Raw genomic sequence first — 72,089 nt, 5'->3', positions numbered from 1 at the left:
AAATCTCAATCACTGCACACCGACCAGAGTCTACTCAAAACTCAAATCCTGAGGGCAAGAGTGTTTGTCGCTACCTGCCCGCCCCAGTCCTTCTCCCTCCCACTGCACTGCTGCGGTGTTGCAATGTTAGAGGTGAGCACGCACGTTCACACAGGCATCTGACTGTACACTTCCCACCACACCTTATGAACAAACTTGGCAGTGACTATGAACATTAACCTCACAATCTGTTATGTAATGCGGAAGAAGACCTTCGTGCACCGGCTGCCCCTGGTCTGGTTCGTCTGGACCTTTTTATAACACATTCCACTATGAGGGCTAAAAAAGAACCAAGAATTAAAAACAAATGTGCCCGACATTGATGGTTAGTTTGATGACAGCCCAGTAGCTAAAGAGAAAGAGCTTCATTTTCCCAAAGGACTTTGCAGATTTGTTTACAAGCAACACCGTGGATGAATGGATTAAGTGACGCACAATTTGATCAGGAACTCCTTAGCCTGTTAAAAGTTTAAACTATAAACCTTTTGTTTTTTAAAATATTGGGCATCAACGCATAAAGATGGTTGGCTGTGTTATCTCAAAAAGTCACTGGTCATCCCACGACACTTTACACTCTAGTACAGTAGGTGGCGCTATGCGCCTAAGAACAATGGTTGTGACCTGCTATTTTTTATTTTATTTATTTTTATTTTATTTTATTTTTTTTAGTGTTTCTGTAAAGAAATCAACTCTTTCCGGATATTTTATATTCTTCTGTTGTTTAATGTATTGAAATTTAGCGAAATATAAAAGTGTTACTTTTAATATGAGGGGATAAAAGGTCATGTGCAGAGTTTCTGTAAAGAAATGTGTCATTTTTGGTATTCTATTATTTAAGATAAAACAGTTTCAGTTCATGAGGTACACGGGATCATTTCAGTTGGTACTGGTATTTTGCATAGTTAGGTCCTAATTTATCTGGAATTTTTTTTTTTTTTTAAATGTTGAGTTTATCATTACATCGATTGATTAAGGCTTTCTTTTCTGGCAACAGATTGAAAATACTTTAATTAAACACACACATTTGAGAATGGCATTATTTACACCTGATTCCCTGGTGGTTTGGCCCGAAACAAAAAAATCTGTTCTTTGACACTTTGTTGGTTTTCATACCAACGTCTTAAGTTGACAAAGTTGATAGAATGACAAAAGCTATTCTATCCCCCCGTCTATCATCTCAGCCCTGGAGTGTGTCTCCACGTCTGTCCAATCTGCCGATGACTCGCTGGACTCCCACTGCTTTGACTCTCCTAACATGTTCTCTGGCATGGCTTCCAGTCTCACTCGCTCTTTACGCTCAATCAATCTCAGCCCTGAGCCCACTCTCACCTCTATCTGCTTCTATCTGGGAAGTGAAGTGTGCAGCTGTCTGGTAGGCTGGTGACAAAGACAAATGGCACCGATCCCACTCCGACTGGCAGTGACTGGTGTGATCTAATTAATTAGACATTAGATTATCCTGGGGTTGATACTACACAGGCCAGGTTTGACCTGATGTATAGTGCGCTGCAGGAATCTTAGGATGCAAATTATCCAGGAGGGTGTGGGTGTTCAACACATAAATTTGAGGTATTATCACAATATTAAACAGCACTCTTCACAGTCTCCGAGCATCCATCTGTTGAGCTGTTACTCGGTCAGTTGACAAGCTGAAGATTACTGTGAACTGAATAGTCTGCTGATAAAACTGTCAAGAGCAGGCGGACGCTAAAGCACAAGGGCCGTTTTTTTTCTGCCTTGTGTGCAGCTTTTTCCCATCATGCTCCAATACTGACACACTATAAGTTTTATGGACTGAAAAAAAACCCCAAAGACTTCAACATTATTTAAGATCATTGCTCATACGGCACAGCCAGTAGTTGCATAGTGAGGTAACGGTACAATTCCTAGCTACTGTACCAATTGTACCTATTGTATTGCATTGTACTATCAATGCATTGTATTGTATTGTACTAGCTATTGGACTGGTCCGATCATGCGGCTTCTGTTGACAGGAAGGGTCAAAGCAGACTCTGGCTGCTGAGGCGACCGAGGTCATTTGGAGTTCAAGGGCCACTCCCTAAGACTTTTTACGACTCGGTGGGTTTACAGCCATCTTTTATGGAGTGGTCTGCTGGCCTGGTGGTATCTCTGCAGCAGGCAGGAAGAGGCTGGACAGACTAATAAGGAAAGCCAGCTCTGTCCTGGGATGCCCTCTTGACCCAGTGGTGGTGATGGGAGAGGGGAGAATGTTAGCCAAGCTACCATCTATGATAGACAACCTGTCCTCCCTGGCCCCCGCAGGATACCACTGATCACTGAACTGACTGAAACAACCAAAATGGGACAAATAAAGGATTTCTTAAACTTTATTCTGGAAGTTCTCCACTGTTTGCAAAACTATTGTAGCTGGATGTAAGTTTACGTAAGTCGGAAATATTACTAACTCAATATGAACATGATTCATCACGCATGGTATTGTTCGCTAATTTGTATAGCTGGCTAGCTAATAACAGCTCCATCAAATGGAAACACTGCTGGGATGGTAGCAGTAGAAAGACACCGACTGCTCCTAAGGTTCTGTTGGTAAAAGACAGATGTTAGCAAACGTCTGGAGCAGGTAAACAACTTGGACCAAATGTTCTTGTTTTTGTCCCCTTGACAGCACTCAGTAACCTCAACCCACAATGTGCTTAAAAAAATAAACAATTCGTTTTTAACCTTGTTAAACAACAGCCCTCACCAACAGTCAGCCTTTAAGCACTCAGCTGTCATTCATGTCATCCTATGGTCTGTGAGTGCAGCACCAAGTGAAGTCCAGCCCAACGGTTGTTTGTTGATTTAACAAATCAAATTAACATGGGGAGAAGTCACAGTGATTGGTTGTGTCACTGCAGCAAAATACAGAAATGATGTAAAGGGCCAGAAGGTTTCCAGACAAGGAGGTACAAAGCGGCACCTTTTTACATAATCCTTCTGGTCAAATGTCTGGTCAAACGTTTACTGAGATGCAGGACTTGGAGGAAGTTACAGTACTTTAAGATATTCTTATCCGGATCATCCGAGTTGTATTTTTACTTTATTAATAATTCACATTGGTACTGACTTGTTTTGGGGTTACTAGAACTTGCCATCTGTTAATGTCATTGCATGGCGCTACTTCACTTTTGCAATGATTATAATAGGTGTTACTGTATGTTCTGCAGGTTCTATTCTATTCTATGTTCTTTCCAACAAATCATACTTATTTACAGCGTGTTTAAATCCCATTTTTTAATATAAAATAAAATCAATATTTCCATTCGCAGATTCACTCAAATCTCATCTGTCAGCATTGTTTCCTTTATCATAAAACATCTTTTATTAAAATGCACATACTGACAGCACTGCCATTTGGGTTAAATGCCCAGGGATACATCAGTATGTAGACTAAAGTAGTCCTGAAACACAACTAGCTTTGGCAGCTGATCAACAGCAGCCTCTGGTATTTCCTGTTTCTTCAGAACTAACCACAACAACTCCAGTCTATATTTTATCAGCCCTCCACTGATGTTGGATTAAGTGCTGGGTTTTCCAGACTTCTCGCATTCAGCCTCAGGTCTAATGAGCACGACTGAGCTTCTGTGGGAAAAACAAACACTTTTCCCACCCATTATTGTTTGCCTTTCCGATCCTCGGCATCCTTTCCTTTTGCATCCATTACACTTTCACTCCTAACAATTCACGCTGGCCCTGAAGTGATCGTCACACATCACCACACTCATCTCTCGAGAGGTTGACAGAAGACGAGCGCCGACACCATTCACAGATTGTGCGCTAACCATCAGTGCGATCAGACAGAAGAACTGTTAAACATGCGTTAATTAGCTGACAGAGATAATCCGAGGGAACAAACATCACCCGTAGTAAGACATCACAGAGAAATCAGTTGAGTGCGTTAAATTGTATTTCGTGCCACGAGCTACTTCAATGCTGCGGCAGCTTGAGATCACAAGAGCAGGGGGAGTGTGATGCATATTCACTAAGCAACCAGTCTGTTCAAGAGGCCATTGAGATTGATGAATAATCACTTTGCATCAAAATAACCATATACTCATGGAGGCAAATTAGAACAACTGATACCTCTCTGCTGCCCTCTAGATGAAAAACCCCACCGTGTTTAAAATTCATGTTTTAGTGTGAACTGTGTGGTAATAGACAATTGACAAAAAAACAAGTGAAACCCTGCATTAAAGACTCTACTCCTCTGACAGTGAAATAAAGTGATGATGAGATGTTGCTGGCTTTTAAACCCACAGCTCTGACAGTTGTGTCAAAACCTCTGTAGACGCTGTCATCACTGTGCTGTGCTCTGGTTGTCAGTTTGTGTACTTCTGCCACGGCTCTCTACAGCGAGGAAACCAACGCTGTTCACCAGGGTCCAGACTCAAGACTGTGTTTAAAAACACAAAATCACAGTAAAATTAATTTATCCAACTATCCATCTTTTAACATATCTCTCTGTTGGAAACGAAGTGTAATTTATGGTCTCACTGAGCTGTTTCTAACTATTAGACATTAACATTAAGTACTCTCAGCAAACGTTTACATCAAATAAAGGCATTTGTTTGCACTTCATTGTAGCTGTATCACAGGAAATACAGCCAACTCCGGCTAAAACTGGCAGTGTTTTTCCTAATTCATTCATCAACTCACTTGTTCTTCTTCTACAGTTGATTTTCCACCACAAAAACAGTGGCAGAAAAAGCTGGGAAAAGATGGGACAGTTCTCCAGTCCGCTACAGGGACACCTATAGAGACGCAGAACTATTTACACTCACATTAACGTCTATGGTTAACTCTGAGTGAAGAAAACAGCCTCTCTGGACTGTGGGAGGAAACTACAGAACCTGGACAACACAGACAACATGAATTCCCACATACACATACACATGCAATACTGTGGGAGGAAACTACAGAACCTGGAGAAACTCCACACAGACAACATGAATACACACATATACTGTACATACACATGCAACACTCCACACTAAAGACCCTCAGTCAACACTAGGGATTGAACAGGTGATGTTCTCGCTGTAAGGCAGGAGCCTTAACCACTCTTTCACAGCTAAATCGGTTAAAATCGGTGGCATGATAGAAAATGTTGTTTGTTTTCATACAAAAGTAGAAAAAGTAACTGGTTTAGAATAGTGATCTGGTCGGGTTTCAGTTCTCTGCTAATGTGGTCATTGGTTAGGAGACTTTGGACACCGACTGAAGTGTGGCAACCCTTTAAGACGGTTTGATCACAGCAATGCCAGAATGAAAGCGGTTTAGTTTGTAGCTAGAGGCTTTGAAGTAAGGTTTCTTATGATCCTCTGAGCTTCAGTGGATGAAAGAGTAATCTGATTACTTTCAGCTAGTTAGAAACCAACTACACGAGTGTGAAATTACTTAGATGATCGACAACAAACTCAGCAAACTTGAGGACCAGAAATCAGACTAGTGACAGTGGCAGGAAGTTACACAAGATAAAAGTAAACCAGTCTGTAGAAACTCTACAACATGTGGACCCTTAAGGAGTGAATATATGAAAGGGGGGGTTGGGGGGGGGGGTCAAAGTGAAGAAAACATGGGTGGACACATGAGACAGATGATTACCTCCGTCTCCAGCTGCACCAGTTCCATGGTGGGCCACGGCTCCGCAATCTGTGCAAGAGGCATTTTCTCACTTCGCTCCTGAGCAAAAAGTACCAGCGAATATCTCCTTTCTCCTGCTGCCTCTTTGACAAGTGCACTTCACCGAGCAGCTCCTGACTCAGGTCCCAAGTCCAGGCACACAGTAGATTTATGGACACTGGTACCGAGATAAGATGACGCGCATTCAGCCGCTGCACGAAGGAGCAGAGCAGAGCAGAGCAGAGCAGCGCAAACAATTGTAATCCAATCCAATCCAACGTGAGGAGACTTCGGCCGGCGTTCGGTCACTTCGTGTTTGTGTGTGCGCGCAAAGTGATAATCCAATCCAACAGCGTCTCCTTCTTCCAGGTACGCGCGTTGGCTACTCGAGAGTGCGCGTTCCAAACAGTCTAATGCCACCTAAAGGAATTACGCACAGCCTGTGGGTGTCTTTGCAGGCGACGCCTGATGGAATTCCAATTTTGTCCTGTGTGCGAGTGTGTGATTTTTCCCCCCCCCTGAACAGAGAGGAACTGACCGCCTGCTCGGGGCACGATGCGCGCAGAGAGCTGAGTGTGGCTCGGTGTGTAGTAGAACCAGCAGCAGCAGCCAGAGCCGAGCTGTCATTGGCCAAAGGATCCAAGAGGTTTTTTTTTTTTTTTAAATCCGGCCCCCTTTTTCTTTACCCTTCACTTGGTCCGCCCAGGAAAGGGGAAATCGTGGCATCATCTGGTAGAAAGGGGAACTGCAACTACGTAATGCATGAATGGACCTGGCTTTTTCTCAGAAACTTGTAGCTGCTGCAGCTGCTGCCTTCAGACCAATGGTTGACAAGCACGGCGTGCATCCAGAGAGCACAACATGTTGTTGCATGATGTCACCTTTAATCATCAGTTTTTTTTTAATCATCAGAGAATGTGGTGCAGACTGTCGTCTGTTTACGTCTGTGCACAAAAGCAGTGAAGAGTAATGAGGAGTGGGTGGAAATGGGTACCAGGAGGGGGGGGAGGATCGGGTTTACAGTGTGACCGTACTGTGAGACAGACGGGAGACTGAGCTGGAGTTGACCAGGACGGACAGTTTCTCCAAGTCCAAGAAACTAGGTGGAGATGATTTGGACGTGTGAGTGTGAGATGCCTGGCAGTAAAAGACATAAAGTCCCCCCCAAAAATAAAGATGATTGCAAGTCATGATGGTCATGAAGATGAGCGGCGTCAAGTGATCCCTGATAAAAGGCAGATTTTGGGGTCACATGTTGGAGGCGTGGCTAGTGTTCTGGCCTTACAGTAAGAATGTGACCCCTGTTAAAACTGATGGTCTCTTTGTAAGAAATGTCCCCTGTCCTCCTGTGTGTGTGTCAGGTGATAGGTGTGATTGTGATTGGTCCGAGAACTATCCACAGTGTACCCTCCCATCACCTAATGACTGCAGGGATTGGCTGCAGCGGTAGAAGACAAATGGAGAATGAAGAAGAATTTTTGACACTAAACTGTGTCAGAGATTAGATTAGAGGGACAGGAAACTGTCAAACAGTTTGAAAATAAACAAGAGAAAAGGAAACAAGGTGTTAGGACCGAGACTCCTGGAGAGGCAGCAGCCGAGAGACCAAGATTTAATACGTGTACATTTGTCTTTGGTCTCACGTCACTTCTTTTTCCAGAGGTAAAACGTGACACACTGATGCGAAAGAGTTGTATAACAGATTATATAATAAAAAATATATATAGGAAACAAAGTGGAAGACACTGAAATGAACTGAAACTGTGGGGTCACGACCAACAAGTGTTGGATTTGCATCAACGCAGCTCTGTTTTCAGCCACTAGTCTTTTTTTAATGGTCCTTGTAATCTTCAGCAACAGGATAAACACACACACACACACACACACCCCTCCACCATCAGCTCTTCACAGCTTCATTCACTGCCGAGTGGATTTTGCTCTCGGCCAGCCTTGGTTACTAATGGCAACCGGAGAACATCAAACCACCTCGCCGAGAATGGATCTGATACATTTTTGATTCAAATGAGGATAAAAGGGGCCACGGCCTGTTATAGGACTAAAAATTAAGTGGGAAAAAAAAGAAAAGACACGTTTATTTTTTGGCTGCTGTGTCACAGTAGGTTTTATGTAAATGTGACATTCTGGCAAAGTCTGTTTAAATGACCAGCCTGTGTAAAAGGAGAACAACTTGTGTTATTTGCTTATCTTGTTCTTGGCACAGGTGCTGCATTTGGACTTTGGAGCTAAGCTGTTACTTTGCAACACCTTGTCTGTTCACTACGAGTAGACAGTGCCAAGTCCATTCACAGCTGAAGGTTTACTGCATATTGGATGGGATTAAAAAAAAAAAAAACGATTGCAACACCTTGTCTGTTCACTACGAGCAGACAGTGCCAAGTCCATTCACTGCTGAAGGTTTACTGCATATTGGACGGGATTTAAAAAAAACAAAAAACGGGTGTAAATAAATATGATGTTTTTCGGTGAGAACCTTGGCCCTAATATGGTTTTACTCTAACCCTATGCTAATGCCCATATTGCCATGGTATTTGATCACTAAAGATATTTGGTGAAGTGAAGATCTCGAATCCAAAGTTTTATGTTAGTGTTTGTGAAAGTTCCTCTCTCCATCCCCTGCAGGGGGTGCTACAAATATATGGCTTTAAATGTTAAACTTTGTGGACAGGTTCAAAACAACAAAAGTGTTTTTTCTCCCTTTTCCAGTTTTTGTAGTATCTACTGTAACTGCAGTTGACATCGAGTGGCTTTACTGCCACCTACTGGGCGTGTCTTTCACAGATAAAGTTTTACAATCAGAAATTACTTTTGCAAAAAGTTATAAAGGAGATAAAGCAGGTAGAGGGCAAACGAACTGCACATGAATACGCCACAGTACAATCCTGGTGTGTGTGTGTGTGTGGGGGGGGGAGGGGTCGCGGGGGGGTTCCTTCATTTTTGCAACTTAAAATAAAAAATAAAACAATGCCTTAATGACAAAATGATTTTATGACTAGTTACAGTTAGCAAAATATTAAGAAAAAGGCAGCAGGAAATGACTGAAAATTAATCAACTGATAATTAAACATTAGCTCTGATTTAAATTTGACTTTTTTACAAATCCAAGTCTTTATTTTAGGAAAATTCCAGCATACTTTACCTTTAAGTAGTATATTATCACATTTAGAAATATGTTTTATGAATTATTAGATGATGACGTAATATATGTTTTATGAATTATTAGATGATGACATAATAACACAGATGTTTATATATATATACTGTATATATATACATTCATACATATCAATATATATTTTGATATGTTTATAAATAAATGATATATAGTTTTTTGGTGTGACATGTTGTTGTTGTGACCGCAGGGATTCTCCTTTTCTATTCATGGAGTCGCAGTGACAGCACAGATGACAGGGATGACTCAGAGGTGTCTCCCATCAACTGACTGAGCGTCCAGGGATACCCCCCCCACCCCCACCTCCACTGGCTACAAACTGAAGCATCATGGGAAATATGAGTCAGTCTGACTTTACGTACACATGTATGGGGGACTCACCCTGACCTGTTCTCTCGTGGATGCCAAATGAAGTCCGTCAGGCAGATATTTGATCCGCGCTGTGACAAAATAGATTAGAGGAGATTTAGTGTCCAGACAGTAGACGGGCTGAGATGAATCTGCTGTTCAACCTCAGCTTATGTCTGGGCTGGATCACAAAGATTTATGCCCCTCAGTTCCATCTCATCTAAACATCACATAGAACCATTAGGTGTTCTCATGGAATTTCAATTTAAAACCTGAAAATATTTCTTAGAATTTTACAGTTTTGTCAGATGGGATCTTTATAATTCTTTTTTATTATTATTATTTGAAATAAGACTAAAACGACTTTGTTTATGTGTGCAGCTACTGTATTTTCCCATTTGTATGCTTACTATCTGTATGGCAGTCTCTTACCTGTTGCTTTTCCCTTAAAATGTAACATTAACATTATTATTATTCAGTACACTTATTATTACGTACAATCACTTTAAACCTATAGAATGCATTTTTATAGGTGAAGACAGGGGGCAGTAGTGAGGTATCAGTCATGGACCAGTCATGGACCATGACGTCTCTCCTTTTCTAGAAATGACCATCTACTTACTGTAAATGAAGTAAACTTTTACTTCCTCTGCTATATATTGGTAAATAAAACTATAATATAAATTATACATCTTGGATGAATTTAACTTTTACCTATCTTACGTACCAATTCTTCTGCATCTTGGATGAATTTAACTTTTACCTACGTAACAATTCTTCTGCTTTGCTTTGCTTTGTTTCTTCTTTTGCTACATTTTAATTACCTTTTAATTCATTGTTTACATATTTACAAAGTTTGTGCCAATTGATTTTTTTTCTATAATTATGTTGAATGTGTTTTTAGCTTAAAATTGAGCACTTGTTTTTAAATATATTTTTATAAATCCAGATTTCTTTTAACTGATCTTATAACCAGGTTCATTTTATTTTATTTTAATTTTAATTTAACTTAATTTTTGCCAACTGAACTTACTGCATCAACATCTGGGTTTCCGTCAGTTTGCTTCATCAGCTGAATAAAACATAAGATGGGGCCTGAAAAAAACAAACAAAAAAAACAACGAAGTTTGCGTCACATCAAATGTGCATGTAATCCAAGGGATTCATTAGTTGATGTAACACAGTCATTAGAAAGTGAGCCTCTTTAGAAGAGCGCGGTTTCTGGCAGTTAATCAAATATAAATAAATACAGGATAAACAGGCGGCGCTACGACTGGCAACGTGCTACTCTGGATAATGGATTGTAACGTGTGTCAGGCTGTTAGAGTAAATGTGTTGCATAAGAGCTCCTGCCCTGCACTGAGCACATGAAGGAGCACATGCCTTTAACACAGCACGAACATCAACACCGACTGATTAATTAGCTTCTCCAGTAGATGAGCAGGAACCAACATCCGGTCTGTGCTCAGTGACGGTGAATAATGAAATTGCAGCGTTCAAAATTCGGAGATGAAGAACAAGAAGCCTTATTGTATTCCAAACCTTCAGTGCAGTCATCAAGAAAGGAGGGGGAAAAGATAGGAAAACTGAATTTCGAGAGGAATGGAAAGCACGTGTAATCTTGTTAGTCTCAGTCATATACGTCTATAGTGCTGCAGACAGGACTGGAGTAATGGTTGCACTGTCAAAGAAAACAGCATGTTGAGGCCTGACTTTGTGTCTCTGGTATTTGGGTTGGGCTGAAAGGCAAGAAATCAGAGTATAAGATCAAGTTCAGGAGAAAAAAAACAAAACAAGTTGCAGTAACTCAAAACTGATTTAGCTAATATTTAGATTTATTTGGATCAAAAAAAACAAAACAAGTTGCAGTAACTCCATGGAAAACCATGTAGACATGGCAAAACTTCATGTGGCATTTTATGAGTGCAGTGTTGTATAAAACTGATTTAGCTAATATTTAGATTTATTTGGATCATTCTGAGGCAACTTCCAGGCAAGTCCTGGCTAACAATTACATTACATATATATAATTCTTCTTATTTAAAGCTATTTACTATCTTTAAGCAATTTTCCCAGAACTTGCAGCCATTGTTGAAAAAGGTTTGCTGTTACTACACTATAACTTGTTTATCTTTTTTTTATCTAATTTTAAAGTAACTTTGGCGATAATTTAGTTGATGCTAATGTTCTGTTCTGTTTAGAAAAATTGTTTGCTTTAGGATTGAGCTTCTTCTTGGCAAATGATGCCAACTTTTAAGCTAAGATGGTTTTAAATGTTGTTTTAGCTCATCTTTGTTGTTCATGTTTCTGCAATTGATTATTATTTATTCTAGCCACAGATATTGTTCATTGCTGTGTAATGTAAAAAACTCTTTATTTATCAGGTTAAAAAACTCTGCTGCATGGACTTCATTAAATGCTTTTTAAAGTGCCACGGGCCATACAAAATGACTTGGCGGACCCATGTGGCCCCCAGGCCTTGAGTTTGACACATGTGCTATAGGTTTTTTACTATTAAAATATTGATCATGTTCATGTTCTAACTTATGTTATATGATTTAAAAATGAATTTAAATTTTCTTTTAATCTGTCTCAGATCAAACAGCCTGGATAATAATAATATTCCAACTTCTGTCTATACCTGGACAGATTTTTTAGTTTAATATTTGAAGACCCTGGCATCAAACACAGGAACCACGTGCGTGTGGAGACGGTGCCGGTGCCATTTCACCTGCTGACACAGAAATCTGACTTTTTCCACTCTCCTGGTTGAAAGAGGGAATAACAGCAGGTGGTGTCAGAAGGGGGCAGTGCTTTTCATCGCTCCAACCTTTTCATCAGACACTGACCTTTACTTCTGGGGAAACATTCAAAGACAATCTGTGTAAGGTGAGGAGAGAACAATTATCCCCCTGTGGAACTCATGACAACGAAATGAACCTTTTATTCACAGAAAAATAACTATTGAAACTACAGTAGTAGTTTAAAACTGAAAGAAACTCCAAGATACATTTTACAATCAGTGAGAAAGACACTATATAACGATATCACATGAACATTAGTGTGATTCCTAATTCTTCCATTGGAGTCAAGTCTTTATGATTTTATCAATATTGATCAAATATTCATGACCAAATACTTCCAGCAGCACACACGTGAGATAATAATTGGTAAATCAGAAGGATGAGATGTTTTCATATGAACTTTAATGATATTTAATCAAATATTAATGTTGTTAATGTGTTTTCTTTTGCTGGAAATTTAAAAAGCTGTTCAGCGGAAAAAAGTGCAAATGATTTCTAATATTCTTCTAATGAGGGCGCAGCCAACAAGGACCAGATATGATTCTCAATAAATGGTTGCGAATTGTTGTGTGTGTGTGTTAGTGGGGGGAGGGGTGGGTGGAAATGAGCAGTTAGTGTTTTCAAAATCTCTTTTTATAAAACCATACTTCACATCTACATCAGGGGATCAGTGACCCCTAGAGGTGGAGTGAGGATTTTAGCTTGATTATGTACTACACTTATTTGAAATAAAAATGGCTGACATTTGATGGATTTCTTTTTAAATAAAAAATAAATTAGTCTAGTGTGTAATATATTTTATTTCGCAAAACACGTGGAAATGTTAATATATTATATATATAATATGTTAAAACAGACACAAACCAATCATGATGGTTTGCTGAGATAGTTACCTAAAGATAGGTATCAAATGGCTGGAAGATAACAAGCACTGAACAAGCACTAAAAATTCTGGGTCAAATGCAGATCATTTCCATTGTGTGTAAATGTATCTGTACTATTATCTGTATTTCGTACAATGAAAAAGAAAGCTGATTTTTATTTCTCTTCTATTGGGGGAGCTAACAGTTAATCAGTGCAACATTTGGCATAAAAAAAAAACTCAAAATTGTCTGAAGTTTACAAATGTTAGCCAGAACTAGTCAAATGTCAGCTTAAAATGCCAATAAAGAAGAATGTAAAAAAGTTAAAAAAAAACAAATAGCTCAGAACTTTTAAAAAAGATCGTTTCATATGGACCCAGTTGCAATACCCAAAGGCCCCGCTAGAAGGCCGCCACCCACACTTTGGCATCTTGTATGCCTATAAACTTTTCCCTCAGGTGTTGTGCAGGAGCCGAGGAGAAGGAGGTGGGTGTGGAGGAAGGACTGAGCAGGAGTGGTCTGACAGATTCGTCTACCTTTACCTGACAAAGGAGTGTCCCTCGTCAGCGTCCTGCTTCTGATCAGATTATTATTAGATTATCTGACTTCTGCTGCTGCAGCTTCAGCCTGGAGCAGCCGACATACGCCAGGACGGCGGGAAGGTGAAGCGAACGGTGGCAGCAGGTCTCCGAGTATGGAGCCTATAACGACCTGGAGCGAGGAGAGAGTCAGTGAGTGGCTACAAGGTGAGGGACATTTACAGAACGCGAGGCTTTGATATACCTGTAGTACTGTGTGTTCTGTACTCTGGCCCGGACGGTAAAGTGAGGTAAAGAGACGCAAACACAAATCCTAGTGGAAGTGAAAGGTAGAGGTGGAATGAGGAAGTGAGAGAGAGAAAGAGAGAGAGAGAGAGAGGGAGAGAGAGAGAGAGAGAGAGATTGAAACAACAACAGTATAAACTACTGAACTGCAATAAAGTGCTGTTAAACCTTTGGACCGTAATGTTACTTTGCTCTTATTTACGTACGCTTCGCAGTACGCAATAACTACTAATGTGCTCTACTGCTGCTGCTACTACTTTTACTACAACTCCAAAATGTACTCGAGTGATGAAAGATAACGACACCGCTGCTTCACAATATTTCATCAGTGAATACTACTACTACTAGAATTACCTATATATGGCTGTCACGTTAACTGCTATGCCGTAACCTGTACTGTAACAATGACATCTATACTAATGCTGCTATTATAATAAATAATACTCTACTCGTGGCACACAATGTTGGAGTACCATGTGTGGTATGTAATGATTTTATAATTGAGCTCAATCGTTTTTTAATATTAAAATGTATTCAACTTCTATGACTACCTGTAATGGAGCTGATAAAGTGTAGTAAAAGCAGACCTACTACTGGCGGTGCTGTAGAACTGCAACTACATTCAAGTAGAAATACTACAACTACAACTACTGAAAATACTGTTACGACTGCAAGTGCTACGAAGTATCTATATTTATTACTGCTATAAATAATAACAGTCATAACTACAGCCATACCTACACAACAACAACAAAATCACAATCGGAAAAGCAGGTTTGGGAAAAACACTATAGAATAACACATTAGCCATGTATTTTGATTTAGTCATTACTATTATTATTATTATTATTTTTACAGTAATTTTTTTAACTTCTACTACTAATAATAATTCTGCTACAAACATTGTAATAAGACCATTACTAATTACTAACGATACTAGTGAAAAAGGTAATACCGTAAACTAGTACTACTCTTCGTATGCTACTAGTGAAAACTGCTAATAACTGCTATAATAATATAACATCTATGGATGTCTGTAGCCATTTTAGCTTATTGTACAGTATTTTTTTCTGCTTGTGAAGGTCTGGATGTTCCCCTGCATCAGTATTCAGTCTCTGAGTGGAACTTGTCAGGTCTGGATTTGCTCCAGTTGACCTCCAGGGACCTGGAAAAGTTGGGAGTTCACAAGATCGGGCACCAGGAGCTCATTCTGGAAGCAGTGGAGAAACTCTGCTCTTTGGTGAGTCTGTGTGTGAGAACATCCATGATGTTTACTCTCAGTCATGAAGTTGACTTCACAGTGTCAGACTTCACAGTCTCATCCATGATGTTTACTCTCAGTCATGACGTTGTGACTCTGTCACTTCACAGTCGGACACTTGTACACAAACAGTGATTCTAGACAGAACCAGAACATACAGCAGCTGCAGCCAGTCCTGTACAAATCCTACTTAGACTGCAGCAAAATTAACAACTCTTGGGTCCACTGTCTTTATTCGGCTTGTATGTTCATATTAAAATGTTTCTGTAATCTTATCTTAGTGATAAGGTTCCTGTTTATCAAGGAGATGATGGTGTGAATGTGCTTCTGCTGCAACCAAATCAGCACAGTTACCATGCAAAGTCTACAGCCGAGTGCAATAAATACACCACTGCTGTGATCTGTGATTTTTTTTCCCCATCCTGTTTGCCGTCCCCTAATTAAATCTTCCTCCTTGTCCAGTTTCCGAGAGGGAGTTTAAGGAGAGACATTGAAGTGTGGGGGTGTTAATTTGTTTCCACGCTGGCCCCTGCTGGCAGTAATTAATCTCAGGTTTAAAAAAAAACAGGCTGAGGAAAGCTGTGATGTCACTAAGAAGTGACTTCTTAGTGAAACAACTACGATTCAGAGGTGAAGCTCAGCTTTAGCAACGAATAAATGGGCAAGTTACAGTTTAATTAAATGTCATTTACTGTACATCTACTAAAGCGACCACCTTAATGACCAGTTATTTAAATATCATCTGTCTCATATGATTTTCACATGTTCCTATAAAGATGAAGTGAATTTACTCTGTGTTACTACACTTATTGCGGTGAAAAATGTCACTTTTTAATTGAGAGCTATCTATCCATTATTTAAGGCTTATTCGTCTTGAGGGGTTGGGGCATCAGCTAATCCCAGCTGTCAATGGTCAAGGGCAGGGTACAGCCTGGACTGTTCACCGGTCCACCGCAGGGCCACATGTGTATATATAGACCAGGCTGGGGCAAACCTTTGACCCGTGGGCCACAATTGTCCTGAAATTGAACGGGGGGGCCGAGTCAGGAGCAGATAGATGGAGCGTTCGTGTGAACTGGGATAAATGACATGTAAAAGTCATGCATAAAGGCTAAAATGCTTTTATCATTTTCTACGCCATCCATTGAGGAAACATGAGTATTGCAGGCAAAAGGCCTGTACAAAAGCCTCAACAAAAGTATAATGATAATTTAATAATAAGTTTGGAGGGCCAAATTAAAAAGCTGATCGGGCCACATCCGGCCCCCGGGCCTTAGTTTGCCCGTGCCTGATATAGACAAACAACCGTTCAAACTGACATTCACATATGAGAGAACGTGGCCCTGTGTTGTACTGGCACACTGTCCAGTGTGCACCCTACCTTTGGCTATGTACGACTGAGATTGGCTCCAGCGCCCCCTGCCTGCAGCCCTGCAAATAATTAGTATCTACTGTTTTACAAACAGTGCTTTAATGATGTTTGCAGTACTCCATGAGCAGCATTATACAATAAAAGACTGTGTAAATGTGGATAAGTCCTGTAGTAAAATCCTGGCTTAAGGCTGTTTATTACACAAACACACACAAACCATTCAAAATTAAGTCATGACTACTGTGTGCTTGTATGTATCTGCTTCTCATCCGCTCTGTCCGGGTTGAAGTGTAAACACACACAGTGGGTTTATTCATAAAGAACCTTCAGTCAGATTCTCACATGAAAACAGAACAAACACGTTCAAGTACACGGTTGCATAATAAAGAACCACGGTATTGAAAACGCGATGAAACGCTCATGGCCCCTCATTGACAGAGGATGGTTCTGGCTGGTCGTGGTGCAACTACAAAGCCCGATCAGTGCAGGGTACTTCACTGCCAATGAGTGGGTCGTGACATTAAACCAACCACGGAAATCAGCTTGAGTAGAGGCAAAATACTGGGTGTTCTATTCTGAGTTTTGTGGCCTGCAATTTGCACAGCTGTATTCCCACAGCTATAGGCTCAGCAGAAGAACAAGATTTGTAAAGTAACACATGTTACACACACATCAGATAACAATCAAAATGGTCCTCTTAATCACTAGTTTTCACTAGATAGCTAGTTTTGCTAACACTTTTGGCCTACGTATTAAAATGCAAATAAATATATATATATTACTTTAAATTTAAAATTTGTGTTGGTAAAGACAAAATGTAGCTCTCTTTACCCCCCTTGAGGTGGTGCTGTGGACACATTTTAAAGCTCTTTTCCAAATATTCCAAAACTGCATATCCATCCATCCATCCATCCATCCATTTTCATCCGCTTATCCGTTACCGGGTCGTGGGGGCAGCAGTCGCCACCCAAATCACACTGCACCGTACCAACCCCCCTGAACCTTCCTGCAGGTGGTGAGTCCACTGGAAGGTATTAACCGCCCTAACCGGGATTCGAACTTTCCCAGAAGGTGAACCCTGGGGGTCCACACCAGTGCCAGAGACGTTGCCTCTGGGCCAAAGCGCCACCCAAAACTGCATATTTTGAGATAAAATTATTTTACTCAGAGATTTGTGACTTACCACCAATGTACCACCAGAGGGAGCCCAAGTACCACCACCCATACCCATACCATAGCTTGAGAACCTCTTGTCTACGTTGTTGAGTAAAAAAGCGACTAAGGTACCTTCAGACTGAACCTTTTAAACCGAGCAAGGAAAACATAATCCATCTACGGAGCTCACCTCCTATAAGATGTCATAGAAATTGTTAGTAGCTCTTGAGTGAGGCAGACGAAGAAAAAACACACAAAGTACGACCCACTAAGCCTTTGATCTTGGTGAAGTGTTTGGGAACAGGAGAACGAGGGTGGAAAAGCCTGACCCATCACAGACTGACTTCTTATCTCAGTGTGTCCACAGAGGAATGCTCTTCTAACTGCTTTCATATGTGCGTGTTTGTGTAGACATATGGTATCGGAGGAGAAAACCTGCGTGGACTGACGGAGAAGCTGCGTGCCGTCGCTCACACTCTGCAGATGGGCATCCAGGGTCGTTGGCGCAGCAACAGGTACGATGGACACAGCGCCTCCAAACTGCCTGTTGGAATACTGCAGGTGGTGGTGGAAGTCATCACGTCTGCCAAAGGACTCTTCTTTCTGCTCAACAGGTCTGTAAAGAGGCAGTTACGCAACAATTGTTTAAAAATATATACATAAATATTCTCTGCTCTAAAAATGAAATGTAGCTCTGGCTGTTGTTTGGGCCACTGTGGGTTCTTATGTAAAAGTGAAGGCTGCGGGCTGAAGTCGTCCGCTCTTGTGTTTAGATATACACACTGACCTGTTGTTACAGTGTTGACCCTTGGGAAGAGACATCAACGCTGTTGAATGATGTCTTTACTGTCCTTCCCTTTATTTTTTATTTTGTTTATTTTTTCCTCTCTTGATCTTTCTGACACTAATTGCAAATATAATCTGTTTTATTCTAGGTATCATCTTACACAGCTAAGTGCACACGTCACCACCAAGGACATTTTCAACTACTGCAAAGAGTTAGGAGAAATCGTCCACAAGGTCGGTACATTTTAGGCTGCAAATACTAAATCACTAAGTTTCTGTTACGCACATCAGGTTCAGTGAAATGTGTTCAGCTACACAATCACAGAATGTTGGATTGGCAAAGACTTAAAGGAAGAAGTAAATCTCATCAACGCAGCTTTAACAGTAACCAAAAAAGCTAGAAGTTAGCCAAAAGGTTGTTACATCTCAATAGAAGTCGTTAACTTTAGCAAAAAGTTAGCAACGGGTTAGAATAGGCGTGGGCAAACTTTTTGACTGGGGGCCACAATTGGTGGTTTGTGTGAACTAAGTGGCCCCCGGGCCACAGTTTGCCCACGGCTGGGTTAGGAGGTAACCAAAACAAAACAAAAATAGCAATAAAGCATTAAAGTAAAGTAAAGTAGAAATATTCAATTTTAGCAAATAAGCTAATCCCTATTAGCCCTGTACGTTACACAGTGTGGGCAAACTTTTTGACTCGCGGGCCGATCAATTTTAGCAAATAAGCGAATCCCTATTAGCCGTGTACGTTACACAGAGTTTCTTATGGTGCCAGTTTCATTTGATTCATTTTTGATTTTGAAGCCACATTACTGTGAAAGGTGAAGCTGGTGTTCAGGGAATGGTGATGTGTTTTATCTTAAACAGGAAGTGGGTGTGATTCAGCCACGTTTCTGGTGAAGCTGTAACAAAAAGCACATATGTGAAGAGGAACTAGAACCTGTAGGATGAAGTCCTGGTGATTAATAAAAAGGAAGACTTAGAACAGAAGCACAAACACACTCCCTGTTCTCCAGTGTCATCTCAGCATTAACATTCTTCATCTTTGCATTCCTGGCATTTTTGACCACGGCCTAATGTTGCAGTGGCTTTGGAGTTAGGAGTCGGTCAGAAGATGAAGAAGAATTTTGTGTGTGTTTAATCTCAGAGAATCATGAGACACTACGTTAGCTGAAAGAAGACGGAAGTGGGTTTTTCTTGTGTGTTTTTTTCTTTATAAGTGGACGAAAAGTGAAGCAGACAGGACGCTTTAGCAGGTAGCACCAAAGACAGGTCTGGATATGTTGTTGCACCCTGGGGAAAGGGGGGAGGACTCAGGGGAGGGAGTGAGGGGAGGTAGAGAAAGAGGGAGGAGACTCAAGTGTGGCTCTGAATGACTTTTGACTCCTGGGAGAGTGAGTAGTCAGAGAACAACAACAGGCAGAGAGAGAGAGAGAGAGAGAGAGAGAGAGAGGGAGTGCAATACAGACTGAGTGTGTGTTTGGTGATATGAAGAGATAAACATGACGACAACGAGGATATAGCAGCGACAGCGGGGTTTGAATGGAGAAAGTCTGCGACAATGGGAGGCTGCAATGTCAACATTTAGAGGATGTTAAAATATAACCAGCTTTGGATCGTTGACCTACTCAACAGGTACAGATTCTGTGTCTCTGACTGGTGAATGTTAGCGGTGTAACATTACACTCCACTCACAGGACGAGAGTTAATACTGTATTTGCTGTGGGAAATTTAACATTTTCAGACTAATTCACTTCTTTTACCGTTTTGCCAGATGAGATTAACAATAGTGACACATTAATTAGCACCTCTCTCTCTCTCCATTGCCAAATTTGTTGCATTTGTAACATTGAGATACACACACAATGTGGCGTAAAAAAAAACAACAGGATGTGGATTCTGCACATTCTGTACATGCTGTAAATTCTCTAGTCTTGTTTTGCAAACATCATGACACATTCCCTCTTCACAGCTAATTAACAAACGCCACAGCACATGGTGACATAACATTTATAATGATAGGCTCACTCCCTGTAGATATGCTAACAACTAGCAACTTTCATATTCACGCAGCCAATGATAATGTGTCAGCAGAGAAATTAGCTGTGTACAATAACATTACTCAAAATAATTCAAGGTTGTTGGTATGAAACTTCAACATTTGATTTCTGGCAACACTGCCCCAACAGGATATTCTTAGAACTGATGCTTCATACTCTAACGTTTAAACTGTTCTCATAATGGTTTTGAACTACTGTAGGACGTACGTGGGTTTAGTGGCCTGAACCAGATTTTGCAGTTTCACATGTTTCCAGTTTCACAACTCCTGCCATTGACAGGGACAACTGCAGGCCTACGGTACTGTTGATGTCAGTTTCTGTCTGGGTGTTTAAAGGCAGTAACCTTACTCTGGTGGGTTCGAAGGAACACAGAGACAAAGGGTAGAAGGAAGTGTGGATGTCAGTCAAAGTTGTGGCTGCGATCACTGCCTTGTGGGTTAGACTTCATCTGAATCATCAACATGGAAGTAGAACACTGAGTGGTTGACACGTCGGTGGAAAGTCTCACTGTTTTGTTTGGTGTTGAACATTTACAGAGGGGTAGGTCATCGTTTGACAATGTTTGACAATGTTTGACCATTGTTTGGTCAAAACCTGTAGTTTCAATTTTGTGTATGCAAATGTTGACAGAAGAAATAGGTAGGATTGGGACCAATCTTGGGACCCAGATCCAAATTTTTAAATTAGACAAATAAATAGTAAGGGGATTATATTTTCAAATGTTGCTATGTTATGCTAAATGTTGCCAATTATTTTAGCTAAAATTTTGGCTAACTTTACTTTTTGAGTTGACCCAATTCTAAGGCTAACTTTGCTGTTGTAGTTGTGCTTTTGTTGCAATTCTTATTTTTATAAAGAATCACCAACAAAATGTTATTCACAAACATTTCATTGATTATTTTAACCTATTGTTTGCCTTTTGAAGTAGTGAAAACTAGGCTTTTTAACATATGTTTGTTCAGCTTAGTGTGCATGGTGTCCAGGACTTCTTTTAGTTATGAGGCTAAAAATGTGGCTCTTTTACCTTGTGTTCTATTAACAATAAATAAAAAATCCAAAACGATTTCATAGACGTTTGTCTTTAACCGGAATTTTTTTAAAGTACATTTTAAGTTTATCAATGGCATTTATAGTATATAGTATAAATACAAAAATAAATAAATACATTTTAAATGCAGAGCTAAGTATTGGAGATTTCAAAGTATCCAGTGTCAGTGTAGGAATATTTGACACTTGGGTATTTTGTTACTGCACTATTTGCCCCACATTTAAAGATGGCTGGTCCTGTGATGTGGTTGGAGGTTAAAATGACTTGGGTTCTTGAAGTGAAACAGTGAGAAGGGATCATTTCTTTTTCGGACTTCCCCTCATTTCAAACTGATCTTATTCAGTGTCATACCACGTAGTGATGCAGCAGACACACGGATACTGCAGACGACTACCTAAGCATTGCCCACAAAGTGTGTGTTTTTCCCGGCACTGCCCCTGGTGTTAGTGTTTTTAAGCAGTAGTATTGAGAGAAAATGGGAATTCCTTTGACACGTCAATTACCTTACTGTCATCGTGACATTATTAAGCTGCAGGCTGTGCAGAAGAACACTGTGTCTATACACAGCGTGTACAGAACTGCAGATTTACTGACTACGTCATTAACGTCAACATCTCTACATGTAATGAGAACAAAAATGAAGAGGTTCACACTCCAGTCAAATTAGCCCTGTAGCCTACCCACCAGGGGGCTGTGTGACAGCTCCACCATCAGGAGGTTCGGTAGCCGCTTCACCCTGTCTTTTTCCAGGCAGTAGAACATTCCCATAATCCACACATACATCCAACATCAGCCTCTTATTTCCTGACAGTGTCTGAGAGACTGTGTTGTTTTGGTGCAGACAGCTGGAGGGCAGTCAGTGTCAGCAGTCAGCTGCTGCTGGTGAGGTCTACACTGGAGTCAGTCATGTTTTCAGAGTAATAAGAGTGAGATTTCCGCCTTGTGTTACGGCCTCAGTTAGGAGGTGACTTTGTTTTTATAAAATTAACGCAACTCTTTTTCTCATAACATTCCAAACTTGCAACTTTAATCTCCAAACATTATGACTGTATTGTTGAAAAAGTATACATTTGGTTTTTTTTAAATAAATTTACACTTTTTTGTCTCTAACTTACAATTTTATTATGCAATTTTTCTGGTAATATTACATCTTTATTCTCATATAGCTTTGATTATATTCTCAGGAATTTCCAACTATTTTCTTTTATTATCATATTTTATTTTTTAAACTTTTTTTTAGACTTTATTCTCTTAAATATTTTCTCATATATTTACAGCTGTTACGGTGTTGTTTAAAAGGCAGAATCTTATGTTGCTCATTTTACGTTACATTTTCATTTTCATTAACTGAACTCTGTTTAGACTTTTTTCGTCAGTGTGGCTCAAATACTGAGTGATGGATTTCAGAGAAGCCCAACAGTTCATGGGTCAAAGAGCAGGACTTTTACCTTGTAGCCAGGAGCACACAGAGTTTCATAGCTTCTCACAAAAGTATGCGATGAGTTTCAACAGTACCTTGTAGCCAGGAGCACACAGAGTTCCATAGCTTCTCACAAAAGTATGCGTTGAGTTTCAACAGCTTTTTCTTATCCAAAAAAAAAAAAAAAATCTGATCAGATTCATAACCTTTACAGAACTCACGCTCGTGGTGAAAGTACGGCGGAGATTTTAATGTTTAACCTAGATACTGTTTAACCCTTCTGGGACAGGTCTAGTCCTAACCTCAGGTACTGGCATTGTTGTTATTCAACAGTTTTGTTTGACGGGAGAAATATTAGGACAGACAAGTCCAAAGTCTGCTCCAGGGGTTCTGCTTGGTATGTGTGTCTGTTCTTGCTTACTTTGCTTATTTTTAAACTAAGTAAGAAGAGACTGGTATGTGGTCCGAATAGAAACAACAGTTTTTTTAGCATCATCTTATAGAACCTTTAGCCCCTATGACTAGCTGTTATTAGGCTAACTTATCAATGATTTTTTTTAAGGAACTTTGGCTGGAAGTTTGGCCTGGTTTTTTTCTTTCATTTTGTCCATCATAGCTTCCAAAAAGTTCCAAAATTATTTTGCCAAACTATGTCTCGATACTTTGGTTGTTCTTTGCTGCATTTGTATAAATAGTAGTTTTATCCTGACAAATTCAGCTTCGACAACACAGCACATGACATTTTCTACCCTATCAATAGATTCAAAGATATTAAATGTCAGATGACTGGATTAGGTTTACAGGATAAAGAGAATCACAAAAGACGTGACCACGTCAGCCATGTGATATCTGAAAAAAGAATATGAATGGGACTTTTATTGTGGTTAGAACCTAGAAGGAAGGATGTGAGGAGGAAAAATAATATCAAGACGTTGTTGGACGGTAAGACAAGCAGCAGGTGACCTAACGCGTCTCCAAATCTTTTTATAGCAACTGTGACTCGTTTTGGAGTTAGGTTGAAGCAAACAAACCAACAACACAACAGGGCTTCACGGAGAAGGTCAACGATTCAATATTTGGTGTGGTTTTTATCTTGAATTGAGTTGATTAAAAGAAAAAGGAAGAAAGTCTGTTTACGTGCCTGCTTTATCACCAGGAACATGTTTCTGAGGTCACGTGAGTTGCTGCACTGTTTCAGTTCTTGTCTGTGTACGTTAGTATACATATATGTGTGTGTTCATGCATGGTAACATCCGCGGTGTCTCCCCTCTTTCCTAGGATGCAATGCCCACATACAGTAATTGTCTTTGTCTCCTAGACGACAGTAGCTAGCTCTACACCTGACCAATACACTCACAAACACAACGCAACAAAGCCCCACAACACAACCTTAGACTTTTTCTTTTGATGAGCCACAGCAGTGTTTCACAAAGACCTGGGCGGGGCCCACCTGTGAGGTCACCAGGTTACTTTGTTTTTCTGGTCAACATCAAAAGACTAATTTGTATCAGAAAGTTGTTTTGGTTTTGCACACATTTGGACTACATTTGTGGGGGTGGGAGGTTTAACAATTATTTTTAATGCTGTGGACTTATTTATTGAGGCTGAACTGTTGGTTCATTTTGTTTTATGTTTTTAGAAAATGTATATCTATGCCCAAAAAATGATCTACTCATTTGTCTGTTTTTTGGAGGTATCTCGCAGCGTGTTAGCTCTTTTGGCTGTTAATCAAAATGCTTGTAAAAATTAATTAAGGGGGAAAAATACTCTATATTTTTAATACATATCACAACTCTTTTGACCTCTAGACTAGTAGAAGAAGTATCCATCCTCCAAAATGTACTTTCTTATAGATAGCATTTTTTATTACTAACTAAGGAATATTTTTTAAACTTCTCAGAAGCAATTGATAACTTTGACTTAACATTAAAAAAATGAGTTATTTAGTTCGGCATAGTTTGGTGAAATGCTGCCCAAATTTAAAAAGACAAGCTAAAACAATGGTATAATAGCTCCGTAGCTCAAATTTGGATTGCAGGTCAGTAATGGAAATTAACAAAATGGCCCCAGACGTTGGACATTCTTGCAAGGTTGCATTGAATGTTAGCTTAGCCTTCAGAATAAAAATGTGCCTATGATAAAAAAAAAAATATAGCAGCACGCCAAAACCAAGCTAAGCAGACGTGACGTATCGCTAACAGAGACTTGTGTATGTTTTCCCCTCCCTGCCACAGCAGCAGCGTTGTGTCACGGCCTTTAATTAGCCCGCAGATCCAACCGTTGAGTTCACTGCTGATCCCTTGCAGTATTTCACAGGCATCAGGTTCCATTATGTAACTCCGGCCTCGTCCAGAACCCCACACGGTTTCATGGACAATCATACAACGGAAGGTTTTTAACAATTTCACGCTGTTGAAACGTGTGTCTGCAATCACATAATCGAAGCTTTCCTCCCTGAGAGCAGAGATAAACCACTTCCTTTGAACTGACTGTACAAGTGTGACTGTGATTTTCTGTCCTGGACTATTTGTGTGTTTGATACCAGGAAACCTGTGTCGTCATTCTCTAGATAAGTGTGTGTCCGCGCATGTGTGCCGCAGAGGATTAGTTTAAGAACAGGGATAAGACGCAGAGACTTAAACTCTGTTCCATGTGTGGCTCCTCTACTGCTGCACTAATTTAATATAACACTGTTCTGTGTATTGATGTTTCTGAACATGGGCAGTGTTTTGTATCAGCTTTAAAACTAAAGGTCGGGAACTGTTGCTTTTGCTTTTGCTTTTGGAGTCATGTTGAGGAAATAAAAAAAAAAGGGTTAGAATGAGTAAGAATACCCTTGTACCACAAATACCTGCAGTTTTGACTACAACTGTGTTGTTTTGTTGCCTACTGTGCTTTGTGAATCTGAAACTTTTTCTTTTTACAGGATAACACTGTTTATGAAAAGGAGAAGGACATCATCACTATAGTAAGTGTGTGTCAATCATAATGTCTGACAATTCAGATGACATATTCTCCATAATGTTCTCCACTGCTCGTCTCATGTGCGATTTCCAACTTCTTGGTGACAACTGTTTGTTTATTTCCATCACCAGTGTTGTCACATAGTGGCAGAGTGCGATCAGATCCTGAACTCCAGCACCGAGGTGCTTCTTAACCACACGGCTCAGCTGGAGAGTGTGGACCTCGTACCTGCAGCGCCTGGTGATCAGCTGGTAAACACTTGCTCTATTGCTTCTATTTGTTTGTAACTCACTGGAGGTATAGCTATTTAAAATAAAAACTTTCATGTAATCCTATCTTGGAAAATGGCTTTTATGGTGCTACTATAAGCTAGCCTGAATAAAACTGGTGAGGAAATAGCTTGTGTTGTTTTTGTTTTGCACACATTTGGACTAAATTTGTGGGTGCGCATTTTTGTTAAAAATCAGTTATCTCTTTACTTTTGTTATTATTATTATTACATGTTTCAAGGTGCCATGTTTCATCCGTTTATTCCATCACTGATTTACTTCGTTCATGTGGTTTCAGCTCCTCACTAAACTATACTTTTTACTCTTTTAAAAACGTTTTTTTTTATTTACCTCCTGTCACCTCGAGCCTCATAAAGACCTTGTCTTCCGTACGTACAGGATGTGCAGCAGAACAAAGAACCTCCGCTTCAAATCCTTTGACTTTTCATTTCTGAAGATATTTTTTGTTCAGTGAATTTTTTTCTCTGTCAGGAATTTAAACCCAGAGACGTCCATCTGCTGAGACGCCAACAAAAGCTCGGCTTGTTTGTTTTCACTTGTATAACACGTGGCATTGATGAAAATGTATTTTTAGTGTTTCTTTTCATCAATTCATTTATAAGTACACGTGCGGGTTGCAGCAGTTGATTAAAGGGAGGTTTCTGAAAGTTGAAGATGAGGCAAGACTGAAATCAAGCAATTTCTGCGGTAGCAGCATTAAACTATTTTTTGTCAACTTGTAGCTGTGTTTGTAATATTTTAAGCTAAACTTTATTACTATTCTTTTAGATAACCTTAATCTATGTCTAGTTTAATTTAAACATATCTGTATTTTTACACCCATTCTTAGCCATTGTATAAATGTGAGTTTTTTAAAAATATATTTTACATACCTTACTGTTTGTTTCAAGTTTATTAACTGAGGGTTTCCATCAATTCTACACATTTTAAGGACATTCTGCCACAGTCACAGACATATAATCAATCCTGGATGCTTCTGTGTTTGACCAGCGTAAGCATCGATTTAAGTGATTTAAGTTTCCCTTGTCATATGACCTGTATTGATTATGTGATCAAGCTTCCCCCAGGCCTCATCACACTCACACACACATACATTTTCCTATTCTGAATAATCCATCGAGGCAGGCCGATGGCTAATTACATCCCGAATCATCAATACAGCCAATCTCAAAGTAGAGTCTGCTGAAATGTTTGGACTCCTGTCTGTTAATGTTGTTTACTAATCTGCACCATGTGTTTGTGTGTGAAATGATGACGCATGTGTTTTTGTTTCAGGGCATAGAGATCGCCTCAACTGGCTCCAGTAACCACTACGTGACCGGAACTGCTGCTGAGGTCAGGACCTTTTCTTTACTCTCCTTCTTGTCTTGTTCCCACTGGTGACCCACAGGCCCTAACTGTCATCAATCTAAGAGGGAAGCTTATTGTGTAAAATAGATTACCTTGAACTACCATACAGTACATATACACATAAATCACCTATAAAGTTAGTTCTTTAAATATCGTGTTGATTTCATCCATTGATTTCAGCATTTTTGCAACTTTAGCCAGACAACATTTTAACTAATACATTGCACAAGTAATTGAAAAGTGTGTTCAGGTAAGCCACAGTGATTGTTAACCAAAAGGTCCCTGGATTGGCTAAGAAGATGACATCATATTAGCCTGGGAATTCCCCAAACTTTTAAGCTAACAATTAGCATGACCTGACACCTATAAAGTTAGGTTCATGTCAGTGGATTAATACTTGTTATTAGATAAAGTTAGGTTCATGTCAGTGGATTAATTAAGGAGCTGCATAACTGACACTTGTTTATCATTTCATGAAGTCTGTTTTCAGGTTTTGTAACAGTCAGCACAGAGTGCAGTACACTGATTTAGTATCACTTGTCAGTTGAAAATAGTTTAAAATAAAGAGAAAAATCTGTTTTGTATTATTGTGACTCCTTTTTTTCTGAGAAAGTATGTTACCTTTTGATGAAAAAAGTTTTGTTCAGCATCTAGGGTTCGTTTTGAGATATGGGCATGAACAGCATGTTACAGGATACGCTGGTATGCAGCATTTATTTGGAGAGTCAGTTTTCCAGAGCTATGCCAAGCTAAACCTGTTAAAACACTTGGCCTCATTTCTTCCTTGGGATTTACTGACAGATCCAGGTCTCGTGAGTTGCATCGGTGACAAGTACTATTTTATCTATCTGTCTATTTTGCACAAGCAAACATTTAATCGTGGCCACTGTCAACAGAGCAGAAAAATATGAAATAATAATTTTAAAATTATTGTGTGGTTTTATTCCGTAGACTATCTGTTCTTTTTTTTTTATTGTCCAGTTGAGTTCTGTTATACAGTTATTACTGTTTACGAAGGGCCTTGAAAGTCTTTCACTCTTTGCTCAGTTTAAGAGACTTAAGTAAAAGCTGTGAAACAGTATCCATAGAAACACACAGTCACTGCTGGCTCTGTTTACGTCCTGTGACTTCTGTAAACACTGCATTCTAAATGCCGTTATTGTGTTCTTTTTCTTTTGGCTTCACTGTGATTAAAAAACACACGGGGGACATGTGACCCAAATGACTCAGTGATTCAGGTGAAAGGATCAGCCTGAAATCCAAAAGTAGGTTCAAGAAACCTACTCTGTCCAGTTGCCCTCGATGTAACTAGTTTTGGATAAGATGAACCTACACAGACACAATCAGTCTGAAACTAGTTCATGGGTCAGAAGACCTTCATTGTTTACATTAATCAGGTGTTAAGCACTTGTAGTCAACCAGCAGCCTGAAGTGATGACGTGTCTAGGGTTAGAGGTCAAAGTGTTCAGGAAGTATTGGCTGTTTCGTCTCCTGAAAGCCTTAGAGCTGTGAGCTAGCTTTGTGCCAGAGCTGCTTTAGATTGTAACTGAATTCACTTTTTAACTGTAACAGTTTAAACTGATATGCATTGATATGATATGGTCCAGTACAGTTGGCAGAACTTATGTTCTGACGTGTACTTTTCATTTTTTCTCAAAGGGACACTTCATATCAACATGCTCTTGCTTGATAATTTGCAAATATGAATACATTTTTATCTCCAATGTTTTTCGCAGAGAATTGTTGGTAATAAGCAGTTTCTTTTGACCTTTGTCCTGAACGCTACAACATAGAGATTCACTGTTGCCTGCAGCTTTAATATTTTTGCATTAAAATACGCCAGACCTTATCTGAGAATGGTTTGACATTTTGCAGGAAAATTAGATTAGGGTCTTACAACATAAACAAGGTTTAGGCCAAATTGCTGGTAAAAAAGAAAGCGTGTGAGACACACACTCTGGTGAAGGAGAAAGTTGGAGTCAGATGTTCTTTTTCCTTGACGTCAACTCTGAAATACTCCCATATCTCCTGCTACTGCAATCGCATCACCACAGTAACGGAGGAGAAACTAAACATCTGCTCAAAAACAAACAAATGCTGCCAGAACGTTGGCTGATTCAGTCTATACACCTGGACAATGTCAGTTCAACTTTTTTTTCTTTTAAGATTTTTCGAAGTTTTCGTGCAGGTAAATCATTTTGGAACAAAAGTTTTTATATTTTACTTATGTTACAAATTGGTTTTCTTTTACTTTTAATGACATTTTTACACAAAAAAAGTTTTCGAAATTTTGAACAAGTTCAAACCGGTATGCTTTAATATTTATAAATTTATAAATTTCTCTAAAGAGTGAATTGTTTTTCCTAATTAACATTTTTTCTTCATAAAATTCTTGAAATAATTCATGTAGTTCAAGGCAAAATATAGATGTGGTATTTTTGGTATGACATTTTTCCATGGACTCCATTTATGTGATTAGAATTATCAGGTGTTCGTTCTTTCTCACGCAGCTCTCTGATGATGTCTTTGTGAAAATCCTGGCCGGTGATGAGGTGATTAAGGTCAACGACCAGATTGTGGTGAGCAGACTCTTCTAGTGACTGTCTGTACCTGGTTCTATCAGCACGTACCAAAATTTTGAATAAACCTTTGGTACAGTGATTGTCAATTGAATGTTTCTGCAGGCTGTGTATTGTAGTAATGAACTGTGCTGCTGTAACAGGTTGGTTGGAGCAAAGAAAATTTGGTGAAGAAGCTCAAAGAGAATCCCAATGGAGTAACTCTGGTCCTGAAGAAAATTCCAGGCTTAGCGTGCCACAAAAACCCAGTGGTGAAGGTATCACTAACACAGGTCTGTGATTTTACAGAACTCCTCAACAACAGGTGTTTTCAGTTACAATAAGTTAAGTTTTACCATAGAGGACCAACAAGGTCAAACATCAGTAGAGTCTAAAATTTTAAATATCCAGAATCTTTTTTTTTAAGTCCAGAAACCCAGAAATTGCTAAAATTATATCTATAAAAGGCCAGCAGCATTAGTCAAAAATCACATTTTAAATTACAAATGATTCTGCAAGCTATCAAAAAGCCTTGAAATGATTTCTTGTGCCGTGAGATAAACCCTCGAGCCAACATCCTTTTGCCACAGGTTCAGTCTCACTTCAGTGTAAATCACATCCAGGGGAACAGATCTGTGGTTCAGACCCTGTGAGTTCCTCTGGTCTGTGGAAGCTGTGCCACACAATTTCTGCTTAAAATCACTTGGGAACCAGTTTCCACAAACACTGGCAGGAGTCACTACGGCAACCGTGGTTTGTTTTTTTTGTATGCTGAATTATCAGAAACCATACTCGCTCCCCCTTACACTAACCTTAACTTTTACACAAACATACAAATATATAATTTTAATCTGACACTAATTGTAATCCTTAAATAAATCTTAAACCCTAAATATTGTCTGACTCATTGGGACCTGCAAAATCCCCCCAAAATTAAAATATTTCTTTAAAACACTGTCCCCACAAATACAGCAGAACCAGTAGCACACACACACACACACACACACACACACACACACACTAGAGTATTACCACGTTTTTTGTCAGGTCTAACTGGCCACAGAGTATTACAGAGGGTGAGAAAAGCCATTAGATGTGAATCAGCTGTGTGTTATAGGAAGTACATTAAATGTGTGTGTGTGTGTGTGTGTGTGTGACTCATCTCTTGAGCCGACGGAGCCGAGGAGACAACACTGTAACAATCAACCTGACATCCGCCTCCTCCACTCCCTTGCCGTAGCTCAGGAGGGCAGACACTAAGTGTCCACGCTGACAGGATTTCATTTGTTCTTTCAGAAAGAGGAGGACGAGAGGTCACAAAAGGAGGAAAAAGAGGAGAAGGAGGAGGAGGAGAATCCACGACACTCTATATTTGAGAGAGTGGCAGCTTCTGTCAGGTCCCTGTCGTTTAGGTGAGAAGAGTTAAGGCTACACAATAGATTTTGATGCCTTACTATAACAATGTTTTATGGTAACTCAGCAATTTCCCATGTTTGTTGACCAAAAAATAAGAAAAAGCAAATTAATAGTTAAAATCATAGAATTAAAATTGAGAACCGCTGAATTCCATGGGCTTTTTTCTTAACATTTACATTACAGTTATCAAATTAAACAAACATCAGTTGGAAAGTGGACAAAATAAATTCATACGGCTTATCACTAATTTTGTAATTTCATAGAAACAATGTTTTATATAAGAAAAGTTATTTTTAAGATATTATTTTGAAGTTAGTTAAGTTAGCTAACAAAATGCTGGAAAACAAACTTAGCTTAAATTATCCTGCAATAGTTATGCAGTAGCAATAATGTTTAACTAAATTAAATTGATATCTGTGCAGCCTTCACTTTGTCAAAACTGCAGCTTGTTTTTCTTTGCATTTTTATTGAAGCCTTTCTGCAAAGAGAGCAATAATATTGTGAGTGCAGTTAAAAAAACATTTTAGTGGGAACATTTTTCTAAAACTTATAGATTACTTTTTTGGCAATAAAGGGTTTTATTTTAAATTAAGTTGAAACCAAAAAAACAAGGTCTCTTATGATCAAAACTTGTAAAGTATGTCGAGTACTTTTTACCTCCCAGGTGTTTTCTATAGATTTCCTAAATCATGCTGAACCCCTCGGAACTTAACTTATCAGCAGTGGGTGGTTATGTGATGAGGTCACGCCACAAGTTCCATAAATTCCACTTTCATAAAATCAGCACTCATATATGACTGGAAATGAGATGAGACGGGTGGGAAATAAAAAGGTCAGTCACCAGGGCCGTGTGGAATTGAAGAAAGATATAAACATGAGGAAGAGAGAGGAGTAATGGAGTGGGAGGTGACAGTGATGGGGAGCAGATGAGCTCTGACACATGTAAGTTGAGGGAGAGGCTGAAGCTGCTGCCTAAAAGTCGTAAATAATAATATGTTATGGGCAGATCTACCACAGGTTGTTTATCTTTTTTATGGTAGGATGTAACAGTGTTGACCTTCTAACTGATGTCACGGCCATTTAACGAACCAGACAATTTAGAGTGGATACTTAAGTCAGTTCTTGTGTTTTTGTGTAAAAGAAAAGCCATTCACGAACTTGTCAAGTCCCTGGAATCAGCCGTGGTCTGTCACGTCTGAAGTTATTTAGGCGCAGCAGCAGCAGCAGCAGCAGCCTATGGGACAGGAGGAATCAGAGTTGTCCTTTGACAAAAAACTAGAGGTGAATCAGGGCCAACCCGGACAGTTTTCACCACTCTCAGCCTCAGGTACGTGAGCACCCTCTAGTGGTCCAAAATATCCACATCAATGTTGGTGTTTTCTGCAGATACCCCTTGGCTGACATGTAGTTGTTAATAACTTTAATTTTAGTTTAAGGTAACAGTTTGGCCAAGTGTGGCTATTTTTACAGTGCAATTTTGCTTATTTATAGTTTTAAATTTTTTAGTTTTTAATTTATATGTTTGAGTTTAACTTTTAATAAAATTGACATTTGACTCAACTATGATGAGTAACATTTTGGCATTTTCTCTGCTAATTTCTCCTTATTTTGAGGAGCAGAGTAAAGTCTGTAGCATCAGCATTGTAAACAGAGGTTTGTTGTCCATAAATAATCAATTATTATCATATCATTTACCTTTTCAAGAAGAGTTTGAGAGTTTGGACAACTCCAGAATCTCTCCTAAATCGAGGAGAGACCAGTCATCGTCACGCAGAAGTCCTTCTCCTCTTCATCTGGAGTCTTTTAGAAGTCCTTCTCCTCTTCATCTGGAGTCTTGTAGAAGTCCTTCACCTCAAGGCTTCAGTCAGGACAGGACAAGTGTCAGCTCCTGTCCTGAGATGGTTGGACACCCGGTAAGAAGAAATGAAAGAACAACACAACATTCTCTATGATGAACATTAATGATGGGCAATAATGAACTCTGGTTCTCTTTTTAGGGGAATAAAGAGCCTAAGAAAAGCTCTACTAAAGGTAACATTTTCATCTATATAAAACTTCCACCACAACCAGTTACAACTTTAAATTAAATTAGATTAAACAGAGGATTATCTGTGAATCTTTTTTAATTTCTTTATTCTAATTTAAAAATTCAAGACTCTTTTAACACATTTAATACAAATGTTATATTATTTTTTATTATATTCTTTCAAATAATGTATGTGCAATTAACAATAGATTTCCAACTATCATGTTATTTTCCACAGATAATTAAATAAAGGTTAATTATGTATATTTTTGTCAGATTTGGCACACTATTAATTTACACACCTTTTTAGGAATGTCCACAGCTATGAGCAGACGTCGAGTGTCCTGCAAGGAGCTGGGTCGACCTGACTGTGACGGCTGGCTGTGGAAGAAGAGGAAGGACAGCAGTGTCTTCATCGCTCAGAAGTGGCAGCGATTCTGGTTTGTCCTAAAGGGACCGTCGCTCTACTGGTACACCAGCCAACAGGTGGGAATGTAGGGGATGAAGAAGTCACATGACATCTCTGTAATTAAAAATAAATAACAGCACATGAATATTTATTTCAGCAGTTTTTGAAGTATTTAACAGATGTAACATAAGGATTTCAACAATTTTCCCAGAGTGGGGATAATAAATTAATATTCCATCTAATAGTAATAAGTCAATTTTATATGAATTGAAGTTTAATAATAAGTGATTTGATTAAATATTTTGTTCTCTGCAGGATGAAAAAGCAGAAGGTTTTATCAACATATCCAGCTATAACATAGAGAGCGCTGGCGAACACAAGAGGAAATAGTAAGAAAAGTTTTGATATTAAAAATGTTAAAACTAATCTATATATACACACATATACACACACACACAATATATATATATATATATATATATATATATATATATATTGTGTGTGTGTGTGTGGTTTTTAATCCTGTCAGATTTCAACAGTACTAATACACACAGTTCAATTGCTAATTTTGGCTCTGCAGGTTGTCAACATCTGGTATTGAAAAATATCTGATGACACTTTACACTCACTTTCTGTGTATCTCTCTCCATTAGTGTTTTCAAAATGTGCCACCAGAGGTTCCAGAACTTCTTCTTTGCTGCGGACAATGTCACTGAGATGAGCAAGTGAGTCTAGTTTAATAATCATTGCCTATTTTTTTACAGAAAGACTTCACACACCCAAAATGCATCAGCTTTTTTTAGACCTTCAGCAAAAATCTTTTGCAATGTGACAAATATATTGGGGAAACAGTTTATTTAACAGTACAGTTTTTTTTACTTAAACCTTACTAGGAAACAGTTGACCTGGATCACTCAGTACAAAGTCTGCCACCGTGTTGAATTATCCCGTCAATGGTTGTTGGTCTGCACTGCCCCCTGTAGTTGGCTTTTTGCCGCTGTTTTAAACCTCTTATTTACTGTGTATTTTACAGGTGGATCAACTGTTTGATCACAGCCATACAAAAACACAAGAAGCTCAGCAGAGGCCCCGACAGTGAGGAGGGTACGTCCATGCTATCATTTTCTTTGATCGATTACACAGTACTAAAAAAAGTTGCACTTAAGAGTCATTTTAAATGTTTTTGAGGTTGACGATCTGATTTGACCAGGTTTTTAAACTATAAAATAAAGGACAAAGTTGTGCAGTTGTGCATATTATCTATAATATTGAACGCATATGTTCTCTAAGGAGTTAAAATGATACAATGTGATTAAGAGGTTGAGGAGTTAAAATGATACAATGTGATTAAGAGTGATCTTTATTGCTATGGTTACCTAGGTTGTTAACGATAGGGTCTGCAAAAAAGAGTATGATGCAAAGTCACCGCGACGTCACAGCTGCATTGTCGTAGGATAGGCAGCGGTGATTATATATTAAGGGCTGCGAGAACTACTGTAACTAATTGTAACTCTAACTCTGTAATTCTAACTCAATTCTAGGATAGGCAGCGGTGATTATATATTAAAGGCTGCGAGAACTACTGTAACTCTAACTGTAATTCTAACTCAATTCGTAGCTACAGTAGTTTTCAGCTTCTTGAAACAGACCGACAGATATAAAATGTTGTGTTTAGAATCCCACCAAATATGACTCACGAAGACAAACGAATTCACGAATCAGTGGGCATTTAAAACGTCGTTTAAAACCATGGTTTACGAACCTGTATTATTTTCAACAATTAAACCAATAGTTTAGTATCTTCGAAATGCATGTTAGTGTTTTCATTCGTGAACGGACTTAAAAATTCGGGATTTACAGTTTCTCAATTGGAAGACCGAAATTAATTTTCCAGAATGTTCGGTCACTTTACTTTACAATTTCTTACGGCGCAAGTCACAAACTTCCATTTCTACTAATATTGTTCCTTGTCGTCATGCGATAGCTTTAGAAAATATTTCAACTTACCCTTTTTGTTGCCACTAAGTTGATTTTATGTATTAATTAACGAGTACATATCTGTGTGTGTGGAAAAGGCTGCCTGAAGTACGAAAGTATCCTTTAATCATGGACCTTTATTGTTGCCGGATCTCGTAAAGGGAAAAGAGCAAACAGGTCTACAAAATAAAAGCCCCATCTACAATCGTTTTCGCCGTTGGCAATAAATTTTATTTCGTAATTATCTAACTTCGTTCCTTGCATTTTTGTAGAAGAATGACCATGAACCAAATAAAAAACACAATGTTGACAATATTTGTAAGCGAATGTACAGAAATAAATAAATAATAATCCTGGAAACGGACGAAGCCGTTTACACTGAAAAATAATTCTTATCTTTTTATTTTGACCCATGGTGTGCAGAGTGTTACAGTGAGACAGAATCAGAGAGTGAGAGCTCGCCTTCACCTCGCAGGAGGAACAAGGTCAGTAAGAAAAAAAACAAAACATGAGGTTATATGATGAAGGGTTCTCTAAGTCTACACTGGTACTCATGTCTGTTTTTACTGATTCAGAAAGTGCAGTCAAACACTCTGCCACGCCCCAAGTCCAAGCCAAGCAGGGCGCCTTTATCAAATGTAACAACAGGGGGCAGCAAAGGAGCAGGTTAGTACTCCCTCACTCTTGTTTTCTCTTCATTCTTTCACTGATAAGTTTTTGTTTTCTGTAAAAGGTGAGTCATGTGTATGAATCAGCAGTGACAGGGCAGACTTTAAATGGTCAAATACTTAGTGATACTCAGGACTAGAATTCATCTTAATGCAAATGCATTGTATTTTAAATATCCCTTTTAAGTTATGAACAATTGAGAAAACTTGAAATTTAAAAGGTACTTGCAACTAGCATAATTGAAAACAAGAAGTATTGTTTATTTTCTATAAACAATATTAATGGTAAAAAAAACGAATATAAATATAAAACAAATAAATAATTAGGACAAAAAATAATTTTCCATAAACAAATATACAGATGTTAAACAATTGTTACACACGTTCACATCTTCACAATCACGTTCCGTGTCGGTGTTTTTGTCTTCCTAAGAAGCCAGCACAGAAGACGAGATGGGAAAGATGTTGAACAACATAAAGGAAGGAGGAGTGTCTCTGATCGGCAATGAGCAGCCTTTCACCCACGACCACTTCAGGAGGTCCTTCATCCGACGCAACAAGAACCCCGTCATTAATGAGAAGGCTCACACTCTGAGGGTCCTCCAGAGTACGCTGAAGGTCAGAAGGTCACTCAGTATGCACAGCCTTAAGGCTTTTAAAAACTTCACCACGACACAGATTACGTTTTGTTAAACTTTGCATTTGCATCAATATCAACAACTTGTTATAAATATTTTACATGTTGCAGCTTAGGTCATCTCAATGTTTGCACATGTGATTTTCTTTAGCTTTATAAAGTTCTTTTTTGCAGGCTCCAAGTATTTACAACAAATGTAGAGAACCATAGGAAATAATATTTGATGATGTCGTCATTTACAAAATAAGGAGACATTATTGTGACTGAAGCCTTTGTTTCTTCTCTGCAGGCCAAGGAAGCAGAGCTGCTTCAGATCGATAAGATCCTGGAGGATTCGGAGCTCACAGCTACGAAGTACCGCATGTGGAAAGAACAAAATGAGGAACTAGTTCATGAAATAGAGAAACTGACTGCACTGAAGGCCTCCAAGGGAGAGGAGGAGGAAAAAGAGGAGCAGGAGGAGGAGGTGCAGGATGTGCCTGCTGAAGATGTTGCCTTGGAAACTGTTGCTAAGGAAACAGCCAGTTCAGGGACGGCGTATGGACTGAACCTGAGTGAAGGAGAGCAGCTCGTAGACGCAGAGCTGTCTGACGTTCACCTGGACATCCCACAGGGTTCTCTGCTCACACCATCAAGTCCAATGTTAGAACTGTGTGTGGGATCACTGCAGGAGTCCATAAACCAGCAGCTGAGTGAGATGATGGAGAGTGGGGAACCTGCAGAGAACTACTTCTACATTTAAAAAGAACATTGGCGAAGTTTTATTGAGGGACAAATGGATGTTATTTGAACCATAGACTGGATATAAGAAATGGACGTAGTCATCAGGAAACAAACAATGGCTACAAATGTGACGTTTTGTACCAAAAGTATAGCACTGGTATTAGAACAAATTTCCATATTAATTAATTTTAAATAAATTTCCACCACTTTTTCCTTAACTTCCATATGTTTTGGGGAGTTTTCACATTTAAATATCTTTAAGAAAAAGTTTGGACATCTTCTAAATTTTCAGCATAAACCTTATTTGAAAGATTAGGACATCTTCTAAATTTTCAGCATAAACTTTATTTGAAAGACTTAATTATATTTTGATCAGTACATATATTTATATATAAAACGCTACAATCGTAACGTTTCTGGAATATATACATATCCCGGTACTATAGTTAAGCACAAAACGAAAGAACGAAAACATAGTTACACAACACCCACGTTTTGTACGTGTGTCGCCTTGTTTTTGGTCCGTGCAAATTGCAGAACAGAGGCGTGTTAAAGTTGGAAATAAGGGCAGAAGAGTTATTGGCCTCCAGTAAGGGCATTAAATCGGCCGTGTGGGATTATTTTGTCCTCGTGGATGACGACTTTCCAGCATGTAAATGATGCCAAAAAATAGCAGTGAAAGTTGGAAATACATTCAATATGTTTCGTCACCTGCGGGACAGCCACCCGACTTTGTTCGCCGAAGCAAAGGTAAATACACAGTCACTGGATTAAATTACGCTAACGTTTTCATAACTTTTTATTGATTTGGTGGGAAATTAAATATTTGCGTGTCATCAACAATGGTGTACGAGTACGACACGGGTTCGGCTTTCAGTGCAAGGTTACAAGGCATTCAGCTAACGCTACATTATACTGTTGGTACGTAAACTTAGCGTGAGGTCGAGTTCTCTTTCTCAGTTTCAGTGTCTGTGCTGTGACATTTAGCATTAGCTTCTTTTACTTTCTCCCGTTAGGGAGTAATCGTTGGGCTTGTGCATCCGGCTCTAGGAGTTGTCCGTTTCATTTATTACTAACCTGTGTTTGTTATTGTAATGTAAACCTAAAATAAACAGACATTTTATACGTGGCCAGGTAAAATTAGACAAATTATTAAAACGATTAAAACAAACATTAACTTCCTGTATAGATCATAATTGATGACTTCAATTACTTACACGATTCACCTTGTAATCCCAGAATGGTCCTATATAGATAGACATTTATCTATACAAATGCAAATATTGGGTCATTTCGACAACATTGATCTAACTGTGATATCAGTTTTTTATTTTTCATACTAACATATTTAATTGTAAATTACCAGGGCAATCGTGAAAAAAAATTGGTGGCCAAAATTGTAGTTTTGGTTGCTTTTTGTTTTTATTTATTTCTCGGCTACATTATAGCAATTGTTGCTATTTTTATTAGCCCAACATTGAATTCTTGCTTTTGTATTGATTTTTGCTGCACAGTTGACTGTTGAGTCTTCTGGGGGGAATCTGTTTTTGCTCTTGTTGTTGTTGCCGTATTTCATCATCTGAGATACTTTTGTGATTTGTAGACATATTGCTAAAACATGGGCAATATGGCTTCAATCCAGGTACTGTATAATCATAGGTTCAACGTGATAAATAGTCATGTAGACTGGATAAATACAGTTGATTTACATGACAGTTTAGCATTTTCTTGATTAATGAAAAAAGAGTTGGACCTCCATTCATCTTAAGAACATTATAGAAAATATTACAGAGAAAAGAATTCCTGTTCACACATGAGAACATAAGACTCCTGCAGCTTAACTTTTGCAACCATGTGACTACGCCTGTTTCCTACATATTGTCTATGATTTTCCGCTGTTGTCTATTGCTGTTCACCTCAAAGCATAACAATCCCATGATGGCGGTGTGTTCTTTTTGCTTGTGTCAAGAAAAATATCGAGCCTGTACTTGTCCCCAATTATACAATTCAGTTTACAACAGAGGTCAAGTTGCCAAGTGTATATTTATGTCTTATTCTTTAGATACAACAATAATTCACTGAGAATTTATAATATAAAATTTAAATGTGATGTCCTGTAAATAAAATCTACTTATTATTACTTCTAAACTTGGACTAGTGATACTTCTGTCTGGCTAACATTCAGTTTTTACAGTTTCTAACATTCAACTATATGAATATACCATTATGAATATAAGCTAAAGGCAATGGCTAACACTGTTCAACTGAGCAATGTACATGGAAAATAATTTATTCTTAATCAAATTTTTAGACTGAAATCACACAATGCAATAAATTCACATTTCAAGTTAAAATTAAATTCCATAATAAACACCACAGAGTTATACACCAGAGTATAAGACAACTGTGTTTAACAACATAGTGACTTCAATGGTTTTTGAGGTTTTTATTGGTCCACCTCCAATATTTTGCCAATGTAGTAAAACATTTCTCACACATACCAATAGAGGGGGCCAAAGTAAGACCATAGGTACACACATTATAGTTTGAGAAACTTTTTTTTTTTTAAAAAAAGACTGTTGGTCATAGACCTTCCTGTTCCCAAACCTAACCAAAAGTACAAACTTTTGTGTCTAATCTAAAAAATGTATTTTGCGAGTACTCCCCACCACCAGTTAGAACTGAAGAAGCCTCTTGGATGAAAGGTGAAACGTCTTCTTTTAGATTTATGTTTTTCTCACTTGGTCTTTTGATGATTTCACAAGATAACAGACACATTGATTTAGTTTCAGTGTTTTATTAAATTTTGACCTCACCACACAGCACACAGTAACAAGTTAATAACGACTAATTTAAACTGCTGTACAATCTCTTCTTCAGATTCACACAGTATCAAAACATTACCAACACACTACCAACATTAAGGCCCCATAGATAAACCAAACAAATTGAAACCAACAAAACTCAACAAAAAACAGCTTTTACATTCCTCAATAATGAACAGTAAAACTGCACCAACCCTATTTTCTATTAGCCAAGAGTGATGAAATCCACGGAAACAAGAATCGTGTCATTTAAACACACATTTCGACTTACATCTACTTCTTAAAAACTTAAAAGATCTTAAAAGATCACAGCTTTGCATTCGCTTCACAACATGTATAATGAAACTACAGTTGCTCCTGTGTCTGTTTGTCTTCAAAGCCCTGACGTCATGTAAACAACAGCTCATCTCTTCATCACCGCAAACACAGTTTGTTTTGCCAGATTGAAAGGTAAAGGCTGCACACAGAGACGCTCGTGTTGTTGTTTGTAATTGTTGTTGTTTTACATCATGGCACAGTTAGGGGCAGCACCAAGTAACTAAGTTACACTGCCATCTGGCTGTGGAGGAAAACCTGAAGGACTTTTATTCATGATTATAATTCATAGTGTCATAGACATTGTCCTATAGAGTAATGAGCAGTTTAAGGTTTTGATTTAATACCAAGAAAAGTAAAACCAACTACTCACTGTAGACATATTTTAAAACCCTTGATTTGTGAAAATAACTTGGTCCATTTAGGTCTAAACACTGTTGTAAGAGGTGTTTTGTTAGAGAATTCCTTCTTTGTAGAATTCTATTTTATAGGTTTCCATATATAAAAATATTTATATACTGATTTATATTGAATATATACTGATTCATGTTTTAAAATATTAAATTTAATATTGTGTCTTTTGGTGAGTTTGGCTTAGGGAGTTTTTACACCAGCTGCACTTTCGGACTCAACCCAACCTGGGATTGGAGACTATGTGGATCCAATCCCAGAACCTTCTGTACAAATCCCACCAAATTGAACTTTTGCTTTTCTTAGCCACTCTAGCCACAGATAGCACAATTACACAGAAAATAACATCTTTGTGAAATTGTATTTTTGAAACCAGTGGAGCACTTCTGTTCTACTTCAGCTCCGAGATCACATTTATTCCTCCACTGCCTTTATCTAAATCTAAATGAAACAGTTAACGGTCTAATAGCTGACATCATACTGGGTCATATCTATGTCTCTGTTGTTGCCCATGTGTAAACATGAACGGCACACAGAGCAGACGGGCATCTCTGTGCAGCATGAAAAGGTCAGGCATCTTGGCTGTTTGAAGCTAAACAGAAGAGCGACACCTCCCATCACCTGTAAACATGACCCCAGCCACCCAAAGTACAGAGATCCAGCTGGATGTAGAGTAAGGTTGGGGAACCTGTGGGGGTGGGTCCTATGGCTTGGACTGGTCATTCCTAGTTGTCCAAGGTTGTGGGTGTAGACACCAAGAGCAGTCAGGCTCAGCAGCCCGGCCACCACCACCAGGAGTCCACCTGTCGCTGCTACACCTCTTAGAGGGAGATCTGTCCAACACCTGACCCCGATGCAGGCCAGAACAATCCCAGTTCCACACAGGAACAACGAGGTCAGGATTAAACCTTGTGCCAGGCGAACTCGAGGGTCTCTCTGGTACGGACCAGACACTGGCCAGCATTGTTTCAGCTCAGACTGCTCCACCTGGAGGCAACTCTCCCACAGTCCATCAGATCGCACTAAAAGCAGAGACTCCACCGACTTCACCCCCAACCTTTGACTTTTGACTCCTGGTTTGAGGAGAGACCCTAACCCTGATGTGCCCAGTCGTGCTTGACCTTCTCTCCACTGGGGAGTAATGGCGGCAGTGAACACGAGGACTAGTCCCAACGGGGAAAACACGATCCCCATCACCATGGAAGCTGGAGTGTGCATCACAGCTGAAACCGTCCTGAATTCAAAACCACCAAACGTATTTGTTTTTACGCAGTAGAAAGGATTCAAATGCATTCCAGAGTATTCCCCCAAAAGACCAGTTCTTCAGAGAGGTCGCCGGTTTAAAAATTGGCATCTGTTATGAAGATATGATATAAAATGACTTCTTCAGTGTGTAAAGTTGACAAAACTCTAGTCATGAGATGAGATGATTCCAGACCAGACACTGCTGAATGGACCGACTGTAAAGAAAAGTAAAAACCTTAAGACAACCATACAATGAATGTTTTTAGGCTAATAGTCTCTAGCTGTCTTTGTCTCGTCATAACTTTGAACTTACTTACATTTTCTCAAATTTCCACCCATCTAATTAATCCAACTGTACATCCATCCAATCATACATACATGCATCAATCCAGCCATCCATTTTTCCAATCCAACTAAAAAATTGTGTTGCTCCAACCAAGGAATTGTGACCCTAAGTAGAACTAGTAGTAGCTCTGGCTTTATTCGGTTGTAATAAATGAACCAGGAAACAAATAAAAACAGAGGTGCTTTTTAGAAAAGAACAATTAAATTCTCCAATTAAAAGATATGGTATATTTGTGGAGGTTGGTCAGTGTCAGTGATGGAATGCTAGCCCTGATTTGCATTGTAATTCCTATTCCAAATTGCCTGTTGATTTGTATTCATCAGATTCTATTGGGCTGTTAACTATAAAGATCTACAAGTACAAGTCCATCTATATTGGTTTAAATCTACCAGAGTCAATCGAAAACTGCAGGATTTTTCCATTTAAAAATGTAGAGGTGAAATATTAGGAACATATGAAAAGGCTGTTTATAAAAGAAAAATAACTGCAGCAAGAGTTCAATAAATACATAAAAGATTGTTTATTACCTCTGTCCTGAATCTTCTGTTGGCTCAGGCTTCTCTTTAGTCTGCAGGAGAAACAGGTGTAACAGAGACATATGTTACCCCAGAATGACGGAGACACCAGACCAAACGCGGAGGAGTGGAGCAGACAGAAAATGATCGCTCCACTCACAAAGCTCAGAGCAAACAAATACCAAGGTCTGACTCCACTGCTGGACTGAAAAAAAAAAACTAAACTAAATGGTCGATGTCTGTCTCTGTTGCTAGGATACACTCATGTGACAGCCATGACATGATTAGATGCTTTTGTGTGAGTGGGCGGTTTACACCACTTTGGAGTTTTTGTCAATCTACTCATAGCATTACTTGAATCAAAAACCAGCAAAAATAACATCTAGGATCTGTGTGTGTGTGTGTGTGAAGGGCGTGGAGGGTGAGGGTGAGGTGAGGTAACAGTGTCATAACCTGGAGGAGGAGGAGGAGGGACAGTGCCCTCCTGTCTGTTGCCATGTAGGGGATGGGAATTCAAGTGTTTATCTATTTCGCAGCAGGCAGTCAGACTGTGACTAAAGTTAAACTAGTCCAATACTTCATACTTCATAAAACAAGTCTGGAGGTCATTTACCACAGACAAAGCAAGCATATCACTAAAACCGCAAAATAACAAATGAATGATAGCTACACGTGATAGCTACATTTAGGTAAAATTTCAGAAAAAAAAAATAGAATCTATAGAAAAACCAAAAAGATCGACAAAAAATAGTTAATTAACTAAACTGTACCCAAAATAAAGATACGGCAGATTTGTATCAATAGAACAAATTTTCTTTGAATCCAAATAACTTAAAGTCTGTGTATATACACAGATGAATATTAAAATCAATGCATCCAAATAATAAGAAATATTTATCCCTAGTCTGTGTATGAAATTTCTAACGTGGACGTGAAAATGGCAGCATTCCTTAATTTGCAGCTGTTTTGTTGTCATGGCGAAAATACACAATGTTGTATGAACACCCTCCTTCACTTCCCTGCATGACTTGTGAATTTACCAGATCTAAATGTGTGGTGCACGATAACCCCATCTCATTCATGATCTTTAACACCTTACACCTCAGCTGTTGGCGCTATTTTCAACAGGCTCGTGCTAAAATGTTTTTTTTTTTTAGTTTATGTCTAAAGAGAAACACACTCGGTTTAATGTAATGTTGATCAGTGACAAAAACAAACACTGCGCCTGTTAAACACACACACACACATGCGCTGCTTTCATACACCGTAAACACAGTGACTTCCTCAACGCAGGAATCAGGGATGGAAGCAAGTGCAGGAGCAGAGCGGTGAGGAGACTGGCCGTGTGTTTCAGAATGATAAGAACATCGAAGGTTCTGAATAAAAACACCACTTTCACACATGCATGGACACACGTGCACATACTGTACACACATGCTGCTTACCATTCAAGGAGGTGTGTGAGTGTGTGTCTCACTGCAGATCGGTAGCTGCTGCTGCTGCTGCTGCTGTGCGACTGGTTAACACGTTTCCCTCTCTGGCAGCAGATGGTGCAAACACATCTCCTTTATCCCTGCTTTCACCTCCTCCTCCTCCTCCTCCTCCTCCTCCTCCTCCTCTGCCTGTTTACTCCAGCAGTCTCTCCACCTTTCTCTGTCCTCTCAGTTCCTCTCTCTTTACGTTTGTGTTTTGTCCTTGTGTCTCTGCCCCCTGTTTTTCCTCCCCTTGCTGCCTCCACACAGGGTCTCTGCTTCTCTCCTTCTGTCTCACTTACTGTGTGTAAGTTCATGGTAATCATCACATGTGGGGACATATATCTGTTTACACGCCTGCTTTATGGGGACATGCTGAATCGTGGGGACACATATTGGGTCCCGATGACTCATCTATTTTAATCATGCTTTTTGGGTCTACATGAGCATCCTGGTCTAAATAGTAGAGAATTTCAGCATAGCAGTGTGCTAATATACCAACCCCAATAATTGCTTCATATACCTGTATCCTCAGGAGGGCGCCACATGCTCTCTATCAATCCCCAGCAATATTTAATGAGAATAACTGGGTTAGGAAAAGGATCTGATGTTAACAGTCGTGCTAAATCACTTATACAGGGACTAAGGTGACCATCACTGGCCAAATTGAGGTTTCGACGAGCGCTGGTGTTATTGTTATCATCAGACAGGGCTGTGCCGACAAGTGATGGGTTAAGTCCCTGCAACTTGTGAAATTTGGTGTGCGTATGTGACTGCATGACGGATGTCTGTGTTATATCTAGGCCACAGCACCACTTCACTTCACATCAACACTCCCAAATAAAGAAAAGCAACAACCTCTTTTGTCTGTAGTCCAACGTGTGTCTATTTTGGGACATGGAGCTGCTGTAGAACAAAACACAAGTGAGTTTGGTTACTCCTAATCTGCACAGAGACAGACAGAGAGAGAGAGAAAGTAGAGAGACCAATCTTTTAGCTCATCTTTTGGTTCGTGGAGAGCAGCATGTTTTTTTTGTTTTGCATTTTCAATATGCACTTCACCACAAAAGGCCACTTTAATTGCACTCATAGACACACTCTCACAGTAAACAGCCTCGCCAGTCACTGCTGCAAAATAGTCTATACAAATACAAAGCTTTATACAAAGCTTTAAGATGTCGGACAAAATGACGCTATAATACCAACTGTATTATAACAAAACTATAACGGTCATAACTTTCGATTATTTTAAAATCTCTGATGTGATTAAATACATTTTACATGTACTGGAAACATTTCCACCAAAGCCACATATTAAACAAACAACCGTCTTCAGCTCCAACCACAAGAAACTGTGAAGCATTGTATTCAGTGAAAATACTCTGCCATCAAAAAGGCCACACTTTGTGATACATTTCAGCAACCGTTTTATTTAGCTGATATTTAGTTTGAAAATGTTTCCCTTCTTATCACTTTGGCGTATAAGTTATAGTTGAAGTTGAGACCAGGGCTGCACGATTATGACCGAAATGATAATCATGTTTATTTTGATCAATATTGAAATCATCATGTGAAGCAAAATATATTTTTATTGCGCTTTCTATTTTAAACAAACAGTATGCGAACAAAGCTTCCGCTCACGTCATATACTGAAAAGAATCGTGATTTCTATTAAGAATAACATTTAACAAAGAGAGACAAAGGCTGGAGCAGCTGTTACGTATGTATTTTCTTTATTTTGTTATAAAAGTTGAATAATACAAGCAGAATTGCCATGGGATAATTATGAAATATTACAGGGATATATGTTTGCTTTGAAATGATGCGTAACGTACAAGGATGAAAAAAAAAAATCCTACGACATTAACACGCACACAGAATTACATGCTTAAACACACACACACACAAGTCCTCCGGCAGGCCCTCGGGATGTCAGGGTTCCTGATCTGCTCACGACAAAGTCAGCGGTCTCATCACACAGTGAGGAAATGCTCAGAGTTTAGGGTTAACATCAATCGACACCATCAACTAACTGTTGTGTGGTTTTATGCGTAGAAATGTGTGACTTTAGGTACTAAATGTAACACGGCCATGTTGGTTGTGAAACAGAAACCTTTGGAGGAACATACTTTTGGCACTGTAAAGCTGTATGTTGGTAAGAAAAGGCGATGACTCTTGCAGGGAGTCAGAAGAAATGATGGAAACACTTAGAGCAGCAGGACTTGCAACAACTGAAAATGCTGAGAATATGCTGTACATGACTAATGTACTGACGAAAAACAAAATTGAAATACGTCGCAATTTGTGGAAAAATGGATTTCATCATCACATGGCTAATTCATAAACACTGTAACACTAAAATATATTTACATTGTATATTTACAGGCTGGTCATTGTTCATGCTTTTACATTAAAATATTAAATTCAAATGGAGAAAATCATAAAAAGGGAAGTGAATGGTATTTACAACATCCAGGAGGAAAGGAATTGACGAATTGATGTTCTTTTGAAATCAGAAAACTGCAGAGGCCTCTTTGGCCCGGTTCTGTCTTTGGTTCTGTCAGCCCAAAGCTCACATAGTCTCTGATAGGGCAGTGCTTTGAGAGATAGTTTAAACGGGCAGATGGGAGGCTTCTCTTTTCATCCTTCATACTTCAACCAATGTGATCTGGAACTGCCCGGAAACTGACTCTGACATCTCTATGAGGAAGGCCGAGTGGTTGGTGTAGTGTTCAATGATGTTATCATCCATGTTGACAAAAATTCTGTGACAATGGGAGAAGAAATAAAACGTTAGCAACTTATAGACATTTGGACCATGTTTAGGTAGAATCTAATAAGGTAAGAAAGCATAGGCTCCGGGGGTGGGCAAAAGAAGCTCCCAACTTATGGCAGTATGGTTTCTGTTACTAATACACATTAAGAAATGACAAGCAAGGACAATAATACGTTTGACATAAAGATCTCCAGTCCACAGAGCTAAATAGATTACTTGTTCTTGTGGAAAACATCAGGTTGAAGAATTTAATTGTATATAAAAATGCATTACTTTAACAAATCAAGGGTATTAACCAGTAACAAAAAAAAGCTCAGTTTTTAGCGACACTAACCCATAGTTTTCAGATTCTTTACTTAGAAGTTTTGGTGTTGTGACATTGGGGGACAATACACAAATCTTTCTGTCAGGAGTCATTTCTCTTAAAGGCAGTTTTCTCAAGCGTGATAGCATATCTTCAGCATCAGTACAAGTAGTAAATCAGGTCACTCTTCTTAGTAACTCCTCCCAAGCACTAGCACCAACCCTGTGTGCCTTTAATGTCTGCAGGAGCTTCACGCATTCTGCCTGAAGGGATGTGGCTGATTAAAGACAAGTGCTAAAGACAGGAGGGAGGGAACTACTGAGAGAATGTCATCCAACCTGTTAGCTTAGCTGCTCCCAGTGCAGTGGTAGCTGCGGGCGAGCACCAGAAAAATCACCTAAAGCTGTTTGTTACTTCTCTTAGTTAAGTGGAAGTTATGACTCTTGTTTTAGGTGATTTTTTGTTTGTTTTCCGATATCTTTAGGAAAGAAAAAAAATTGACTACATGTTTGAATAAGTGATCTGACTTTGTGTTTTTTTTTAATTAGTCAGGTCATGATATCTCTTAACCTAAGTGTGACTGCCTACAGCTGCTGACTTTAAAGCTCCGAAGCCTTCAATACACCTGAATTCTCTAGACACGACAAAACCTTGAGATGTTCCAACAAGATGTGGTTGTGAGGCACAGTGACTCATCTATACAGGTCTTTTGAAACCCTTCCTCTTCGTCTTATTTTATTTTTGGCGGAGCTGCAATTAACAAATTCCATCAGGCCGAGCCAAGTAACAACCTACCGAGCCGGTTTGTCAACATGAGCTTCCTCAAAGGAGATTTTTAAAACACACACTAAGACCTGAGTTTACGCACATCGTTTGTGTTATTAATCCACCTCGTGCGAGGAAAAAGTGCAGTTGAACTTATAAAAGACAATGAACGCAACTCACCCTCTCTTGCATTTTTTGAAGACTTTCCCAATGGTGTCTTTTTGCAGACAGTACTTTTCTGAAATCTGAGGAAGGAAAGGAAATATGACATGACAGTTAGGTCGACCTGGCACCGAGAGACAGATGATACACCTGAGAGATGGCATTTTTTCAAAGACAATGACAAACCAAGATGTAAGGTTGACGTGTCTGTGTGAGTTCGCAGAACACATCGCAGAACGATGACACAACCTCACACATCAAGTCACATGAAGAGTGTGATTACCAGTGTCAGTTATGATTAGTCCGGTGATACTTACAGCTTCTTTTAGGCCTGACAGTGTCGGCGAGCTCAGCATGAGAGCGTCAAACACTTCCTCTGCGCTCGTCCTCACGTACAGAAGGACTTCAGTTAGGAGAGAAACGAAAGGATCGATGAGATGACGAAGGCTCCCAGGCTGATATTTGATGAATATAATCAGAGTTTGAGTTTTGCACCTACCTCTCTGTGGGTCTTCTCTGCGGGCCTGCTTGTTGGGAGGAGAGCAGGTCTGATTGTCGCTGTACTGCCTCTTCTGGGGATTCCTATACCAACAAAGACAATAGTTCTCATTTTTAGCTTTTAAGTTTTTACTTGAAGGTTTTAAAGAGCTTAGCTAACCAACTAACTACGATAAGAGTTGAACGTGTTTTAGTGTGGAGCTCACCTTTCATTCTCATCTACGGAAATGGCCTAGAGAGACGGGGAGAAGGAAAGAGAGAGTGACATGATTAAACACATGAAAAACGGAATGTTATCATTAGTCTAAGACTGCATGGACACTGATGTAGAGACACAGATAGGAGGTTCCTATACTTTATCACGTTGGACAATCACAAAACACCGTCTGCCCCTGATCGCTGTTGCATGCTGCCTGGTTTCGATTAAGCAAAGTTGGTTTTTATTTGGTTTCGCTCTCTGTAGTGAAAGCAACTTAAACAATAGTACTGAATGCAGGCGACTAAAAAATACATTACACACACACACATACACACGCACACACTTGCATCCATCGTCACTTCACACTGTGTAAAAACTGTGGGAACAGTGGCCTGTCTGAACAGCACACTCCCCTCAATGATCCTGCAAGTGTATGTATGTGTGAGCGATACAAGCTGATGACATGAGGGTGGTGCGCACTCAATGTCAAGTGTCGGCTCTGTGCTGCAGCACCAGGTGTCTGTGTGTGAAAGTGGGTGTATTTCATGTGAGCCCCTATGGCTTAATCTCAGTGTCTGTAGCTGCAGCAGCTTGTACCAGTGCCTGGTTTCGACACCAATTAGCTCCTCAGTGCTTCACCTCACTTTCGCTGACACCATACCCTCCTTCTCCTCCCCTTTCCCAGCCCACTGCATACTTTCCCACAGTTTATCCCAATGTTCTCGTGCCTGCCCCTCTGCCTGGAAGGGAGACGGGGAAAGGAGCGTGAAGGAAAGTAAATAAACCATAGTGCTCTCACCATGCGCTGTAAACTGCAGAGGTGTGTTTCTGGAATGAAGAGAACTGGCTGTGTGACGTGATCGTCCAGTGTCTGGAAGAAGGTGCAGTCACTGCCCATGGAGCTGCTTACTAGAGACTTGTTAGCTGGAATTAAAGCACAAAACCCCAGCAATATTAATACAAACATACTCGCATATTTCTAACATTTTTGTTTTTTTTTAATAATGACGTTGTTATTGACATTTACCGTTGGTGTCATTGGCATTTTTTCCCCTCCTCTTGCTTCTCTTCCTCTCCTCATCCCGCATTTTCCTTTCAGCACCCTGAAGACAACAGGAACGGCATTAACTCAAAGGGTTTCTAACTCTGGCATGCCAAAATCTACCAAAGAGAATAACCAGCGACTTACCTTATCACAGAAAATCTTGACCTGGCAGGCAGCTCTGTGAATTAGGTTGTTGTTTCCTGAGCTAAAGTCGTACGTGTCGATTTGTAGGTTCAGTGGTAAACCCTTCACTCCCTTCTGGGATGAAAAGTCAGTGCTCAAAGAGTTGATGCCAATGTAAACCTTAATAATAAAAGAGAGGAAGAGCAGACTGGATCAGATAACTGTGTATTTTGGCCACGACATCTTTTGTTTACAACATATTTTCATTGTGCATGTGTCAAAAACAAAGACTTAATGACAGGTTTTGCAGATGAGCTCAAATGAAAAACAAATGTGGCGACAGTCATAAAGCAACAAGATGACTCCAACCTCATTTGAAAAAACATTTTTATGTCTTTAATAACTGTCTGGTAGAATGTTTTGTTAGCTATATCATAATAAATATTCTTTGAGCTAGCTGCTATGGTAGTGCAGCTATTTTCTCTAAGTTTCTGTTAGAATTGTCGAGACACAAATGTTGTCACGTCAAGTCTCTTTTCTACTCCTTTTCCTCCTCTTTATACGCATTGGTTTGAATGTGGTGTGTGTTTACCTTGGCTTCTTCATTGGGGTTCCACACAAAAGAGAAAGCATTGAAAGCCACTTCTTCTATGTCGCTAATGCCGCTAAACACCTCTTTGTAATCCGCTGTAAAAGAAAGAGAAAATGATTGTGAAGGGGAACACTGTGGTTATATATCATTTTAATTCAACTGCGTTCTCCAGTCTTTACAGATATGTTTCGCTGGAACATACCGATGTCAATGACCCTCTGCTTGGCGGTTGGTTGCCTTGCATGCCAGTGATTCCAGAAGCGGAGCTGCATTTCTGGGTTCTTGTCATTTTCGAACACAGCCATCACAACAGTCTACGACAGAAAAGCCAGAGTAAGAATTTTGTTTTTTCCCCCCACTAAAACGTGACACTGTAAGCTGTGAGTAGTGATTATTTTGCATTCATCACTCGAAATCCTTCTTTTCTCTTTGCATTGTCATCAGCTATTTACTGTGAGCTGGAGTGCATTAGCGTGTGTTCTTATCCTCTGATTCACCAAACAAAGAAAACAGTTGTCGCCTGTGCTTTTTTAACCACACCTTCCCCCCTTCCTTGGCCACTCTTTCTTTGTTCCACAAGCTAAGCTGAGCTGAGATGCACTCTGGCATCATTACACCACTGGAGAAATAAATTACACAGGGCAGGACGAGTTTAATTTTAATGAAAATACCCCAGTGCACAAAGACACCGCAGGGAATTAGTCACAGAGGAGCTGGCTGCAAGGGAGGGCCAGATAAATGGGAAGGTTAGTTTGAGTGGCATGCTAAGTATTTGTGTATTTAATGATCCTGCGTAAGAAGCCCGAAGGAAAAATGTCGCTTGTGTAATAAAACATGAAAAAGACAAACTGAAACAGAACAGTGGAAAACAACTTTGAACGTTTTGAAGTTTCCTTCGGTGCGTCAGGCATGACTCACCTTGACTTTGGTGGTCGTAAGGCAGGCGCTGCTGTCCACCCCCTGGAGAGTGATGGGGTAGAACTGCCCCTTGTTCAGGTAGACCATGGGCAGCTCACTGGACTTGTAATGAGCAGCTGAAGGAGCACCCAGGGAAAACTGGAACTCGCTCCTGAATCTCTCAGAGGGCGATCCAGAGTAGACCGGACTGGAGGGGTCTTCGGGGAAGGGGTCGTAAGGAAGATTCTGGTATCCACACACAGATACATGTTGTTAAATACAGAAGTCCAACACGTCAACGAACAGTGCGGTTACGAAACGATGACTCACCTCGGTGCTAGCATCAGGAAAAGCGCCGGTCTCTGGCCACTTCTGCATCAGAGAGTCAAAGATAATGTTGAGCTCTTGTTTGTCGTACGTGTCGGCCACTACGCTGGTCAGCGTGGTGTAGGTGTCTGAGGTGGTGGGAACGGAACTGGCCACTGAGATGTTCTGCTTTGATCCCAACATATCCTGGTGATGGCCGGTGGGGATGTTCTCTGCGAGGATCTTCATGACATTGGCGGATGTTTCGAGGGGAACCATATCGTTGCTTGAATTTCTGATGGTGGTGGAAAGGACAGAGAGTTGATCAATGAAATCAACTAAAGTACTTCCGTGAGGACATAATGATTTAATAAGTCGTCCTTTAAAAAACAACTAACAGCTCAGGTATGTTTGAACTAACACCGAGCCCGCAGACAGCTGCTAATGCAAACAACCGAGAGTCAGTAAAAGGCCTTCAGCTCTCAGCCCACAGTCAGGCCTGAGTCTGAGCCTGGGTGGGATCTATTTGTCTCTTAATCCGTCCTTTTTCTTTCTACTCAAATGTTTGAGTTTCTCTGTGCTGAACGGACACCTCGGCACCGGCCGTTTCTCACTGGCGCAGGAAGCAGTAGTACTAGAAGTAGTATTTGTAGGAATAAGGAGCAGCAGTTGTGTGTGTTTGTCATGTTGAGAAAGGCTTCCTGAGATAATGATAGAATGAATGGTGGACATTAATCCCTGTGAGTGTGTTTGACTTTAGGATTAGCCACTCACCTGCTAATAACCCCCCCCCCCACACACACACACACACACACTCACTGTCCTGCCTTTCTCTTTTTGTACAATTGACACAATCTAATACAATGAATCTCTAGGTCAAAGAAAAATATTTTTAAAATGTTTTATTAACGCGGCTGCTCTGATTAAACCTCGGAGATGAAAGTAAAGAATGATCAAACTGGATGAACTCACCTGTCTGTGATCTTGTTACCGTTGATTCGACCGCAGGGAGACATTTTTTGCTCCTTTTGGTTCTACAAAAATAAAAACAAAAAAAACAAACAATTATGCCAGTTCTACGAGACACCGGATTCTGAATGGGTTTATTAGTCATTTGTGTTTTTACCCTGCACTGTTCATATAGCATGGTTAACGCTGCCAGGTCGTCCCCAGGGTGGAGTCTGGGTTTGGAGTGGTTCGCCGGAGGGACAGGTGTCTCCAGGTAGGACCAGGAGTCCATGTTGTAGTTTGAATAATGATTATAGTTGAAGTTCTCACTCTGAAAAACCAGGCCCAGTGTCCTACACACAGGAGAAAATCACAGAGAAATGATAAGTAAATCGGTAAAATGACGTGAGCTCAGGTTTTTGTTTTTGTTGTTGTGCGCATCACAGACGATGACAGAGCGACAGCAAGCTGCAGCAGCAGCTGAGCCTCAGAGCATTGTACATACTTGCCCCTGAGCACGGAGGGTTTCGATTGCAAAATCACAAAGCTAACAGTGACATCCTTCCAGAGAAGTGAGGGCGAAACATTTTGGCAGATACAGTGGAGAATCAGATTAATGAATGTGTTTGGTGTTTTTCTAGTTTCAGTGTTGTGAAAAGTTAGCAGACTTTTTTTTTGTTGTTGTTTGTTTGTTACTACCACACAGATGTCACTGTGCCACTGTGGTGGTCCAGAGGTTTCAAATGTCAAATAAATAACAGCCGAGGATCTGAGGAACTGTATTTGTTTACGAAGTCTCAAATGCTGGAAAATTCCTTTTTAAGTTGGTCTGAAGTAGCTAACCAACAAATAGGCCGTTTGACCAGGACAAACAGTTCATTAGATCTCGCTGACAGTAGGGGGAAAAAAAACCACAGGTGTTCAAAGAAATCCGAAGAATTCCCAAAGAGATTAACAAAGAGATTACAAACATTTCCACTGGAGCGATATGAGGCATTTGTCCCTCTTTGTTTTGTTTTTTTTCTGTTATGATAAAATAACTCCAGGAGAACGTATACACCTGCTCTGAGATGCACCTGTCTCTTCTCACACTTCTCACAGCATGCTGCCTCAAAAGAGACAAAAAAAAAACTCCGTCTGCAACGAAACTCCATTAGTCACTCTCCATTTCCCCCCTAAAACCAGTAAAAGGGCACATGTTTTTTGTGCAGACACAAGGTTGGGGGGCTTGTGTCTAGGGTTTCCCCATTATGTAATTCAATGCAATACATGCTTCTATTGCCCTGTGTCTCCGTCCAACACCTCGAGAGCAGATTCTTATTTTCCCCGCTCTGCCTTTGTGCTGCGTGGCCCCTGAGGTGAGTGACAACAGAACCACTACAACTCCGCAATGTGTGTGAGTGTGTAAATCCTATACATATCAATTTCCCCCTGCCAAACATCCCCTTTAAAAAAAACAGGCATCTTTCACATGGGGGTCTCATTGCAACAAGAGGAGGGAAAGCCTGCCCCCCCCCCCCCGCCCCCCTCTTACACACACACACAGAGGCTCAGACTGGGAATTAGAATCGTGTTAGGACAGGTCACAAGAATACTTTTTAAAAGTCATGAAAATAGTGAATGAATTCAATAAATACAATCGTAAAAATATCGATATATAAATATATATCTAAGTACATCCTGACAGAACTTACTCAGTCTCTTTGGTCATGTCTCCAGTCCAAGTCAGCCGGGCTAGAGATCCTTTAATTTCAGCTAATCTCCTGTGTGTCTGAGTGTTATCTGTGTCGGTGACTCTGTCAGTCTACAGCCGAGAAGACACACACACACACAGAGACACATATGTACACACACACACACAGAGAGAGATGAGTCAAGTGTTGAGATTCTTCCTGAACGGGGCCCAGATTTATTTCATGCCAGCACAGTTTCCCTCTCTGCTCTGATTGGCTGAGAGCAGAGAAACAGGTGTCTGATAGGACAGGTGTAGGAATATTAACTCTTTCAGGGCTGGAGAGAAACTGCCTTTAAATGTGCATATGTGCACTTAGCAAGACAATCCCAGGCTAGAATCTCATTAGCAGGTGGAGAGAAAAGAGTAAGAGGGGGGGATCACAGAGGTGTGAAGTGTCGGCTTATCAAGAGTGAGAGAAGACATGAGAAGAGCTGGAACTCAGCTTTAACATGTTAATAGTTTGTCAGTATCATTTTTCACCCTCGTGCACAGGTTTTGGTCTCTTTATTTTCTGGGACTCACAGATATTGGATGTTTTTGCTGTTGTGGTTTAGGAATTGCTGACTTTAAAAGACGAGAGTTAGAAAATTAAAACATGTCAGAGCGTTGGAATTCAAAGTGAAACTCTTATACAACCATTTACATTTAGAATCTCAAGGTTTCACTTTCACTTACTTAAAAATCTATATATAAAAAAACAAAAAAATATATATATATATATATAAATAAAACAACAAAAAACCGACACATGCTCAGTTGTTTTATTAGTCTTTGCTCACAGTACATAATATAAAAAGATGGTTTTATATTTTTAACTTTTAATTTTATTCCCAATGTACACATTTTAGGAATACCTTTATGAAAGTTTCAAAAAAATGTATTTACAGCACATTATAAAAAACCTTTTACATGATTCATTCTCCATAAAATATAATATATTGTAATGTTGGCAAATAAATAAATAATAACATGTTTTATGAGCAACCATTTAAAGTATTTATTTTATGTTGGAAAAACTTTTAAATGTCTTTTTACTCACTTTTAGCTAGTTTTGTGTAGTACATCTTAGCTGATGTTGGTTATCTTTAAGATCCTTTTCTTTTTGGTATTCGAGCTAAATTTGTATTATTTTCTAACCGAGAACTGTTTGGTCAATTTTGACTGTTTTAGTTTTTTTTGTTGTTGCAATTTTTAGACTTTTACCTCTCTGACATTCAGTTGTCCCTTATGTACACTGACTTATTCATAGATTGGTTATATAATATCTGACATTCAGTTGTCCCTTATGTACATTGACTTATTCATAGATTGGTTAATTAATTATGAATCTATTTATTGATATATAAAAATATGTGTAAATATGGATAGAAATATACATGAAAAGTGGCTTAAGAATACCAGGTGTACAGTAGGTGGTGCGTTTACGATGCCTTGGTAAATAAACAGTTTTACATCATAAATATAGAAGAGAAGCTAACGAACTTGTTAGCCCTCAAAAGATCAACCTAACCACTAACTGTTAGAGATGGGATATACTGCTGTCGACTTCACAAGGATCAGTGGAAAGAACTCCACGCAGAAATTGAGCAAAAAAAAAGTCACGCCACAAATATCTCTACTGTTGACAGACGCCCTGTAACAAAAAAAAACAAGTTCATGCTACCAGGAATTTACCAAACTCCGAGCCATGTACTAGTACCATAAGGTTCTTGTGTCATTCAGGGACATTATCTTCCACCCCCCCACCCCACCCCCACACACACGTGTGTGTGTACACACACAGGATAAGGTGTGCTCATAATTTTATGTATCTGTTTATCTGTCCTTTTGTGTTTGTGTGTGATGATGGCTCCCCGAGGGAATATGGCACAGTAACACACAAGGGTGCGTGCTGTGCAGTCTGCCATGCACGCACACACACACGTGCACACGCACACGCACGGAAAGCCCTGAGGATGAATTGGCACGGAGTCAACAGAGAAGGCAGATTTTCTCAAAGTGACACACCTCTGCACTCATATATACGGCCTTACAGTTCTTCCACACAATCACCTTTAAGTACATTCATTCAAACCTTTTCCTCATATGTACTTTATTTGAGTTCAACGCCTTTAGTAGGAACAACGTAGAGGAAGTTTCCCCCGAAACGTCCCTTCGGTCTCGTCAGAGGAAGTTTCCCCCGAAACGTCCCTTCAGTCTCGTCAACTCTCTCTCTCCCTCTCTCTCTCCCTCTTCACCCCCTTTTATCCACTCTCACCCACTCCCCCTTTAACCTGAGAAAACGAGGCCGTGCCTAATGCACCTGCGCATATGTTGCATAAGAAAAAAATATTTGTGTTCTTAAATAACTATTCATGCTCTGGAGAGTGACAGCAGTCGGAGTGAAATAAAAATCCCTGACTGACAGCACTAAGGATCTGCCGTGCAATAATAGAGTGACGAGAAATGGGGGAAGACGTGACAAATGTGACAGCTGTAGAATCTGCAGTGTATTTTTCCAAAAAGACAAAAGTGCAATAATAAATAACCAGGACGTCAGGTCTGGTGCCGTTTTTATACAGTTCAAATTAAAACTTTTATTAGTTCATTTTCGATGGCTAATTTGTGACGATACATCGAGCTTTATGTCAGAGTTAACCGTAACCTTTGGGCTAACTGTTCTTCTAACTTAAAACTTCTTCTTTTAGACTAACTTCTAACCATGCTTTAGTTATTTTTTAGATACTGATCTTTAATCTACTTGCTTTCAGCTGAGGTATTTTTGACCTCAGGTCATTTTTAACAGTTTTCAGTAATGTATAATGCCAAAAAACAAAGGACGTTGACTTTACACAGACCTCGTCAGTTTTAAGAAATTGAAAAAAAAAAGTGTATTATTTTTTACACTTATATGAGATATATATGAAAAATAAAGTTCAATATGTCTGAGATTAATTAAATACATTAGATTAAATGTTATAAAATAGTTTTTTGGTATTAATATTGATATAAAATTTTATAATTCTATCTTTTATCGGGTTTAATTTTACTGTTGTTTTTTAAATCACATTACACAGCTTTTCTGTGACCAAGCAAGAAGTCGGAGACAGAATTCTCCAACAGGCGTTTTATCTGACTTTATCTGACATTTTATTTCCTCTTTTCCTAAATCTGAAAAAAAAAAGGATTTAAAACAGTAGATGAAGAAGGTTGTTACCTGGTGTTAACATTCTACAGAAATTTGGAACTTTATTTCGTTAGTCATTTCCTTTTTTTGACTTTCCCTCACAAAACCTAAAATCCTATGTTATATTAAATTCTGGCAACAAATATCAGATAATATAGTGTAATATCATGCCCCCACTCTGACTTTTTGAATTCAGATATCTTATTTCAAACATGGGTCACAGAGCTATTTCAAAACAACAGGAATATAAAGTTGAAGACAAGAGTCGTCAAGTGTCTGAATTGTTCCAGCGGCCTCAGCGGGGCCTGGGGTCTGAGGTGACAGGCTAAGATGGATGGACGCCACAGTATGCTCCAGCGACGGCCTCTCATGCCTTGAAACCGACGTATGAAATGGGAGAGCAGGATCCCAGCGTCCTGCTGCTTTGGAGTTTGTGTGCGCGTTGGTGTGTACCTGCAGCCATGCATGGTGCCATTCAAACAGACGTCAGTGGCGGCTCCGTGCATCAGTGCTGCTGAGAGGCAGTTCCTTCGTCACCTCTCCCCTCCTTCTTTATATCTCTCTTTTTCTCTTTCCTGTCGCCCACTCGCTCGTCCTTTCACCTGCGTTTCCTGTTCCACGTTTCTCTCACAAGTGAATCTCGTCCTGATCTCTCGCTCTCTCGAGCCCCATGTTTGTGAGCGAGTGGTGGGAGGTGGAGAGAGGTTTATTCCCACTGACAAACGCACCGACACACTGTGTATCGCTCAATCTCTTTCTCGCACTGTAATCATTCCAACTTCTCTAATGCCTGCCTTGTCGTGGAGGAATGTGCGCTGAGGGTTGACAGAGATATAAGGAGCCCAGGGCAGGTTGCTGCACAGATCAGAGTGGGAAACAGGAACGTGCACCTGTTACTGTAAATCCCTTGGCGTTTGTCTGTTAGCAACGCTGCTGCTTCTTTCACCAATAAATAGCTTTCTTAAAAAACGAAACTTACGCACGGTCCCTGCTGTCTGCTGCGATTCTCAGTTTGTTAGCTTAACCATTCATTTGACAGTATGATCAATAACCAAAGGCCCAAAACATATTTATACAGAACTGTCAATGGGGATTTAAGGTTGACTTCTGTTTTTGTGAACACAACTGGATTCTGGGAAATTGAGAAATGAAGGAGGTGTGTTTTTTAAGTGTCATATGCACGACCTATTTTGAGTAATGCAAAGAAAACTTGAAGCACATGTGATTGTTTATTCAATAAAAACGGTCGAAAGGTTCTAAGACAAATTGGAAACACTGTCCATTTATAGAAAATAACAAAACTGTCCAAACCTGTCTTGATTTACATCAGAATGTCTTGTTGAGTTGAATTCTGGGGGATGTCTTTTCCACCAGGTTTGGACATACTTGTCTTAGCATGTTCAAGTAATTGAAATCATCAACATCTGTCCTAAAACTTTTTTGCAGACCCTGACAGCTACTGCCATTTGTAGCTAAAGTGTGAAGTGGAGAACGTTTGTGAGGGCTTGATGGAACTATCAACCACTGCAGGCTGTTCTCAGGCAGAATGAAACCACAGACGAAGAAAAAAAAAGAAAAAGTCAAAGTACTTTGATTTGTATCAGTCGTACAGGAGTCACAGCAGTTGTAGCCTGCCGATGTCTGTGGAACCAAGGCGTACAGGAGTCACAGCAGTTGTAGCCTCCCGATGTCTGTGGAACCAAGAACAGGGAACGTTAAAATAAATAAATAAAATGTCACAATGTTCAGGTGGTATGTTAACACGAAATCTGGGGAAAATATACGTATGTTATGTCTCATCAACTTTGACTTTTTGCAAAGATGACTCCTTGTGAGTGATTCAACCAAAATTTGCAGTGGTTTTATTGAGTGATCAATTAAGATTAACCAAAATTTGCAGTGGTTTTATTGAGCGATCAATTAAGATTTTTCAGAATGAAACACGGCTGAGTTAAATGCCGAGCCCAAACTGACGTCCATTAGTGGCTGTTGTCTTTATTTGGTTTACCATCCTTGTCCTGGAGCACTGACCTCCTCAGACCTGATACTGAAGAGAGAACAGAAAGACGCTCAGAATGTTGTTGTTGTTTGGCCTGGACTAGAAAGGCTCCAGGAGTCTGGACAGAATAACAAAACCATCTTTCACTTTATTTAAATCCCTCTCCCCCCCCCACCACCACACCCACCACCCCTTTCTCACATCAGTCCCACTCCTCTCTGCTATTCCACCCTTCAGCCAGCAGCAGCCACTCCCAGAAACTCCACACTGCCCCAAGTCATGGAATCAGAGGGGGGCAGTGAGTTAGGGACGTAAAGAGGGTGAAAATGTGAGAAGAGGAGACGAAAGAGCTCAGAGCTGATAAGGTGTTAGGGAGAGAGCATTTACATCTCAGGAGTGAACCCGGGGAGTTGATAGCAAAAGGGATTTTGGAGCTCAGAGCTCAACCTCTTTAGCGTTTCATCACTTTGGTATTCACGTTAGTAGTTAAAGGTCAGAACACTCCACGCCTGGGGCACAAATGCACTGCAATCGTACAAAAAGGTGCACAGCATTGCTGCCTTAAGAGTACAGACATTTCCCTCAGCCGTGCTTGGGGGTAACTGTAGGGCTGCAAGGAGATATTTACTGCACCATCACGAAACGTACACAGATAAGAGGAGCTGAGCTGTCATTGGTCGATAACACAGAGAGACTCAATACTGTAGACCTGTAGCTAACCTGTGCCTGTGCAGATGCAGAAACATATTTAGAAAAGACATTGTTTTGATTTGAGATACTGCATCACGATGAACATGAACTGTTGCCATGGACACATCTGACCAAGGCAGTATATAAATACAAGTGTTTCATTTGAGTGTTGGACATTTCTGTTAGTCTATAATATTTGTCTTGAGCCTCGAAATTCTACGGATGAAGGGTTTTACGACATTCTAAACCTTGTTGTTGTCTTTACTACAACCTTAGCTGAAAACTTCGAGCCAAGCCACAGCAAACGAAGATCACAATTAATATAACATTTAGGGCCTCAGTTTTTTAAAGGTGTTAGTGGAGAACAAAACGTAACAAAAAAGTCCTTGAAGAAAAATATAAACATTTAGAATCGGTGGCGTTATTACTATTTTAACCAGGTAGCTAAAACTAGCGCGACCTGATGTGTCAGATAATTGTGGCCGGGTAATATTATAGCTGTGTAATTTGATTTGCATTTTCACTGTGAAGTGAAAGTGAAAGGCTAAACATATAGTGGACATGTATGAGTATGACAAAAACATGTAGGTGAATCAAAAAATGATCAGACAAATGAGATGAGGTCAGTTCATTAAAACAAACGTCGCTGACTCGCCTACATATCTTCCATTTACCATTTGTGTCCAAGCACTTCTGCGAGTGGCGTTTCCATCAGAGGGTAGAGAATTCCTGCCACCAGGTCCCAACCTCCTTCCACATACGCCTCACTAAAGACTGACATCTAGTTCCTTTCAAACGTTTTCACACTTTGAGAAAAGAAAACCAATTTTAAAGCTTCAAATCTTTAACGTGGCTCCACTTCACGTTCGATTAAAAAGTAGATGTCTCTACAAGATTCAGAACAACTGAGACACTTACTTTATATAATCAGGCCTCTCGACTGACTTTCAATCATTTGAACAACCTGTAAAGGACATCTTTCCCACATCCATTCAAAACCTTGATGTAACATAACTTTTCACAATTAAATTTTAATGACAGCCTCAGAAATGAGGCCGAGTGTCACTGCAGACAGATTATTTATGAGCTAAACAAAACAATGCCAGTAATATAATTTAAAAAGAATTCCCCTCACCAACATCAACACACACACACACACACACACAAACTGAAAAGTTTCTAAGTCACAAATTATGGTCCCACCCAAACAGAGAGCAGGCTCATCTCCATATCAGGTTTCATTCTACAGACCTGGGGCCAAGAAACACTCACCTGCAGCAACTAATGAGGACTTTGAAAAGTGCACGATCACGGTTGACTGAGGGTTACAGGCAGAAGAGAAGCATCTTTAAACATCAGCATCACACGCTTCAGGTGTTGGCAAATCCCTTTCTCTACCCCTACATCCATCCATCCATCCATCCATCCTTCCATCCATCCATCTATCTATCCATCTATCCATCCATCCACAAATAGATATAGAAGTCAACTGCCAAGCAAATGTCATACACCAGACTGCAGTTTTCGACATCACACAGAAGCCCACACATTAACTAACCCAAGTCCAGCTGCTCATTGACTCCTGCGAAATTGTTTCACTCCAACTGAAGCCAATCGAAGCTCAACTTACACGAGGTTTAACATGGGAACGGTAGAACAAAAATCACATCCGACCATAAGTTTCCAATGTTTAGCGCCGCTAACATGTTGTTGCAGACTGGCTAAAGTGAGAGTGGGTCAGCAGTTCTGTCCCACTGTACCGGGTGCAGTGCATCACATCACTATTAACTTTCATGCAAATCTGAACACATGCCAGGTGTTTCTTTCTGCATTCTAGCCTCCAGTCCTCTATGCCCTGGAGTGATTCCTGAGACAGATATTTTCCCCTGCAGGCTGTAACACTGCACGCAGGAGGCGTAAGTTCACAGCAGTCACTCTGCAGCTCATATTCTCAATGAAGAGATTTGATATTGGCAGCTGTAGGGCTGCAACAATCTGCTCTTTCTTCACCAAGTGACTCTGATGCAATTAAAACACAAAGCCTTGCTAAGGTTTCAATGGTCTGAAGCGGGACAAATGTGAAAACATCTCTGTGGGTGTGTGTCTGCGGGTAGCTGCACACGCTCCGAAACATGTGAGGCACGGATGTTAACTTGCGGCTCAGAGTCAAGTGGAAACTGAAGATGATGAGGGCAGCGTCGAGTCGCACTCGTGGGAATGAGGCCGTGATCAGAGGAGTGTGTGAAGGTTCTACACTTAAGTGAAGCACTGACCATTTCTCTCCTCCTAGTTTTGCCTCTCGCCTTATAATGATTAATATCTCACTCTTTCACTCTCCCATCATCCATCTGTGTTCCCGCCTTCATTTTCATCTTCTCCTCATCCACCCATCATCCCTCTCTGACGCTCTTTCTCCACGGATGAGTGGAAATATTCCCGTGGGATAGTGGAGGAGGAGAGATTTCCAGGGGCTGTTGCCTCATCATCCCAATAAAGCAGGGAACATGTCCAGACCACCTCAACCTGGGGTTTACAGGAGAAACTCTCTGACAGAAACTCTTTTTTTTTTCTTTCTTAACAGCCATGCCCTGCATCTACACTTTGCCCCAGCTTGTATCGTCTTTTCCTCCTAATCCCCATTCACAGGTTATGCATTAAGTCTCGGTGGTCACTTGTTAAGGAGCTGGTCTAACTTATTAATACGCTTCAACTTCTCTTGCTTAAGAAACATTTGCCGTATTCACTGTTACCACAGGAAGAAAACCATGTAACCACTCCATGTTATTATCAACCATTTCTACTTTGCAAAGTTTTAATTCTAAAAAAGAAAAAAATAAATAAATACAAAAAAATTTCCGTACGCTTCTGCGATACTTCATCATAATTTATTTCCCTCTCTCCCTCCCTCCTCCTTTCTTCATCTCACGCCCAGTTTCAGTCTACGTGTCTCGGCTTGTCAAAGAATTAGAGGAACCACACACTCCTTTTCTCCTCAATCCTCTGGAACAATGACAGTGTGCCCTGCTCAAGGGCCGCAGCAGGGTGCGCCTGGAAAGATGACGCACTGGGGCTCAATCCCTCTGACCTTTGTGACTGGTCTGCAGCCACAAACTGTTCGTGATGTGGTCATTGATTTGCGTGTGAAGATAAAAGAAGGTTAAGCAGGTCAAATTGCGACTTAAATTATTATAAAATGACAAGCAGCGTATTAACAAAATGACTTACCTGGAGGCCAAATACCATGAGCTCCAGCAAATAAAGGGTCAATTAAAATTTAAAAAAAAGGAAAGCTGAGCTGCCAAAAAAAAAATAAATAGCACAAGCCAAAGGTAAGCCAAAAGACGCTTAGCAATTGCTAAGGTTACAGTTAGCCTTTAAGATTTAACAATGTTAATTACAACCCTTGTCAGGTTGTAATTAAAACTACCATTAAGTGTTTGGGTCTTTAATTAAATAAAGACCTATTGATAATATAACAACAGAATAACGTCACGAAAAATGACATGTTCGTTTGAGGAAAATAATTTCATGGAGTATAAAGACATCTTAGCAAGAAAAGAAAAAAAGACCAAAAACATATACATATATATTTTGAAATGTAAGAAAAAAAGACCAAAAACATATACATATTATATTATATTTTGAAAATGTAGCACAAATTACCTTTTGATTGGCACAAGCAAAAAAAAAAAAAAAAAAGAAGATGAAATTAACAGTATAATGAGAAACGTATTTAACAGGTGAAGTTCATAGTGTATAACACTGGGTTACACACTGCAGTGAAATCCCTGGAATTAGACAGGGATCAGTTCCAGTTTACTTGAAAGGAATACATTGGCTTAGGAGTAAACAGGTAAGTACCTGTTTACATAGTTGGAAAAAAAAGAACCTGTCATCAAAACAGCAACAATCAACTAGAGCTGAGGCTAATATGTGGTTCCATAGTGTAGCGGTTAGCACGCCTGCCGTGGAAGGTGAGAACAGAGAGGTTCAATTCCCAGAGGAACCACATGCTTTATAATGGTAATCCTCCTCTGTAAGTCATTTTGGATAAAAGCGTCTGCTAAATGCATAAATGTAATTTAAATGTAAATGCAAAAAAAAAAAAAAAAAAATACACTTCATAACAAACAGTTGATAAAACTAATGTTATACTGAACAGCCGGATGGAAAATAATCTGTGATAACAGATAGAAGTTTATCATTGGCCAACATCACATTTTTTCCACACCCTTAAATTATTATTCATTTAGGAAATGCTAATACTTTCAGCTTTGCCTTTCACCAGGTTTTGCTGTAAAGCTGACCAGAGCAGCTCCACGGTTAGTGGTCCCTGTTGTCTGATTCCACTCTTCATTAAGCACTGGGCAGCAGGCCAGTCATTAACACAATATCTAAGTTGATGGTCGGACTTGATGTTTCCATGGTTTTCTCTGCACATGACACAGTCAGGGAGCGGTTATTAATGCAGGCGTCGACTGTGTGAGGCCACAGTGACTACTCCAGGTATAGTCTTAATGTGGGCTCGAAGGCTGTGAACAACAGCAATAAAAAGAAGTTCTCCAGTGACATTTCTCTAAACTCCCAATATCTTATGATGAGTTAATTAACTGTGCCCTGCTTTGAAATTCAAAAACAAGTCATGAAAGTTAGCACAAAGTTTTGAGCCTCGTTCTTCTTTGTCTCCATCATTAACCAGCTATGAGTCCCAAGCCTGGATTTTTACTTACAAAGTACCGCCTTTGAATCTTTGAAACAATTGAAATAAACAGCAGACAGTTTTGGAGAGTGTATGGATTTCATATAAGTAATGTTTGTACAAACATGATCTTTACCATAAACCAGTCATCAAATGGGTGTAACTGGAAAGACAGGGTGGTTTTAATGATGTTCCCTTGTAAATTAGTTTGGCTTATATTCTTATTTCAGTGCACACAATAACTTGATCCAATCCAACTCAGACACATGCACCTGCTGTTGTACGATTGTTATGTCAGCAATGTAAGGGGGGGGGGGGGGGGGGGGGGGGGGGGGGGGGGGAAGGAAGCGGGGAAAGATAGAGACTTGCCTTCAGGACAAAATGTTTCTTGTCACCCGTTTCAAAGAAAACGCAAATCAGTCAGAAGTGTGAATGGAGGAGTGGAGAGGATGAAGGAGGAGGAAGAGGAGGAGGAGAAGGTGTGGAAGAGACAGAAAGATGGGGGAGGAAGAGGAGAAATGGAGTTAAGAAGGGAGGGAGGGAAGGGAGGGAGGGAGGTGTTGTCTCCTGCAACAAGTCTAACCTGAATCCAAAGCTAACAAGATGCCGCGATTGCAGGGTGCTGAAAATATGAAGGAACAACCAAAGACAACAGAAAAAAAAAGTAAATTAAACACTGGCTTTTGTTCATACTGGGCCCATCTCGCTCTCTCTCTCTCTCTCTCTCTCTCTCTGCTCAGGTTTCAGACAGGTGAGACTTCTGCCTGTTGTTTCATCACTGGCTCAGAAACATACACTGCAGAGAGGAGACAAACCCTCACTCCCATACAGGCAGGTTTCCTTCGGTTCCGGAAAGACATGTAACAGATGTGATAAAGTTGCATGAAGTCACCCATGTCTGAGGTCATGCTGCACCAGGAAGCACTCATGAATCATGCAGGTAGCATGTGTAAGGCACACACGCACACACACACACACACACACACGCCTGCCTAAAATCCAAACACACCCATTGACATATAATGTCACTCCACCAACATTACCCAAAACCACAATAAAAGAAAATGTGGATTAAACATAACGACAGCTACTCAAAAATAAAATAAAAAATAAAATAGTAATTTAGAAAAATTAAATGGATTGAAAAAAATCTGAATCTTAATATATAGGTGGCGATGTTATCAAAATACAATTTATTATAATATTTACTATTACTAAATAGTAAATATTACTTTGTAATAATATATTATTGTTTCATAATACAATATATTTAGTAGTAGTAGTATATATGTGTGTATATGTATGTAATAAAAAGGTTCCGCAGATACAGATCAATTATTTCTGATTATATGACACACAAAACAAAGTGACACAATGAAAATATCTCTGCACAGAAATTTAAAACTGCAGGAGGAAAATAAAAGTGTGATTAGTGTGAATGTTGTGCAACCACCCGTACAGACACACACGCACTGTAATTCACTGGGACAATTATAGACGCGACGTCAGGGTCAACAGTTAAGACGAGGTATCGTCTTACGACTCTCCTCCAACTGCAGGTGAGAGCCAGAAGAAGTGATCAACCATCACCACTTTTTCTTAAATGTGGGCTCTCACAACAGTGTGAGTCTCAGATCAGTTACATGTCAATTTAAAAAATATGAAAAACAAATTTCTTTTTTTTTTTTTTTTATTTTTTAAAAAAAAATAAAAAAAAAAAAAAAAACTTTTTTGGGACAAAGCTCTCTTTGCCGTCGCAGCCTTTGCAACTGTAGGAGTTAGGACGGGGTGATGTGTGCTATTATTTAAAATTACTTAAATTACTAAATTCCATTATGCCATGATACTGACCAGGTAGTTGCATCACATTACACCAGTGCTATTGCTATTGGTTGGATTTACAAATCAGTGCAGCAACTTGGGACCAATCAGACTAGACCACCACCAATAACTGAGATGTTTTAAATAGCCTCAGAAGTATGAGCTTTGTTGTCGACTGAATTAAGAAGTCTCATTTGTGACTTTTCTGACCTTTTTACCTCTGCAGAAAAAAAAATCCATAATTACAGATACCAGTGAACTGTAATTCTCCAGGCACACTTAATAAGTAGGTGTAACACAGTCAACGACAGAGCTGTGTGTAGCCATCGGGAGTTAAGGTGGACGCTGCTTTGTTGTTCTGAGCATTAGGTAAAGTCTGAGGTGACACCGTTTGACTAACCGTATATGTTTGTGTGTCAAAGAGTGCTGAGGTTACTGACATTCCTGATGCTGATAATTACTGTTATTTCTGCTATCTGATAGTTCTTATACAGATTAGTAGAAGCTGGTGTTACACATGAATTTAATAATTTTATCTCAATGGTGTAAAGTATACTGTGGCTCTTGATTTCAGTTCCTCCTCTAAAATTCATATAGAATTTCGTTTATCATTCGTTTAGCTCAAAATCCTAACCTAAGGCCTTGATCTCACCATGATCCCCATTCCTATTACCTCGTCTGGGAGATGGGTTTTTTTTCCGCAACTTGATGCCTTGACTGGTCTAAGGACGGAAATCCTTAGACCAGTTTCTTTCTTTACAGTTTTGCGATAAGAAAAAGAAAAACAGCGCTAGCTCATAACCTGTTGCAAAGCCTCAATATGTTAAACAGGTGAAGGCCATTGAGACACCTGAGAGCTGGTTTTAACACGTTTAAATTATAATCTGTCACCAGGTCAAATTATAAAATCTACCGTAGAATCTTTGACCAACTACTGTTCTATTCTGGGCCACGTGTCTCTACATCTCATCTGGCTGATGGACAAATGTTGTGCAATCTGAATGAAACCAGTATCTGGAGGCTTGGCCAACTTGATTAATTTTTTTCTTTTAAAATACTAGCACACTCACAGTCATGAGCCAGTTCATTTAAAGCAAATATTTCATTCAGCATATTTATTAGTCTTGTCACACTGTCACATCCCTAAGAAAAGGATCCTGACGAGCCTGGACTTGCAGAGGATTTACTTTAGGGAAATCCTGCTCTTCTGGTTGAACTTAATAGTTTCTTTTAAATATGAACATGGAGAACCACCTTTCAGAGCAATGTCTTCCTGTTGCGTGGTGCACTACAGTAGTGAATACGTCCCCTCTCAGCCTATCTAACGTACACGCATTCTTAAGACATTACCACTGAGTGCTGGTTTGTTTGGTTTCTAAGAGGACTGGCAGTTATTAAATCCACACTTTCATGCCTGTCACTAACGTTCATGCATACCACGTGGACATCGCCCACACGCCTCGAGACTGGCACGAGTGTCAGAATCGATTCCAATTTGCTCTAAGGTAATTGTAAGAGGTTATCGCTTGCAGAACAGAGGCACCTTGTTTTCTGGCTTAACAAACAGTGTTGCAAATGTAAATTACAGGATGCATTCTATAATTTGAGCTTCATGTCTCCTGTGAATTACAAGGGTCAGATGCTTGTAGAAGAAGGCAGGTTTTTCAGCTGGGTTTCTGAGGTGTACAATTTCCTAAATATGTTAAGGGAAAAATTCTCTGTAACCTGAAACAAAACAAAACAAAAAAAGATAGAAACAACAAGGCTTTGACCTAATTTTCTGTATGACCTTTGTCCTTCACGAGACTCTGGGAAAAAAAACGGGTCAAAGTCCTTAGGACGACAATAAGTCAGTATATTTTAAAAATGAGATAAGGCCTTATATGTATGTTCTCATTTAATGAATGAACCAGTTCCCTCATCAAAATGCCATTAAAAACTGTCGTGATGGACATTCAACTTGTGCCAAGTCTTGAATGGAAAGTTTTTCGCTGGATAACACAAGTCTTATGTAATTCTTAAAAATTAAAAATTTCTTGCCAAGTACATGCCAGACACTTACTACTTATTACTGATCAGATGAGTAGCGACAACAAACGAATCAAATGAACTACAAGACATCGTAATTAGAAAAAAAGCGAGAGGTTATTTGAGAAATTGCTAAATTGATGCTTAAAACAGACATAACACAGGTAAGAGTCATCAACAACAACAATGAAAAATAGCAAACAATATTATAAAGTTAGCCAAATAAGCAAAATTAAACGAAAGCATGTCCTAGCCTAAAATAGCTCAATGTGAGCAGATGTGTATAATGGTGATGCTGAAATGATTAAAAATAAAAAAGTGAAAAAAAACAGGCCCATAAATAACTAAAGGAGTAGATTTGTCCAGTCTAAGTAGAAATGGTCCTTTAGCATTTGAAATACCACAACAACGGCAGCACTGTGAGAGATTTCCATTGAGACATATATCTTAAAGTTTCTACCATTTTTAGAGCTGTGGGATGTGACCCAGACCATGTGACCCCGACCTGAGTCATTGTCACTGTTATTATGTTTTTACCTTGAGGTTGCAACCCTATGTGTGGTCACCTGGAATTTAAATGGGTTCGCCTGAATTGTCTAGAAACTGACAAAAAAAAACAAAAACATATTAATATTTATTATTTTAATATTGTGATTAAAGACACCACACCCAATCTTAAACAATTGCGTACTTTCATAAATAAAAATTGAGGTCAAATAAAATTCAGAATATAAAAATATCTCATCTGGTGCGTCTTGTTTGTTGGCAGCACTGACTGCACAGGTGACGGCTACTAAAATGTCTCTGGGGTCACTAGAAATTTGTGATGTCAAAATAGAGTCACAAGCCAAAAAAAGTTGGGTGTCAAAATGGAGTCACAAGCCAAAAAAAGTTGGTAATCACTGCCTTATGCTCTACTTTGTCCTGTTCATTTGAATTTTTATTGCCCATTACAGTATATTGTGTTTGGGATCATTTAATTCCCGTGTGGACATTGTAAATTTGAGTGAGGCACAGATTGTTTTAGGGAATTTGGGAATTCAGAAAATAAAACTTATGTGACTATTATATGAAGAGTTTTGAGGCCCAACTGTTATTAATGATCCCACAGTTTAGTCTGATACAATGCTACAATGGGACTGTCACTGTCATGGAAGCCCAACCCTGTCAACTGACTTTTAGGTGCCACCCTTAGAAAAATGAAACAGTCGGTGAACATATTCAACTCTTCATTTCATCTGCTGTTGTTTGCCTTGATTTACCTGTGCTCAGATTGATTTATTATCCCTGCTTGTATGATTGTCTTAACACTAAACCAGTAAGATTAGCTGAAAGATTTAGTCATTGTGGACATGGGATAGAGAAAGGCCTCTTCACCTACCTACACACACGTGCACTGGGGCACGCATCACACATACAGATTAGTGTGTGTGTGTGTGTGTGTGTGTTTTATGAACACTTTAGTGCAGGCATGGCCAACCCGCGGCTCGGGAGCCACATGCGGCTCTTTGCCCTTACGTTCATGTCGTATTTCATGTTTGTTTGCTGCTGTTGATTTTTTTTTTTTTTTTTGTGAATCTCATCGGTGTGTTTGGCGTAAATGACTTAGGGAAAACCCAATTCGCAAAGAAGAAAAAATGTAAACAAGAAATTTTAATACGGTGTGAGATTTCTTTTTCTTCAAAGGGATGGGGCAGTAAAAAGTGTGGCTGTTAGCCTCTGACTGTTCGGCCTCCCCTGCTTTAGTGCATTACCTGGCCACATACCATCCCAATTATATGCCTCATCCTAATTCCTGTTCTAACTGCTGTTCTAACCCATATTTCTAATCTGAACTTCAAACTAAATCTTGAATCTTAATTTACCCTATTGCGTAGTGGGGACGTGTAAAATGCGAGACACAGTATCCCAACAACAATAGTTTATGTTCTAACAATGGTCCCCATGAGTATAGCTTAACCTAGAAAACACACAGACAAGCAAACACCAGTTAATACCCTCAGGACAGACCACCTGTTCAGAATCTTTACCTTCACTCATCAAAGGCTGTAATGAATGTCTGTGTAACAGGTGTAAAAAACAAACAAACAATAAATTAAACAGAAAAACAGGAACTGCAACATTTGTTCTTTTGTTATTATTTAATTGTTTTTTAGTAGTTAAGATTTTGATTAAGTAAAGTGTGACTACTTTTACAATGCTCAGTTCAGAGCAGGCTAAAAACTAAAAAAAGGAAACCTGTCACTGAAAATTACAGTCTGATAAAGAAATGTGAAGCAGGTGAACGGTCACTAGGTCTGGCCTGGGGTTCAGCAAAGCACTATTTATATTATGTATTATTTAAAAAATGTTCAAACTATCTTTTGTCTCAGTCTTGCT

General features: G+C 39.6%; 4 protein-coding genes across 6 annotated transcripts in view; 1 reads left to right on the top strand and 3 right to left on the bottom strand.

Annotated features, from left to right (window-relative positions):
- The window catches only part of rps6ka1 (ribosomal protein S6 kinase a, polypeptide 1), a 48,676-nt gene extending 42,338 nt beyond the window's left edge, over window positions 1–6,338 (bottom strand). The window contains exon 1 of the mRNA XM_008308742.3: window positions 5,662–6,338. Within this exon, the coding sequence (XP_008306964.1) occupies window positions 5,662–5,724 (63 nt within the window). The 5' untranslated portion in view covers window positions 5,725–6,338. The remainder of the gene's footprint in view (window positions 1–5,661) is intronic.
- Window positions 6,339–13,241: 6,903 nt separating this feature from the next.
- Window positions 13,242–38,116, top strand: cnksr1 (connector enhancer of kinase suppressor of Ras 1). Its single transcript, XM_008308782.3, has 22 exons — window positions 13,242–13,630; window positions 14,791–14,948; window positions 17,908–18,110; window positions 18,432–18,516; window positions 25,737–25,778; window positions 25,906–26,025; window positions 27,340–27,399; window positions 29,925–29,993; window positions 30,137–30,265; window positions 31,269–31,384; window positions 32,530–32,548; window positions 32,598–32,715; window positions 33,093–33,301; window positions 33,386–33,419; window positions 33,725–33,900; window positions 34,139–34,212; window positions 34,477–34,548; window positions 34,857–34,927; window positions 36,224–36,285; window positions 36,376–36,466; window positions 36,902–37,086; window positions 37,395–38,116. The coding sequence occupies exons 1-22, from the start codon at window positions 13,579–13,581 to the stop codon at window positions 37,845–37,847; spliced, it is 2,598 nt and encodes an 865-aa protein (XP_008307004.1). The 5' UTR covers window positions 13,242–13,578; the 3' UTR covers window positions 37,848–38,116.
- cldn23l (claudin 23-like) lies at window positions 38,041–43,811 on the bottom strand. Of its 2 annotated transcripts, XM_017036983.2 has the most exons (3): window positions 43,498–43,811; window positions 38,172–42,839; window positions 38,041–38,127 (listed from the first exon to the last, which is right to left on the bottom strand). In XM_017036983.2, exon 2 carries the CDS (start codon window positions 42,670–42,672, stop codon window positions 41,842–41,844), a length of 831 nt encoding a protein of 276 aa, XP_016892472.1. In that variant the 5' UTR covers window positions 42,673–42,839; window positions 43,498–43,811; the 3' UTR covers window positions 38,041–38,127; window positions 38,172–41,841. The 2 variants fall into 2 exon arrangements, with proteins under 2 accessions (XP_016892472.1, XP_024912814.1); XM_025057046.1 differs by having other exon boundaries at window positions 38,172–43,811.
- Window positions 43,812–46,676: 2,865 nt separating this feature from the next.
- On the bottom strand, window positions 46,677–55,963 carry grhl3 (grainyhead-like transcription factor 3). Of its 2 annotated transcripts, XM_008308710.3 has the most exons (15): window positions 55,267–55,963; window positions 53,751–53,925; window positions 53,597–53,658; window positions 52,649–52,919; window positions 52,340–52,564; window positions 51,624–51,735; window positions 51,422–51,516; window positions 50,851–51,009; window positions 50,689–50,764; window positions 50,461–50,585; window positions 49,669–49,694; window positions 49,464–49,546; window positions 49,282–49,367; window positions 48,983–49,047; window positions 46,677–47,722 (listed from the first exon to the last, which is right to left on the bottom strand). In XM_008308710.3, the coding sequence occupies exons 1-15, from the start codon at window positions 55,281–55,283 to the stop codon at window positions 47,605–47,607; spliced, it is 1,695 nt and encodes a 564-aa protein (XP_008306932.1). In that variant the 5' UTR covers window positions 55,284–55,963; the 3' UTR covers window positions 46,677–47,604. The 2 variants fall into 2 exon arrangements, with proteins under 2 accessions (XP_008306932.1, XP_016894512.1); XM_017039023.2 differs by having other exon boundaries at window positions 49,282–49,546.
- Window positions 55,964–72,089: the final 16,126 nt, after the last annotated feature.

The sequence above is a fragment of the Cynoglossus semilaevis genome, chromosome 1, assembly GCF_000523025.1.
Source record: "Cynoglossus semilaevis isolate Cse_v1.0 chromosome 1, Cse_v1.0, whole genome shotgun sequence".
Classification (NCBI taxonomy): domain Eukaryota; kingdom Metazoa; phylum Chordata; class Actinopteri; order Pleuronectiformes; family Cynoglossidae; genus Cynoglossus; species Cynoglossus semilaevis.
This window is presented reverse-complemented; position numbering and strand designations above follow the sequence as displayed.

Bases quoted from the DNA above. Each gene is read 5' to 3' on its own strand.
- cnksr1 (XM_008308782.3), top strand. From the start codon at position 13,579: ATGGAGCCTATAACGACCTGGAGCGAGGAGAGAGTCAGTGAGTGGCTA. The intron at 13,631-14,790 runs GTGAGGGACATT...CTGCTTGTGAAG, and splicing joins AGTCAGTGAGTGGCTACAAG to GTCTGGATGTTCCCCTGCAT. The intron at 29,994-30,136 runs GTGAGCAGACTC...CTGCTGTAACAG, and splicing joins AGGTCAACGACCAGATTGTG to GTTGGTTGGAGCAAAGAAAA.
- cldn23l (XM_025057046.1), bottom strand. From the start codon at position 42,672: ATGCATTTGAATCCTTTCTACTGCGTAAAAACAAATACGTTTGGTGGT.
- grhl3 (XM_017039023.2), bottom strand. The intron at 52,920-53,596 runs GTGAGTTCATCC...CACCACCATCAG, and splicing joins GGTAACAAGATCACAGACAG to AAATTCAAGCAACGATATGG. The intron at 50,765-50,850 runs GTAAGTCGCTGG...TGTTGTCTTCAG, and splicing joins TCAAGATTTTCTGTGATAAG to GGTGCTGAAAGGAAAATGCG.